At 34.2% G+C, this 72089-nt stretch overlaps 1 protein-coding gene across 9 annotated transcripts; it reads left to right on the top strand.

Moving 5' to 3' along the window:
- The first annotated feature begins 25285 nt into the window (after positions 1-25285).
- On the top strand, positions 25286-57987 carry LOC149807816 (uncharacterized). 9 transcript variants are annotated; one of them, XM_089970842.1, is made up of 17 exons: positions 25345-25414; positions 27322-27427; positions 31323-31417; positions 32999-33157; positions 34292-34348; positions 38647-38682; positions 39491-39526; positions 41028-41087; positions 42225-42314; positions 43592-43891; positions 44255-44599; positions 48323-48388; positions 49164-49532; positions 50958-51257; positions 52990-53301; positions 53755-53859; positions 54856-57987. In XM_089970842.1, the coding sequence occupies exons 3-17, from the start codon at positions 31333-31335 to the stop codon at positions 55191-55193; spliced, it is 2658 nt and encodes an 885-aa protein (XP_089826968.1). In that variant the 5' UTR covers positions 25345-25414; positions 27322-27427; positions 31323-31332; the 3' UTR covers positions 55194-57987. The 9 variants fall into 9 exon arrangements, with proteins under 9 accessions (XP_089826959.1, XP_089826995.1, XP_089827005.1 ...); XM_089970851.1 differs by having other exon boundaries at positions 27322-27414; XM_089970833.1 differs by lacking the exon at positions 27322-27427 and having other exon boundaries at positions 25286-25414.
- Positions 57988-72089: the final 14102 nt, after the last annotated feature.

Here is a 72089-nt window from a genome sequence, read left to right on the forward strand (position 1 = left end):
ACACTTTGTGTCCGTGGTAACATAAAAAATGAATGCTGACAATTTTAAGTAGCATACACCTTTACGCAACTTGCTTACGATGTGTGTGCTATGTTGGTGCGGCATGCTCCGGAAACAAGATGTGTATGGATATAAAGACCTACATGTAGATGATCATAACAAAAAAATATATCCCCAATATTATATATCGTAAGAATTAAACGAAAAGGAAAACAAGAAGACAAAGCCGTCTACATCTCAGATCTCAGACTCTACCGACATGTCAGACAGAATGGTATCCAAAAGAATCTATATGAATGAAGTACATATATGCAAGTATACGAATAAGTGATAAACATCATGTGGTCTGCTCCAGAAATGAAGGCTTGAATTGTGATTGGATATTAAACAGACAAACGGACAAAAACCTGAAATATTGTGAATAGTAATAGGTACATCTCATTATTAGTTTAATATGTGTACTAATTTCATTAAGATAACATAAACTGTTATGTTATTTTGCCTCGAAATAAATGCAAGTATAACCAATTCATGGAGGAAAAAACGGTCAAAAACATAAAATACTGAAACTAAAGAACTGTGAATAGGAAAAGACACATCTGAATTACTAATCTGTGCGCTAAAATTCATCGAGATTTCATGGAGGGTTTTGTAATTAATATCAGGAACGGAAAATGTGAATAATGGGTAGTTACATGAATGACAAAAAGATGAACACAAAATATTGAAACTAAAAGATTGTAAATAACTGTTATTTACATTTAATTTACGTGTGCTTGATCTTTGTCCATGATTGAGGTTAGAGGTCTGGTCTACCTGACTATTGTTATTTTTAAGATGTTTTTTATTTGAGTTCAGGACCTAGCCTTGATTAAGACCTTAGAATGTTCTAAACGTGAACTTGTTGACAATATTTTATGGAATTGTCCAGGACAAAAACCTACATCCAGGGCATTTCGTTCTGTCATGGACCAGTGACACTCTGTTAATTAAGGACTAAAGGAACATGGTCAACATGTATTCATTCCTTTGTTTAATATCAGTGTCGTCACTTTTAGTTTTGTTCATTTATAATTTGAATTAATTATTTATTTAATTTATTCATTGAAATTACAAAGTGCTCATTTACATTTTGGTCTAAAACACTACTTTGGGGTTATTGAGGACTCGTTGTGCAAAGAGATTGTGAATTATAGCATTGTGGTTCATCAAGCCTATAGGTACATTATCCCAATCAAGACTTTTGCTACATCAACACATTTAATACTACTGGAATTTTTCACAACATAAGTTTCACAGATACATAATAGTTTCAGTTTTGCGCTGGAAGCGAAATTGTCGAAAAGGATGGATGGACAGAATACCCAACAATTTTTTTTAAATTATTGAAATCAAAGAATTATAAATGACAAAAGGAAGACATAGGTCTTTGGATACTAACACGTTTCATATCGATACTTTTAATTGTTTGAAAGTTATGGCCGGAAAAACAAAAGCGGAGACACCAAATGGCTGGATGTACAGAGAAACGTACAAAAACATTCAAACATATTGAACCGAAGAATATTTGAAATGCAGCACACAAGTATAATAGAGATTTTATTGACATTACACTCTTGAAAATGTTTACTGGCAGCAGATAATCAAATCTATAAATATATGACCCGGCCCATCTCTCTCTCTCTCTCTCTCTCTCTCTCTCTCTTTGTCTCTCTCTCTCTCTCTCTCTCTCTCTCTCTCTCTCTCTCTCACACACACACACACACACATACACGCCAAAACACATCGAGAGGATAAATGTTCAATATGAAAGGAACCATGGTAATATATTTCTAGTCCCCAGTTTCAATATTAAGTCATCATCTAAGTCAAATAAAAAAACTCTCCATTAAACTTGACACCTCGATAACCACAGTCCATAAATTGAATATTACTAATGTGCAACTGTAATATAGGATTAGCTATTTGGCACACATACACATACAAACACTATATATATATATATATATATATATATATATATATATATATATATATATATATATATATATATATATATATATATATATATATATATATATATATATATATATATATGTGTGTGTGTGTGTGTGTGTGTGTGTGTGTGTTACGTATGCCGTCACAAATGTGAAGCAGCATTGGCATCCCTTCGACGACATTTTCGGGAACTAAAAAGAAGAGTCTGCATTCAGAGTATCTGCTATCACTTTATTCAAGATGGTGTTTGGGCGGAATTTGATTTGGAGAATATAATGCGAGGCTCATATCCAAGACACGCACGTGTTGACATACTTCTCCAAACAATGCTCCGAAAAAAGATAAGAAAACACTTTCAAGCTTTTAATCGTGCACTCCGTAAAACAGGTTGTGAAGATTTGGCAGATAAACTTGAGAGTACTGAAGGCGTAGTGCCAGGTAACATGCTCTCTTCATTCCTCTCCTCTCCATCTCTATATGCATACCTGTTGAAATTATTTACGCGCGCACATGTGTGTGTGTGCGTGTGTGTGTTTGAGAGATAGCAAACGAATAAATAAACCCGGCGATTGATTTATTAATTATACTTCTCCTCATTACGATGTGTACAAAACACACCAACAAATGTTTTGAATATCGCCATGAGACATCTTCATGAACATTAATGTCAGAATGAACACAAGTTCTAAACAGTTTCGTACAAAGACTGGAATACTTGCTATTTTAATAATTTGAATTTAAACCATTCGAATTTCTCATTGACTGCCTCATAATGGACTCTTGTACATTTACATTCCAGACAAGCCATATATGCGTCAATGGAGCTCAAAAGAAGTTTTGAACGCTTGGCCAGGAATAGAATAATTTTTTATGGACGAGCTCCAGCCTGAGTATATATTCTCTGTAGTCGAGTATGAAGCAGTATTTTCGTCTTTGGGAAGAAGAGTGGAGATGACGAGGACGCTGTTGGAAATAATGAAGAAACACCTACCAGAGGCATTGTTGGTTCTTCTCTATGCCCTCGAAGAAGTCAACAAAGATAATAAAAACATGGTCGAGGAACTGGAGAAACTTTTTGACGAAGGAAAAGAGGGACACGAGGCACCTGAAAACTGTCGTATGCTTTTTTATTGCAATAGAATCCATCTGCATTAGTTCACGCTTCATGGACTTTGGTTGCATATCTTGTTTAAACTGTACATGTTTGAACGATTAAACTAGATACATATGTATTAAAACCACATCGGTATAAAAGGTCGCTGTGCCACACATTTCATATTTATCTAGATTAGATTAGATTCCTGCGTTTAGCTCCTGACCACAAAACAGTTTTTACATGCTATGCACATACCATCCTGTCTAGAATCATGGAATTTGATAAGGTGATGCAGCCTGATGAGCCTTCACTAATGTAAGAAGTAGGTCAGTATAGCCCAGAATTTATGTTCACTGGGTTTAATATTCTGAAGTTTGTTGTAGTGTCTCCATTGCACATAAAGCACCAAGTGTAATGCATATGCGGATTTATACCAAATTTGAAACTGCTATAAGGAATCTTCCATTCGCAAACCGATGCAGTAAAGGCTCTGAGTTTCTTGAATTCCCTCTGACAAAGGAAAGGATTTACGATTAAGTGCCATCTTGTTATTGTTGTTACGTTATTGTTGTTGTTAATCGAGAGGGTATAGGGCTGGATACCAAAAGTGTATTTTCGCATACCATAAGAATTACCATAAGTGCATTTTTGTTGTTCTCAATCCCTATGTTTATCTGCTGTTCAATTAATTTGCCTTAAAAATGGTTCGTTTCATGGACCTTATTATAGGTTTAACAAAACAAATACAAGCATTGATGGATTATAGTATGTATGTCTCCATGATATTGCAACTTCGTACCATTAATATTATGAACATTAATGATAAATCCCAAAGAAAGTGTACACATGCCGTTACGACGAAAACGTTTTTGCAAGTTAATTGTGCATGCTCGGTTTCAAGTATTTAATCAAGCCCAAACTATTTGTCTCTGTAACTATGATAGAGAAGGCGGGGGAGGGGGAGCAGAACGAATTGCGATGAAACTGCGTACAATGTTAATTTCATTTACAAAACGGACATTATTATAATTGTTATTTGCTTACATCGCGAATGATTAATAAGTGGTAATACATCTTTGATCTAAAGAATCGATATCATATAGTTGAAACAATAATTATATATGCGCATTAATGTGCCACAAAAATGGATGGGGTGGTTTAATTTTCTTTCTTCATCTAATCCAAACTAATGTTTCTTATGTATGTGTGGATTCAAATTGCATACGTTTCGTTCAAGTTTTAATATGCCTGCGTAATGATGTGGTTACAGATGGCACATATGGGGCATAAAAATTAAGAAATATTGGACAGAAATCAGTTAAACTCCCTGTAAATTGTAGGTAAGTACCATCAGTCGAGATAATCGATTATCATTTCGGTTTATTTCTTTTGTTATCGTAACTAGATGTGATTACGCTGGAAGATGAATTATCAGGAATATCAATTGAGACTATTGTACATAGTTGGATTATGGTTTCTAGATGTGATTACACTGGAAGATGAATTATCAATGTGTATAAATTGAGACCAATGAACATAGTTGGATTATTCTCTCTAGATCTGAATGCACTGGAAGATGAATTATCAAGGTATATAAATTGAGACGATTGTACATAGACATGAAGAGTGACCTACCGAAACGTTTCTTTTTAAATACAGAGCTATGTATCACAAGAAGTGGTTTTTTGAATGGTTTAGGGTGAAGCAAAACCTTTTTCTTTAGTATACACTAACAATATTAGTTTTAGTACTGTTTTCGATTTTGCGTTCTTATGTCAATACTATCCGTTTCTGAAGTTGAATCCTTCAGTCTCAAATCGGTGTATTAATTTGTACAGATGTGCATGTAATCAGGTTAGCACAAGACGGGTAAAAAGCGCACACATCTTAACTCATTTCTGCAAATGTATTTATGTAAGTAGGTAGGTAGGTGTGAGTGTTTGTATGGATGGATGGATGGAAAATGAGACATATTTGTATAGTCCGAAAGGCATATATATAATGATGAAAGCCCAAGAACTTCAAAGCATGAAAATCGAAACGGGACCCATCCCAAGTCAAAAAGTCCATGAACTTTTCAGCATGAAGATCGAAACGGGGCTCATCCCAAATCAAACCAGTTGACTCCATTAGTAACCTCCTACTGGATCTATTATACATCACTGAGCCTGCATTGAGATCTCCCACAAGCATGTAATATCGAATTCCTTTCATAATAATTCAATCTCAGGTCCCACATTAGAAACATTCGTGACCATTGCTACTTTTATATTCTGATAATTAGTATCAGAAATAATAGCATTAGTATTTCCACACACGACATTAATCTTCTATTATGATTTTCTATTCTTTCCCAGAACAAATGTATCATTACAGATACTTGTAATTATATTTTATCTCGCCTGAAATATTTTATTCCTGAAGTGATTTTCAATAGTCCGAACGCCATCTAGCACATAGCATGGTGCCGTTGACTGGTAACTTAACGTATATATTTGCTGGTGTGATAGTAGAATATACGACAAATAACTTGTATGAACAACAAGAATGTTTTTCAGTTACAAGTTCTATATCACCATGGATGCGTATAGCCAGATCACACATGCACGTCTACGTTTTGCGTTGTGGTAAAACCTGTAGAGGAAACGAAAGCGCTAATTTTTGTTCATTTACCTATTTAGGTACTCATTGGTTCACTGGCTAGAGTCCCGAGTCGGGACCAATAAGGTACGTTTTCAAATCCTGCCATCAGATTGACTACAGTGTTTATCTCTGAGTAAAATATTTTATACCAACTGCACCACCATAACATAACTATCATTTGTTGATAAAACGTGAAACATCTAACAGACAAATAAGCAAACAAACGTCTATTTAATAGCAAAAGCGCAAATATGCAGAAGCTGGAATTTAAATTGACACACACACACACACACACACATATATATATATATATATATATATATATATATATATATATATATATATATATATATATATATATATATATATATAATGTCTCTTGCACTAAACACTGTATTATACAGTAGAAGCCCCACTTTACCTACATGTTACAAATATTTACCTTTACAAACTGGAAAAAGGAAGTAGAAATAATCACACAAACGATTCTTTTATAGGACAGTTATTTATAATAGCATTATTTGGTGGTAACTTAATATGTAGCTGGCCTGCAAAATTAAAATCAGTTATCATGTTACATCAAATGCGGAAGAAAAAATAAGTTAACCTCAATATAAAAATTAACTGCATCTCATTCTATCTGATCGCTTGTAGTTTATAGTATTTGTACACGTCGTATTATTTATTGTAACCTGTGTCTTCTTAGCTTACTTCTCACATAAAGAAATATAGTTTCCTTTCTGTCGTAGATTATGTCATGTATTTTTTATTCCTTTTCATTTATTTCACATATTTTCTTTATACAATCCTGTATGTGCCCTTGTATGTACTCACGACTGTTATATTTAGTTTCTTTTGTCTTTGAAGTGTCCTTTTTTCTCACTAGCAGTAGCTTATCTAGAAATGTTAGGGTGCCACTATGCTTTTAAAATAAGTAACAGAAAAGAGTGAAAGACAACAAGCTTTGTAAAATTTAATAAATAATTTATTTTTGTTGAACACAAAGTGAAAATGAGAAAAAAGAACTTACGATATTGCGAATTCAATCTCAAAATAATCCAAATAGTCCAGACAATAGTCCTAGTAATTTAAATCTTGAATAATATTCAGTAAAACTCTAGAAAAAATCAAACAACTGGCCTCTATGACGTGTCTGTTATAGCTCCTAGTGTTTTATGTGCTAACAGTCTTTTGTTGAATCACAAAAATATAATTCCAGATTTTAATACACTATAAATCCTAGTGAATGTCTTTGTACAAAAATTGTATTTCAAAAGAAATTAATCATTTGAATTCAAGAATTTGAAGAAATAAAATTCAGCCGAACTTGGCACAACGTAAGTTACAATTTCAAGTGCTAGATCTCCAAGCAACAGTTAAACATTATCTCATTTACACTATATATAATTCTCCACTTGACCTCAAATCAGAATTAGAATTTTGTAAATAAAAAGCACATTACCTAATGGAAAATAACCTTCTAGAATGACCCTATTGTTTACAAAGCAATAACCTGGATTATGTATAATTCACTATGAAGATTCCAAAACCTAGACCCAAATAAACATATTTACTTATTCTATTAATAATAATACTGATTTGAAACCCATACGTAAAGAGACTTATTTAGCTATGTATTTATTGTTTACAATGAATAAACTAAACAAAAGTCAATTTGGGTCAAGCAGAAATGAACTCAATTTTGGACAATATCAAGTCCAACATACAATATTACATTACAACACAGCATGTAATGAAACAAAATCAAATAAAACTAACCAACAAACGAAGCGAATTACACACACAGATATATATATATATATATATATATATATATATATATATATATATATATATATATATATATATATAACGAACCTTGAGTTATTTTTTCATGTCAATACAAATTCCTTGTGGAAATGTGGAAGATGAGGATAGGATAAATTACAGGGCATTAAATTCCATATGCAAGTCTGTCTTTAAGAAACGAACGAGAGAGACACTGAAAAGATACTCTCAGGACAAATTTGCAAGAGACCAAAATAACGTTGTAATTTGTTTATTGTGGTTGATGAAATTCCAAAGAATATGCCCGTCAATCATTATATTTTATTTGACCACAGTAGCCTTTTGCACATTGGATACTTTCAGCATATGTGGCATTATTGAATAGCTCTAACCAGTCACAGGGATCCAATACATAAAGAAGACGCGGTGATTGGTCGGGTTCACACGAATCTTCGCTGACAACGTATGAGCAAGAAAATGGTTTTGTTCACAATGCAAGGTCAATATAGATGCGTATGGTCACATCGCACACGCACATCCATTTCTAACGAATTAGTAAAAGGTGTATTTGTGAAGATAACACTATAGTTTGTCCATCTAAACGTCCATCTTTATCTGATTTTATATTTATTTAGATACTGTGGTGGTTTATTGTTAAGAGTTCCGTAGTCTCAACCAATAACGTGTTGCTTCAAATCGCGCCATTAGATCATTCTGGGTTTGCTGCAGTCGAGTACCTCTGGGTAAGGCACTTCATACGAACAGACTCAGTATAATGTAACCATCATATGTTAGTGTGACGTAAAACACCGAACAGACAAACAAACAAACAATCTATTAAATAGTAACTTAGCTAATGCTGGATTGTACACTGACCTACATTTATAGTGTCTTACCTATCTCGTAACGAAATGTAATTGATTTATTTGTAGATTATGTCATTTTATTTTTTTTATTCATTTCACAGGTTCTTTTCTTTGAGCAATGTTATGTTTAATGTCCGTCTTGACATTATATGTGCCCTTTGTCACATTAACAAGGAGGTATATAGCTGGCCTATCTCTAAATATTTGTCTACTAATGGTACAAAGATACGTAGACTAGCTAACCTAGTTCTAAATATTTGGCTACTAATGGTACAAAGATACGTAGACTAGCTAGCCTAGCTCTAAACATTTGGTTACTAATGGTACAAAGATACGTAGACTAGCTAACCTAGCTCTAAGCATTTGGCTACTAATGGTACAAAGATACGTATACTAGCTAACCTAGCTCTAAACGTTTGGCTACTAATGGTACAAAGATGCGTAGACTAGCTAACTTAGCTCTAAACATTTGGTTACTAATGGTACAAATATACGTAGACTAACTAACCTAGCTCTAAACATTTGTCTACTAATGGTACAAAGATACAAAGACTAGCTACGCTAGCTTTAAACAGTTGGTTGCTAATGGTACAAAGATACGTAGACTAGCTAACCTAGCTCTAAACATTTAGCTACTAATGGTAAAAAGATATGCGGACTAGCTAACCTAGCTCTAAACATTTGGTTACTAATGGTACAAAGACACGTAGACTAGCTAACTTAGCTCTAAACATTTGTCTACTAATGGTACAAAGATACGTAGACTAGCTAACCTAGCTCTAAACATTTGGCTACTAATGGTACAAAGATACGTAGACTAGCTAACCTAGCTCTAAACATTTGGCTACTAATGGTACAAAGATACGTAGACTAGATAACCTAGCTCTAAACATTGGCTAATAATGATACAAAGATACGTAGACTAGCTAACCTAGCTCTAAACCTTTGGTTACTAATGGTACAAAGATATGTAGAGTAGTAATACTGCCAGCGAGGTTTAAACGTCTTCTGTTGTGTCTTGTTGCGAATTTATATCTGGGTCAGCAAGTTGCAGTATCCATCGTATGTTTCACCCCATATCCTCTCTCTCTAACTTAACATGAGCATTATCACAATGCCACTTAATATTGAATATATGCAGTCACATGAATCGGACTCTCGCTTGTCGACCCGGTGCTTTGCCTATCTACAACCAGTTAACGAACGGATCAAATTAGTGAACATTTCGTATCGATCCGGCTATATCTATACCACGATTTCTTATAGTTTGGGGGTCTTCCGGGTGAAATAAATATTCTGCAGCACAAGCAGCTCAAACGGAAATAACATGAATATAGCAGTAGAGGAACAGTTTGACAGACCGCACTATCATTGTTCATCACATTACACTGAATCGAAGCTATGTGCTGCTGTCACTAAAGAAAATTATTTTATGACATAAAATATAGTCCTATCTATAAATTACTGAAAGTTTATTCTTAGCTTAATAAACCAAATCTCCACAACAAATAATAGACTTAATGAATAGTTATATCTCTTAAGCAGTGTTAGCGATAACAACATGTTGATTAAATATGCTTCATTTTCGGTCAAACTCACAATGTGGGCTGATTTTCCTAATAGAAACAAGTAACTCCATATTCAGCAAGTGCTTGAGACTTTATTCATATATACAGTCTTGATGAAGCATATACAGTTTCATACAGTCTCGTTGAAGCATATACAGTTTCATACAGTCTTGATAAAGCATATACAGTCTCATACACTCTTGATGAAGCATATCTAGTATTATTCAGTCTTGATGAAGCATATAGTCTCATACAGTCTGAGGAAGCATATATACGGTCCCATACAGTCTTGAGGAAGCATATACACTCTCATCCAGTCTTGATGAAGCATATATACAGTCTCATACAGTCTTGATGAAGCATATACAGTCTCATACAGTCTTGATGAAGCATATATAGTATTATACAGTATTGATGAAGCATCTAGTCTCATACAGTCTTGATGAAGCATATATAGTCTCATACAGTCTTAGTGAAGTATATATAGTATTATACAGTCTTGATGAAGCATATACAGTCTCATAGAGTCTTGATGAAGCATATATACAGGCTCGTACAGTCTTGAGGAAGCATATAAAGAGGCTAATACAGTCTTGATTATGCGTATTTAGTCTCATACGGTCTTGATGTATTGAAAACACAAGGGTTAGTTTCACAATACAGCTTCCAATTGCCTAGCATGTAACAATCAGTACTGTAATCCTAAAACTACTAGTTTATTTATGAGCATAATGTAATCCATTATATATATATATATATATATATATATATATATATATATATATATATATAAACGATTTATAATATTGATAATAACCCTGCATTATGATTGATATATAATTTACACTCAAATTTAAATGGAAACTTGTTATTTAGAAAATACAGGCTATATAATTATTGTTAATGTATACGAACCCGTATTAGTCTATTTCACTGCACAACATCCTCCTCCCTCCTTCCATCACCCAATCTCTGGCGGGAGATGTTACCGTGGATTTACGTTCACCTATTGCACGACGTAGTTGTTACCATCGTCCTGGTCATCCTCCATCCTACAAGATGAAAAAAATTATTAAAAGTAAGTATCACCAAATACAAAGCTAATCAAAGTTAATGAGAAGAGTACACAAGACTTAATGAAGACCAAAACCGTTAATTTTAATAGGGTAGAGTGGGCACTGTGCAAATATTTCTTCACAATATAATTAAATGGAAGCTAAATTTCCACTACGTGATTGCTTAAACGTTACGCAGTACTGCAAGTAACTTCGCGAAATAGGTCCTGTTGAAATAAGATAATTTGCAAATGCACTTTATTTTTGCTTCCTTCGTTTTATACCAATTTTATACCAATTCAAACATGACTAAGAATGCACACTGCATGCCGAATTTAAAGAATGAAAGGAACAAACAAACTTTGAATCCGACACGCGCCTTAAAAATGTCAAGTTTTGAAATGTCAAACTTTCCAAAAGTGCTAATCCGACCTCTAGTTCCAGTATTATTATTGTGTACAAAGCTACAATCCAGTACCTACAGCATGACCATGCAGGAAAAACGAAAGACATAATATTTCCAAGGCAATACAAACTTTGGAAATATTTGATGTAGTTTCATCTCTTTTTCTGACTAGAAGTGACTAACAATAACCTATTCCGTCTACACGTCCATGAAACAATCAAACCGAAAGAAATTAAGAAATTCAACTCAAACCTGAAAAAATAATAATGCTAACGCAACAATAGTTTATATAGTTTTAGACTTCAGAAAACTTATGTATCATATAAATTACATAATAAGAAACACCTTATTGAACTTGCAATGTCGAGTTGTTATGACGCAGAAGTCCCATTAATCTGGCTGAATAACAACTTATATTCCCAAGTAACTGGTAACTCCTAATCTATACTTAAATAATTTTGCTGCCTTGTCTATCTACAGTGGCGTTTTCAGCACCTGAAACAGATTGGCGTTAGCTGTAAAACTGCATGCAATATTTCTGACCAATGCTCAAAACTAGAACTTCTTTTATTCTGATATATTAGCGTACTTGTATCTGATTATATTCTTAAATGAAACTCGACTATTATGAGATTTACGTGTGTTAATTTTGCTATCACAAATATCGTTTTCACAACTGTTTCAACATGTGGCTGAGTCTTAGTTACGCTTTGCAATAACGATCTCATAATCTAGCCGTTTAATTTCAGCAATTGTATTTTCTTACAATAACAAAAAAGAAGTAGAATTCGATCACAACTTTCCCAACCTATTAAGGGTTCTCTTCTTTTAAGACCATCGACTCACGGAAGTTAGTGTCAAGTCTTCTCACATACTGCATATGATGTTAAAAATATCATACAAAAGACAAATAAAATATTAAAAATATTGAAACAGTTTGGAAACAAAATGAAAACATAGGAATGGAGAAGTCGATGCAAACAAATAAGTAACTTAAGGAACAGAAGAAAAATAAAGACAAACTTGAAGGAGAAAAACAAGACCATGTAATAAATAGCAAAAGTAAATAAAATCAATTAAATATATATGTTCTTTCTAACAAAATATCCTTTAATTTGCTTTAAAATAAATTCTTTATCAGTCTGAGACTAATTATTGCAACCATTTGAAGGTGAAATGGTAGTGACATGAAGAAATAATCTAAGAGTCCAAAAATAGATCAATTTCCTGTACTTGGGGGCCTAATTTGCACAGATCAATGCTGCCTTTGCGTATATTGGCTAAAACATATACTTCATGAAAAGCAAGTCCCAGCATTTCAATATCGTATCGGTCTTTGCAGTGATGCATGAATCAATCGAAGAAATATTATTTGGACATGGAGTCGATAAAATGTTTACCGATATTTAGCGAAATTTGCGCCCATAGATTGTAATGTTAACTCATGTATTGTCTCTTGGATAAACGTAATCGTAACATTTGTACATTAGATTAAATTACACTTTCTGAACAATCAAAAAGTTTTATATTATTACATTAGGTATGTGTATTTAATATCCATTGTGTGACTGACATTTGTCCATAAGAGGTTTGACCCTACCTGACTAATGTCCTTTTTTGTAAATAGCAAATTACATGGCTAATTTTTGTCTCTGATTGTAGATTATATTTAAGATAATTATCACTTGTAGGTAAACCTATTTACTTGGCTTTGAGTCCAGGACATTGGATTTCTCCTCGGGGATTCCTGGTCTTCTTGATGTTTGCCATGTTCTTTATTAAAGTTTAAGTGAAAGACATGCTCTTGTTGACAACTTAGAATGTCCTGGAAATGAACATTTCACCCTCACCCTGGTAATCGTATTGTGTCACATTAAGGTTGTTACATCAGAATTATTTATTCCTATCTGAATCTGAAGTGGAATCAGTTTTTTTATAACTATATTCAGTTTTAATTTGAGGGATTTATTTATTTAAATTATTCATTGGAATTACAAAATATTCATTAATACTTTCGGTTTAAATTACTATTTTTCGATTATTGTGAATTCATTTAGAGACATTTTGGATTATATCACATTGATACATCAAGACTGTTAGCACATCAACACTATTCCAGCCTAGTGACACAGCAGCAGATTCAAGATGTGAATTCATTCAAAATACTCAATACTTTTGGACATGTAATACAATTTTTAGGACTATTTTGTATTTAATTCACAATACTGTAAGTTCGTTTTTAAAATTTCACTTTGTACTCTAGAGAAATATATTATTTTTTTAAGTTTACAAAACTTGTTGGTTTTCTCCCTCTATTATGTTATTTAGTTTAAGACCATAGAGTCGTAATAATTATAACATTAAACTGCTAAACAGTAAGAAAAATGCATCAAGTCAAATATTCCTCTTCTTGAACACAAAAAGTAATTTTCAAAGTCTTGAAAACTTCAAACGTTAACACATTTGGGCCCAACGTATGGTATCCTTGAAATTTACTAAACACATCTCCCACTATAATATTCAGTTTATCTCAAACTGCTTCTTGTGAAGAGTTTTGTTTAAACAATTAAACATAAATTTCTCGAATTTAAACTATCACGGCTTCTTTGCATAAATGTCATTATTCCCCCTCCCTTAGAAACATATTGCTGCATTTTGCTTTTTGCATACTACATTTATGTGTCTCCGCATAACAACAAATGTCATCGTGTTTTGATTTCAATCAAAGTACCCAATGTCTTTATGTCTTTTCCAGTTTATTAAACCCTGGAGAATGAACTGAGTGGTAGGTACTAACCTTCAGGTGCTGGGACAACCAACGTGACTTAACCCTTTTAAGTTTCCATAATAATGTGCAGAAAGTCTGATAAGAGTTTGCGGCCTTTATTGGTGTTCAGTTTTGTACAATGCATCTTTTTGAATGCAACAATTCTACGAATCATTACACCTGCTGAGAAAGTCACCTTCCAAGCTGTTTTTTTTTTAATCACCAAATTTGTCAATATGACAATTTGCTATTTTTCCATGCATTACTTATTTTCAAAGCAATATTTTAGCAGCTCTCATTTTGTGCTTACCTCGATAACTAAACACAAGCAAATAATTTTGTTGTTATTGTTGGTCGTTGATAATTTTCTTCCGCTTTTATCGTCCTTGTGAAATCTGCATATGCAATGGAGCGAACGAAAAAAATATTGTAAGAAAAGATGTGTCTAACTGGTTCGCACCATAGGTCGAAATAAACATTGTCTAACGCATGCGTGAAGATGGCTAGAGGTTGTTGTTTCCCCGTTTTCCAATGATTTCAAAACAGCAGCCATTGTAGATTTGAAGAATTCACAAATGCCCATGTACCACAGGTAATTTTCTCTAATCTACCTAAAGGCCACACATTCACACTTTCGCATGAAATACAGTCGAGAGGATTGACGTATATTCACTCAATGCCATGTACATATATTCTTGCATCAAGTAAGCTTGGTATATTGTTCCTACCTTCTATCTTTTCGCATGAACTAATATTTAAAAATTACCCTCTCTAAAGATACAGCAGCTTTCATATTACTTCTTTCATTGGTAGCAAATCTGTACCACAATGGTTATGGTCTTTCTTTTTCGTGTTTCACATTCTTATGATTTATCAGTACGGTTTACCAAAATATCTAAACCACACACTTCTTCTTGTCTCAAAGTACTAAACACTTGCGCGCAAAAATATCCCGATCAATCCTTATATTAAGAAAAACTAACCATGCTACCGTAAAGTCTCATAATAGTATACTGTATGACGTCTGCTCCTGCTAATTGGCTAATTACTCGGTTTGAGATATAACTTCATAACATCGAGACCCCATAAACCAACAAATATTCATTCAATTCTAGCAAAGCTTTATAAACGGAGTCGTACATACAAATAGCTCATACCCAAAGTTAGCTACAATAAAAGCCGATCATGTAATAAATCGGTAAAATTTCAAGCAAAAAAAAAATGTAAGTGAAATAGAGACAGGTATATCTGCACTTTGTATAAGCGTAATGAATCAACCATCAGTCAGTCAATTCATCAATCAATGAGATAGCGACCCCTTAAGGTATATATAATAAAGTTACTTATCAACAGTATTATGACGATAATATTTTCACAATAAGGGAATTATAACGAAATAGAACAACATCATCGACACCGTTGAAATTGCAAGAGAAGGAAACTTTCAACATCATTATCATCATCATCATCATCATCATCACCACAATACCGTTTTACTACATTTGAAGTTCTAAGAAAAGGGCGAAGAGAATGACCAGCATCAGTAACAGATTTAATGTGATAACAAAAAGTTTATATGTCACATAAATTTCAGAGTAAAGATGTGTGTAAATCTTATACTTCCACACCATCCTACATACAATTTTATTAAGATCGTGCAAGTATTTTTACTGTTTCTGCACGACTAAATGAACACATTTTTCTAAAACCTGTTTTATTTTAATCTATTCAAATTGAGAAAATACATTACAAGTGGCCAATTACAAACGTTCCTCAATAAGTGTTTTTATTCTTTTAAACATTTGTGTTCTTCCCTTATCCGCTTGTATCCATTAATTTCTTAACTGTTTGAACAGGAGTAAAGAAACGGTAAAACATTATCCAAGCCTTCGACCCTTCCACACCTCCAAAGACAAGAAGAGACAAGAGGTGCAAATAATATTCACGACAATTAACAAGGTTTGTTTAAAATTCGTATTGCACATTCGATGCCAAAAGAGAAAGTAAAATAGGAAATTTCAATAATAGAGTTACAGTATGTGCAGACAATTCCTACAAAATGAAGAAACGTGTTTGGTTTCGCTGGTCAGATAATAATAATAATAATAATAATAATAACAATTATTAACATCATTTTCGTCATAATCATTATCATTATCATCAGTTAACACGAGATAGCTTGATTTAATCATTCAGCTTCACGATCTGACGATTTCGCGAAGTCAACAAGAACTCCACCTTTGCAGAAAGAAAAAAACAACGCGAAACTTAACCATTGCACTGTACACCTTCCATAATAATTTCTACGTTGTTTTCGAAGTTTACTTATTATTCTTGAGACACGTCAGGACTTAATAGAAGTGTCCTCAACGTTTCCTTAGCATTCGTAAGTTCAGTCAGTGCTGTACAGTAACCTAATTTCAGATGAACTGTCTCGCTAAAAAAAATTAAAAAATCCAAAACAAAACGCCAACAAAAACACACCAAGCAAAACACACAAAAAGGTTATATACTGGATCGTTCATGAAAGCATACATTCAGAATTGCATTAAGTCTGAAACGTTTGACTTCTATACAGAAATGATCTTAACGTGCATACAATCAAGAGGGTTTCTGAGAATTAAATAAATAAATGCAATCGAAACAATTTAGTGAAAAATCAGGTCTACAAAATTATTCATGATTTAATAATTAATGTCTGCGTATAATGGAAAGTAAGACATTTAGGTAGAATAAAAGTGACCAAATGCATTTAAATTGCCATCATTTTCACATTTGACACTTTAAGTAAAGCGCTAGAAGAGTCGTCTGTGATAGATCCTAATTCAAATCTTTCAAGAACCTACATCCTGAAGTTTGTATGAAAACAACTTTCTTCTGAAATGTTTCAATCGTCTTCTCAGAACAGGTGAATGACATCAACTCTGTCCTATAAAAGATAATGATGAAGGTTTAAAATTCTAAGAACGACAATTGCCGCATGCATGCTAGTTCTGTCTCGTTTGCTATAGTTAATTTTTCACTGCAAGATACACGATGTTCGACCGCATATTTTCAAGATATGGATCATTGAACTGTCTGTCTCTAATAAAGACCCAATCAATCAATCAATCAATCAGTCAATCAATCAGTCTGTCTCTAAAAAATAATGGAAGTTATTTTCTTGCGTATTTTTAGCACAAAAAAGCAACATGTACGTGCTGTTTCTTAGCCAGATTTCTCAAGAAGCGGCAGGCGTAATAAATCCTCCAAATACAGGTGAGGGTGAAATCACTCCTCCGAAGACGGAAGAGGACGATTGCAGTTTCACAGAAGGTGACGGATGCGTCATGATTAGGTACTTCCAGTCCCAAAGAAAACGTGTACGATAAAGAGATTATCAGTGAACAAATGAACAAATGAATGTGGAATGGTAGAAAGAGCCAAAGATACGGCTACTTTGAGCTGTAGTCCTTTGACACGAGCGAAATTTCTCATATATTTTCTTCTTCCAAGATGTTTTCAAGAATTAAATATAAAACAACTACATAAAAAACAATTAATGAATCTTTTGATACTAAAGAGGCAAAGTAAACTGAGACCCTGGGTCGTGTTCGTTATTGGCCGCAATATTTCACATGGAATAGTCAAGGAGTCCATACAAATTAAGTGGAAGGGTATTGGTTCTTTCTTAACACTGATATGGTCCTATTTTGTGATTGATCCCCCTAGCGTTTAGGCAGGCCGCAAACATTGGCATAGAGATTAACTACGAAGGAAAGAAACATATTTGAGTTTTACTCCAAACATGATTTTTTTCTATATGATATCTATGATGTAATGAAAAAGTATGATTTAGAAGACTGGTGGAGGAAGAAACCTAGGAAACTCACTGGAAGAACCACCGACCCACATGAAGCTACTGGCTGGGTTTCTCTCATACCCATATATCCAAGAAAGTAGAACACTATTCAGTACAATAACATGGTATAACCTCCTGAACACTGAGTTCAGCTAGTCACGTACTGGCAAATATATGGAAATAAGTATGAAATAAAAACTAAGCAAAGGGGGGGGGACAGATAATTCAAACATTTGAATGTATCTACAGTTGATCTGAGTCATTATTCTGCTTTAATTAACATTAATACAGACCATACAATGGTTTTTGTCCTATATCTCTTTTTCCCCTTTCACTTGGTCGGTTTGGCTGTAACTTGCACCATCATTCATTGGTCCGGAGACATTGTCGCACGATAGATGCTATAAAATAATAGTCTCCTACGATGGTCCAGAGAGAGAGAGAGAGAGAGAGAGAGAGAGAGAGAGCGGTGGGAGAAAATATATGGGAAGGTATATGAAGAAATTGAAAATCCACATGAATGCGGTGTAAGACACTTTTGGAAAATGATCAATGTTAAGAGAGAGAACGATATAAATTTTTGTCAGGAACTATCAACTGATGGAGTTTGTGTCCGTGATGACGATTCCATCGCAAATGGCTTTGCCAGATACTATGAGGACATTCACACGCCAAATTTTACCCATAGTTTTGACGGAAACTTTTATGAATTTATAGAGAGAGAATTAAATCGGGGTCTACAGGACGGAGTAAGCCATATCGAGGCCTTACATACCAGTATCAATTTAAACGAAGTAAGAGAAATCATTAAAAGTCTAAAGAAATCAAAAGCATCGGGCCATGATCAAATTTGCAATGAACGTTTGATCTATAGCAGCGACTACCTCATCGAGTGTATGACAATTTTATTTACTCAGATGATTGATCAACCTTACATACCTGTAGACTGCAAAAATGGTTCGTAATACCACTGTACGAAGGTAAAAGAAAATCAAACAACTCCCTCGAAAGGCACAGGCCTGTTACTTTACTGCCTGTTATCTACAAAACTTTTGAGAAAATTATTCATGAACGTTTGGTAACTTGGCTCAAAGATACTAATTCTAATATACCCAGTTCACAACAACATGGTTACCAAAAAGGTTTAAGCTGCACAACAGCGAGTTTTCTGCTGTTGCAATCAGTACAATATAATGTAAACATTGGTTTACGGGTTTTTGCTGCTTTTCTTGATACAAAAATGGCATCTGATACCGTGTGGCACAAAGGACTACATTTTAAATTATTCATGTTGAGAATTACGGATAAATCCCTTTTGATGTTGTTAACAAGTATACAAATTTACAGAGTAAAGTTCTTGCCAATGGGCAATTTTCGGATTGGTTCTCAATTGGCCAAGGAGTGAGACAAGGGGGTGTTTTGTCAATCTTGATGTACACAATATTTATAAATGACTTGCTGCTACAGTTAGAAAATAGTGGATTTGGAGCAAAGATTGGATCCTTAGCTGTGGGATATCCAACCCTAGCTGATGACATTTCACTTTTGGCTATATGTTCTAGCAATCTACAAAAGCTGTTAGATATAGCATACGACAACAGTAATAATTGGCGATTCGAGCTTAGTGTCACAAAGTCATACATTATCATTCTCGGTCCCCAATACAAGAATCATGTCAATATGAAATGGTATCTTGGCCCGTCATGTTTGCCGGTTACTGATTCGGCAACACACCTGGGTCACCGGATTAACTCAAAGCTGACGTCGCATGACGCAATACTCGTTGCATGCAAGAAAGGAAACAAATCTTGTCACGGTCTGTTTGGTATTGGCATTAAACCGAATGGTTTAAATCCTTTGGTTGCTGCAAATGCAAACAAAAAGGTATTTTTCCCTTCAATGTTTTATGGAAGTGAATTATGGTGTAACATTTCAAAAAGTGACCTCTCTTCATTGGAGGTATTTTGCCAAACATTTACAAGGCTTTCCAACACATACAAGATCAGCTATCGCCCTGGGAATGATAGGATGGACATCAGCGCAGTCTGAAATTGATAGAAGAAAATTTATGTTTTTACACAGATTGTGTTTGATGCCTAATAACGTACATATTAAACGTGTGTTTAACGTTGCGTTATTTCACTTCATTTTGAGCTGATGCATGTCAAGCTACGGGTTAATTTCAAATTTATATTATACGTCAAAGACGTTTGACTTGCTCGGGTATCTGACTGATTATCTGCATCATTCTGAAATTCCAGATAAACAACATTGGAAAGAAATTGTAAGGTCAAAAATTGTTGGTCTTGAAAATAGCCTCTGGAGAGTTCGTATGTCTAATCAAGCAGATTTTGATAGATTATCTTCGATACACGAATACTTACGACCTGCCTCAGTGTGGTAGTCGGCTAAAACCAGACAGCTATTCGTCCTGTATGCAGCATACTTTGTCATGCAGTGTGCAGCTATCTTCTGCAAATAAGGTACTGAAAATTGCAACTTATGCAGTTGACGAACACTCTGTTGAATAATATACTGTAATAATTTGTATTCTAATAATACTTTTTTGTTTGTATTTTTTTAAATACTTATTTATTGATTGTATTCAGATGATTTATTCTTATATCATATAAACGTCTATGAAAGGAAATAAAGATGATGATGAAGGATTTCATCAAGCCCAAATTATTGTTACTCTCTCACTCCAGATTTCTGCCTATTATGCCACTTATGCATGAGAGAGGAAATGGGGGTTAGACAAAGAAAAGCAAAAAAGATTGCGATCAAATTGTGTACCATGTTAACTTCATTTAGAAAACGGAGGTTACAAGTATTATTTTCTTATAGCGCTAATGAATAACAAGTGGAAATTCATCACTGATCTAAAAACTCGATAGCATATAACTGAAACATTGTTTATATATCCGTAATAATGTGCAATAAAATAATCGATGATGTTTGTTTAATTTTGTTTCTTTATTTAATCCAAACTGAAACACAATCCGCTTCGCACCTAATTTCTATTGAAGAGAAATAATAAATTGGAGAAGGATGTTTTAAAGTCAGTTAAAGCGTGTTTATTTCCATAGACGTATTTCGCAATGACCTATCTACCTATGTTCCAGGCAGCCATATTTTCCCTCCAATGAACATAAAATGAGTAAACGATCTGAGATGAATCTACTGCGAATGTCGTTAAGTCCAAATTTATCTCGCAACTTTTTTTTATACTTGTGTTCTATTGATTTTTGAGAGCAGTCTTACGCATTATGGAATAATTATGAACATTGTTATTTTAATTTTATAGTAATGCATAGAAATTCAGAGCTATTTCTGCTGGCTTGGGTAATTTCAAGCTGACGATATCGGTTTGGAATAAATAATAAAGAAGAACCTTAAAACAATCCATTCATTTATCTGCCTCCAAAAGTCTCATCCTACCATCCACCCCTGGCAAAATATGTTCTTGTTGTTGTTCTTGTTCGGGTTTAGCGGTATTTCTCAGCGTACGATAGGCTATATATGCCGGTTAGTTTAACTGCTGGAGGAAGAGCCAGGAAAACCCCCTGGAAGAACAACGGACCAACGGAAAGTTCTGGCAATCTTTCTCACATAACTACTTTGCCGTTATAAAGCACTTCATTAGGCACGCTTTATTTTGAACCCACTATTTCTTACCTTTCTATAAGTGGATCAGAAAGTATTGTATAATGAACCAGCTATGTCTCTTGATTGTTGATGCCTTTCGTTCAAGTTTTAATATTCGCATGAAACGAGGTGGTTACAGATGGCATACTTGGAACATAAAGATGAACAAATAATGGACAGAAATAAGTTGAACTCCCTGTAATTTGTTGGTAAATACCATCAGCCGATATAGCCGAGGCTTGTTTATTATGATTTCGGCTTATTTTGGTTATCGTAACTAGATGTGATTGCGCTGGGAGATGAATTATCAGGGATAATAATTGAGACCATTGTGTACAGTTGGGTTATTGTATCTAGGTACGATTACACGGGAAGATGAATTATCGTGGTGTATCACACAAAGTGGTTTTTTAAATGGTTTGGGGTGAAGCAGAAACGTTTCCTTTAATCTATCCATGCTTATTATACACTTAAAATATTAGTGCTACTTCTGTTTCGCATTCTTACGTAAACAATATCCGCTTCTTGAAGATGAATCCTTTCAGTCTCAAATAGGTGTATTAATTTGTACAGAAATGCATGTAATCAGCTTAGCACAGAACGGGTATAAAGCGCGCACACATCTTAACTCATTCCTAAAAATATATATAGGTAGGTAGGTATGTAGGTATATATGTATGTATCTAACATTAGAAATATAATTTTATAGACCGAAAGGCATGTAAATATTGATAACATCCAGGGCCCTCTCAGCATGAACATCGAAACAGGACCCATCCCAAGTCACAAAGTCCAAGACCTTCTCAGCATGAAAATCGAAACGGGACCCATCTCAAGTCAAAAAGTCCAATACCTTCTCAGCATGAACATCAAAACGGGACCCATCTCAAGTCAAAAAGTCCAAGACCTTCTCAGCATGAACATCAAAACGGGACCCATCCAAATTCAAAAAGTACATGACCTTCTCAGCATAAAGATCGAAACGGAACCCATCCAAAGTCAAACCAGATAACTAAGTTAGTCGCTTCCTGCTGGGTCTATTATACATCACTGATCCTGCATTGAAATCTTCCCAAAACACATGATCTCGAAATCATTTCATAATAATTCGATCTCTGGTCCTACATTAGAAACATTCGCGACCATTACTGGTGTTCTATTATTATAATTGGTAGTAGAAATAGTAACACTAGTATTTCCATACACCACTTTAATCTTTCAATATGATTTTCTATTCTTTCCCAGAACAATTGTATCATAACAGATACTTATAATTATGTTCTTTCACGCCTGAAATATTTTATTCGTGAAGTGATTTTCAATAGTCCGAAAGCCAGCTAGGACATAGCATGGTGCCGTTGGTTTGTAACTTATTGTATATATTTGCAGGTGTGATAGCAGAATATATGACAAATAACTTGCAAAACAACAAGAATTTTTTCGGTTACAAACTCTATATCACAATGGATGTGTATAGTCACATCACAAAGGCACATCTATGTTTTACAAGGTTGGTCAAATCTGCAAAGGAAAATAAAGCGCGATATTTTGTTCATTTATCTATTTAGGTACTCATTGGTCTAAAGGTTAGAGTCCCGAGTCGGGACCAATAAGGTGCTTGTTCAAATCATGTCATCAGACTGACTGCTGTATCTCTGAGTAAGGGATTTTGTACCATCTGACCCACAATAACATAACCATCATTTGTTTATGTGACGTAAAATACCTAACAGACAAATAAACAAACAAATAATCTATTTAGTAACAAAAGGGCAAATATACAGAGGCTGGATTTTAACACTGACCTATACTTATAATATCTCTTGCACTAAACACGGTATTATACAGTAGAATCTCTACATTACTTACCTGTTACAAATACTTACGGGGATCCCGAATGGCCGAGTGGTCTAAAGCGCTCTCCGTTATGGATCACTGCCATATCACCTCTGTCTGCGTGGGTTCGAGTCTCGGATGCGGCCAATGTGGGTATGTGAGAAAGCTTGCCAGTAGCTTCTCGAGGTTCGGTGGATCTTTCCGGGGATTTCCCGGGTTCTTCCTCTACCATTAATACTGGCCGCCATGTGTAGCATATCGTGTGCTGAAAAAAATGGCGTTAAACCCTACAACAAAAACGACAACAACAACAACAAATACTTACAGGGGGTCCGAGTGGCAGAGTGGTCTAAAGCGCTCTCATTTATGGATCACAGCCATCTCACCACTGTCTGCGTGGGTTCGAGTCTCGGACTCAGCCAATGTGGGTACATGAGAAATCTTGCCAGTAGCGTCTCGTGAGTCGGTGGTGCTTTCCTGGGATTTCCCGGGTTCTTCCTTCACCATTTATACATGCCGCCATGTATAGCCTATCCTGTGCTGAAAAATGACGTAAAACCCTATAACAACAAAAAGGAAGTAGATATAATCACACCAAAAGATTATTATACATGCCGCCATGTATAGCCTATCCTGTGCTGAAAAATGACGTAAAACCCTATAACAACAACAGCAAATAATTACATTTACAAATTGGAAAAGGAAAAAGGAAGTAGATATAATCACACCAAAAGATTATTATACATGCCGCCATGTATAGCCTATCCTGTGCTGAAAAATGACGTAAAACCCTATAACAACAAAAAGGAAGTAGATATAATCACACCAAAAGATTATTATACATGCCGCCATGTATAGCCTATCCTGTGCTGAAAAATGACGTAAAACCCTATAACAACAACAGCAAATAATTACATTTACAAATTGGAAAAGGAAAAAGGAAGTAGATATAATCACACCAAAAGATTATTATACATGCCGCCATGTATAGCCTATCCTGTGCTGAAAAATGACGTAAAACCCTATAACAACAAAAAGGAAGTAGATATAATCACACAAAAAGATTATTATACATGCCGCCATGTATAGCCTATCCTGTGCTGAAAAATGACGTAAAACCCTATAACAACAACAGCAAATAATTACATTCATAAATTGGAAAAGGAAAAAGGAAGTAGATATAATCACACCAAAAGATTATTTCATAGGACAATTACTAATAATAATATTATCTGGCGGTAATTTAATATTTAGCCTGCCTACAAAACCAGTTAGTCATATATGACATCAAATAAATGCGGATGACAAAATAAGTTAAACTCAATGTAAAAATAAATCGCATCTCATTCTAGCTAATGGCACATATTTTATATTGTTTGTATACGTCGTATCATGCAACATGTTATTCTTTGCTTACATATCAAGTAAAGAATTTAGTTGTTTTCATTTCGTACATTATGTCATAGAAAATTTGCTTAGGAATTATAAATTTCCGTTACAATTGAAAAACTATGGTTTGCTTTCAGAACCTAATTTGTATGCCTAAGTTTTCATGTAGTGAGGTATGAAATAAATAGTAAAAAATAAAGTTTCAACATAAAGATATAAAGGAAAAGAAAAATTAAAAAATTTGGATTAGCGAGTTTAAAAGAAAGTTTGAACTTAAAAATTCAAAAGAGTATTTTTATTAAAAATTCGATACTGATTGAATAAGCGCCATTCACTGGCGCAATTCTTAATGTTGTTTCTCAATAACGTCTGTACACCATAAAGGTTGAGTCACACACCCGTGCAAACCTAACCTAACATAAATAAGGAAGTAACAATTCATAGAAGCCCATAATAACTGAATAGTAGATACAAAACTGAACGTAAATAGCGAGCTCCTGTTTACAGAGAAAGGTGAGGTTTTATTTTGTTTTCATGGACTTCAATTACTTAACACTGTTTTAGATATTTGTTAGCTTCAGGTTAAATGTAGGTACAATTTACGTAGTATATTTTTTACACCGTCAATAACCAGTGACTCTGTCTCAGATATAATAGAAAGAGACAGGATCAAGTTCGATGAATTGTCTCGTTAATTTTAGAAAAAGCGAATTGGTATAATTAAGGATAGACTCTGAAAATGTTCGGAAGAAAACAACCTGAGACTAATTCGAGAAAAGTATCGTGTCAATATTCTGTTTTATCAAACAAGAACCAGTCTAATTTGTATTGAAATTCGCTTCATGTGATCAATCAATAGGGTTATATAGATAAAGTAGGCAGTAAGAAAAGTAAAACTCCACGATGCACGTCATCGTTTTAAGCCACTTACAGATAAACAACACCCATTGATCAACTGTCACACCACAGCGACTCGTTAAGCATTCGTTTCAGAATTTAATTCAGTCTGTCTGTTGTTGTTGTTGTTGTTGTGGGGTTTAACGCCATTTTTCAGCACACGATAGGCTATACATGGCGGCCAGTATTAATGGTGGAGGAAGAACCCGGGGAAAACCCCGGAAAGAACCACCGACCCACGAAAAGCTACTAGAAAGCTTTCTCACATACCCACATTGGCCGAATCCTAGACTCGAACCCACGCAGACAGAGGTGAGATGGCAGTGATCCGTAACGGAAAGCGCTTTAGACCACTCGGCCACTCGGTGCCCCCAGTCTGCCTATCGTAGCCATAAAATTACATATATTTTGTCAACTGGTAGTCATTGCCCGTTTCGTCATAGAGGTAATATCGTTATTGGACAGAAACAGGTTAAACTCCCTGCAACTCTAAGTACCACTAGGTGAGATAATCGCGGCTTCTATTTTCATAATTTCTGCTTGTTTCGGTTATTGTAACTAGATGTAATTACATCGGTTTATGAAATGCTATAATATATTAAGTGAGAACAGTGTCCGTAGACATGGAAAGTGATACAATGTAACGCCTTATTTTAAATTCAGCAGCAATGTATCACACGAAATAGTTTACTAGGGGGTTGGGGTGAGGCAGAATATTTGTCTTTATTATATACACAGTTATCATATATTATTTTATATCACTTTTTAGATTTTGTTTCTTACATAAATTGTATCCGCTTTTTGAAGTTGCTCAAATCGTTGTATTAGTTTTATAAACAGCTGTTCATGTAATCAGGTTAACACCGTACGGGGTATGCAGGGAACACATACATCTTAACCCATTAATTTTATGTATCTTGGTATGTATGTATGTATGTATGTATGTATGTATGTAATTCGTAGAAATATAAGCTTACAAACAGAAAGGCATGTATATTAAAATAAACTCCAAAGACCTCAGCATGAACATCAAAATGGGAACATACCAAGTCAAACAAGTTGCCTCCATTAATCGCCTATTGCTGGAGGACCTATTTTGTATTACTTGGCCGGAATATAGATCGCACAAAAAGACAGCGTCAAACTTCCTTCATACTAATTAGCTCTATGATCCTACATTAACAATATTCGCGACATTCTGCTTCCATTCTCTTATAATTCGTGGCAGAAATACTATACTTATATAATCAAGCCAGTTGAGACGCCGTGTACTGCTCCCTACTGCTATCTTTCTCTTCAGTGCTAACTTTACGTACATATTGCCTTTGGGGTGGGGGAGATATTATAAAGTATGACACATAACACTTTTTATTACATGAGCAAGAACACGCTTTTGGTCAAAATACTTGGCCACAACGCTCACTCAGACGCCTTTTTGACGAGGTAGTAAAACGTGTTGGATAGAAGAGAACACTATTTTTATCCATCGAACAGCCCAGCTCTCTGATTTTATATTTATTTAGATACTGCACTGGCTGAGTGGTTAGAGTCCCGCTGTCGCAAATAGTAAAGTGCGGCTTCAAACCGTGCCATTAAATTCTCCCAGGCTGACTGCCGTGAGTATCTCTGGTAAGACACGTTATACCAGTTGGCTCACCATAACCTAACCATTATGTGTTGATGTGACGTAAAACATAAACACACAGTCTATTTAATAACTAGGTTAATTGCCCGTCATAGGAAGGAATTAAAAAAACAATAATATGGCTGAGCGAGTTTAAAAGAAAGTTTGAACAAAAAAGTATTTAAAAAATGGAATCTCGCCGCGAGTTTGGAACTGACGATCTGTTTGGCAAGCGTTAGTGTAACGTAAACACAGAAAGAAAGACAAATGTTAGTGTTTATATGCAATAAAAAATAAGTTAACATCGTTATATTTGTTAAATTACCTTTTATCTAAGGTGTCCTTTCCTTGTTTTCATGTCTAAAAATAAATTCACGTATTTGTTTTTCTTGCTGATAGCACAAACTTTATCTTATGTACACAGTTTGTATCACTCTGGTCATAACCCTGATGTTCTTAACTTCCTTCCTCTTCATGAAATTTACTTGCCTTTTTGGGTGATTATGTCATCTTATTTATTTTCTTTCCCATTCACTTCTCATGTTTATTTTCTTGATACCATCCTGTAAATAATTTTTTCTCACAAATGTGTGTGTGTGTGTGTGTGTGTGTGTGTGCGTGTGTGTTTGTGTGTGTGCTTCTATGTGTACTTTGTCCCATTAAGTGTTTAGCATTGTTCGAAACGTTGGGCTACTAATATTACAAATGTACACAGAGAAGAATTACTCTAATAGGGATTAGAAGGTCTTTGTGTCTCACTGCGAATTTAAATCTGGGTCAGCGAGTTACTATATCAGTCGCCCTATACCCTATACCCTATCGACTAAGCGTAACAACAATAACACGATGGCACTTAATCGTAAATATAGGCATTCATGCGTAACATACTCTCTCTCTCTCTCTCTCTCAACACCCGGTGCTTAGTCTAATGGAACCAGTTCACGAACAAATCAAGTTAGCGTACGTTTCGTGTCGAGTCGATTATATTTAAACCAAGACAGCTTATGTTCTGGGGTCGTCCGGGAAAAAGCAAATATTCTGCAGTACGAGACACTCAGAGGTAAATAATATTAATATAGCAGTCAAGGAACCGTTTACCAGACAAAAATGTGCTAGTTCCTCAAATTACACTGAATCTAGTCTTCATTATGCTGTCAGTATTAAAGATAAATAATTTATTGCACGAAATTTAGTTCTTTCTCTTAAGTATTTAAATCTGGTGTTTCTTCTTTGATAACTGTATGAGAACCCAACATATAGATTTATATTCGCTGCCGCAACGTACGGATTAGTTGGTAATTTTTGGGTTGCTTGATGACAAGAAGCTACTTTGTATGTAGCACAAATATAATGGCAGATGTTTCATACATTATCCATAAAACTTTCAGAAAATGGAGGGTATACAGTTCAATCACACACACACACACACACACACACACACACCATATATATATATATATATATATATATATATATATATATATATATATATATATATATATATATATATATATATATATATATATGTGTGTGTGTGTGTGTGTGTGTGTGTGTGTGTGTGTGTGAAGACAGTAAAGCCTTAATCAGCGGCAAATTACATTGTAAAAGACAAAGATTTTGTCAGATTATGTCAGATAAGATAAAACGTTACCGATGCTAACCACCAACATTATCCCATTACACATATTAGGTAAGCTGAATTTCGTCTAACGTCATATGACCTTTATAAATTTAATCCTTGGCACGTAATGCCTAATGTCTTCTTTTTAAATGCATGGCTATACCTGTTGAGCAGTATTAGCGATAAAAACCTGTTCAATAAACATTCTTCTTACTCAATCCGTCTCACGATAACAACATTTTGCGGGTCAATTTTCCCAGTATAAATAGGTAACACGTTCAGCGTGTATTTGGGACTTTATTGATTCACACGGTCTCGTTGACATATATATATATATATATATATATATATATATATATATATATATATATATATATATATCTTTTTAATGTTAATATGCAATACACAATTTCTTGTTGAGTTACCGACATCACGAGTCTAATTAATCTCTAAATATACAGGTATGCTGTAGTCGTCAGTTTTGAAATTAAGATGTATTTTTCTACTATTAAGGCTGGTTACAAATTCTACCAGAACAGAAGGTGTTATCTTTGGTGACTCCAGTCATTGAATGAAAGCAAATTATATAATTATGACAATAATTTTACCACTATTCCAAGGAACTTCGAAAATTAATTTGACCTACCTCGTGTATGAGAGAGACAGAGGTGGGGACTTTTTGTATCATCTTTATGGTACAAGCTTGTACCAATCGCAGGGACCAAAGACAGATCCCTTAACCAAGTTGGATAATAGCAAAATTTGACAAACATTAGTGGATCATGATTTCTTTTCACATTACCATCTTCAACATCCCTTTCAGATATATGGTCTTCACAATGCTCCATTTCTTTCTCCAACGAAAAACAAAACTTTAATATAAAAGTGAACCTAAAAATCATTGAAGTCTAACATATTCATCATAATGACCTGGCTCTGATATCATATAAATTGTCCTTTGAATTTAGTGAAATATGCGAATTTTACATTTTATTATGGACAAATCGCTGTTTCCATATCAGTGTGAACAAATTCATTGTATGTAGGACGGATGTGACCATAACATCTTGTTCATTAGATTAAATTTCACTTTCTGATCAAGTAAATTATCTTAATTGTATTAAATGACTAGGACATTAAAACCCTTAACTGTAAGTGGACTACATTCTATAGGTTAAATGAAAATCATACATCTCTTGAACGCATTAAAGTAATCAATTTTCAAAGTCTTCTTAATTCCAAACGTTAGCACATTTTGTCTGGTATCTTCGTCAGTTACCACAACCGCCTCCACAACTGCTGTATCCAGTCTGTCTCAAAATGTTAAATTGTACAGAATTTTTTTCTTACAATCAAACCTAAACTTCTCATTCAAATTATAACAGTTCTTTGGGGGCAAACATGGCTATTATTTCGTTTCCCTTTTGTGTACCAACATATTGTTGACTTAGTACATGTATTGATTTTAGATAGACAATTTGTGTTTCAGCATAACAACAAAGGTCAAAACGTGCTGATTGTAATCAAATTACCCACTGTCTTTCCTTTATCCAGTTTATTTAAAGTCTGAAGAATCAAATGAGTGAGAGGTATCAACCTACAGTGATTGGATAACGAGTTAACCATTTTTAATTTGCGTAATCACATACAGAAAATCCGTATAAAGGTTGCAGCCTTTATCCGCTTTCAGATTTATGTAATACCTGATTTTATGTGACTCATTAACAGAAAGCTTAATTCTATATTTTAATTGTAAACACACATTTTCCTATTATCTTCGTTTTGCAAGCATTGTTTTTGTTTAAAGTAATAATTTAGCTCTCTTTCTGAATTCTCAACAAGAAAAATTCATGGCAAATTTGGTTTGTCTGTGCAACATCTAAAAGTCTGACCTTTCAAAGCATGTACCATCAACTTTCACACCTTGTTAAGAGCTTCTAGTTTTCGCCGTGTTGACCTTTTCCCAGACTCAGTATGATCTTTGACCCTTTAATGTTATCGATATATCCGATGTATCCCATGTTGGAAGCTTGACACTTTATATAATTTTTCCTTCTTTCACGATGAAAAAGAACTTGTAAAATACTCTTTTTTACATGACCTACATGTAAAATGTTGTTCTAAAAGTTTGATTTATATTAATTTATTCAAACTGAGGAAAGACATTAAATGTGGCTAATTACAAGAGTTCCCTAATAATTGTTTTAATTCTTTTCATCATTGATATTCTTCCCCTGTCGACATGTTTGCATCAACTCTTTTACTGTTTTACTGAACAGGAATAAAGACATGGGTAAAGGACCTTCCAAGCACTCGACTCTTCATCACCTCCAGCGACGACAATTAACAGGAGATGCGAAAAGTGTTGACCAAAGTAAACAAAGTTTGTTTAAATTTCAAATTACACAATTTTAATTACTTACATTTGGTTTATAAATGGTCTTGACCGTTGTACGTGCATACATCGGAAGCCAAAATGCGAATGTAAAATAAGGAAATGCAACAGTAGAGTTACAACATATGCAGATATTTTCCACAACATGAGGAATCTCCTTTGGTTACATATATTGTTCGCGGAAATAGGCCTAGGGAATAAGGATTAGTACAGAACCAGAAATGTTGCCCCAAACTTGTCTTACTTGCTGTTGTAGGCAAAGCTATCATATTTTGTTCCACACAGTTAAGACATCGTACATTTTCAATTCACAGCAAATACAAACTGTCGTGTGAAAGGGATATGAACATGATTTAGATAAACACAGATTTTTTCATCCTTGGTGTCTAAGCAATTCATGTATTGTGGTCTTTTGAATGCTTACAGGTCGCTTATACTTACTGACATTTTTCTCACGTGGTTAGCATGGGTAAGAAAAACAATAGCTGTGATAAAATGGGATCGGCAGCAAAGTTCAAAAACCTCTGACAAACTTAAGGCATGCTCCGAGCTTCGCAAAGAGAGTGTTGTTGACAACATTAGATGTCAGTATCAAAGTTCACTTACTACAGCAACCGTGATTAGTAGTTTAGCAACATACCCCGCCCCCATTAGGATGTTTTCACACTAATTCGTTAATCGGTTAAAATAAAATTGCCGAATATGCTGTTGTTCATGACCTTTGAAACAAATGTTCGCAAGTGGGATAAATAGTCTCAAAATAAGAAACGGGTCATGTGCATCTGACAACTGAATTCAACGCCTTTTCTGAGTACATAAACAGTTTTTATAATTTACAAAACTAAATATATTTATCTTTAATTCGAAGCAATGAAACAAAAACTAAAACAAAAACACTTTGGGCTTTGATCGTGGACTTATTATGTAGGGCAAATAATAATAATAATAATAATAATAATAATAATAATAATAAGATGATGATGATGGTGATTATCATCATTATTATTATCATAATTATTATTAGATATCAACATCTTCATCATTGTAGAATCACTGACTGAACTGCTATCCTTTGTACATTTAATCCGTAAGTATATCCGCTGGAGAGTCATCAGTGATAAGTCCTGTAAAAGCGTTTCGGAAACTTACTTCATTCCACTTTTCTCAGAATTGATGAATGACATTAACTCTGTCTTTAAAAATATTAGGTGAAAGCTAAACATTTTAAGAAAGAACATTACTGCATCAATGCTACTCTCTTTTATGTTTGCTATGTTTCATTTTTTTAACAAGATATGAATGATCAGTCTGCAGATCGTCTGGATATGGATCAGTCAAAATATGTATCTAAATATCTGACACTGTTAATCATTACACACACACACACACACAGACACACATGCATATATATATATATATATATATATATATATATATATATATATATATATATATATATATATATATATATATATATATATATACCAATCTGTTTGTGGTTTGGTCAGCCCATCTTTCTCTCTCTAATTAATAATGTTGATTATTCACATGTATTTGTAGCACATGAATCTTGGACAATCAATAGACGCAACACATATGTGCCTTATCATGGCCAGGATTCTCTGAATGCACCAGATAAAAAAGATCCTGTGAAGACAGATGATGAAGAAAGCAGAGATCAGAAGACTGTACAGGACGAAAGCTTATTAACAGAAAGAGGTAAATGACGCGTTATGGTTCAGCACTTCCAGTGCCAAAGAATGCATCTGCGGTCTAGAAATGATCTGTGTATAAATTGTACAAATGAATGTGAAATAGCAGAAAGAACTGAAACTACGGACAACTAGGTTGAGCTGGAGTCCATCATTATGAGTAAAATTTCTCATACATTTTTTTCTTCCAAGATCTTCTCAAAAATTAAATTAAAGAAAACAAAAAAACAAACAAAGGCATTAATGAATCTTTTAATTCAAGGAGCCGATGTTAGTGAAATCATCTGGACTTACGTAACCTGGAATATCCAAAAAATCTCCATGTAGGTTAACTGGAAGTTATACGGTATAGTTTGATCCCTTCCTAAGTCTAATATCATACTGTATTTTGGTGACTGTGCCGTACATCATCTAGGCAGGACATAACCCTTGTCGTACAGACTTGCTATCAATTAAAGAAGCAAGGTGAAAATTGATGTATCTTTAGAGAGAGACATTTTAATTATTGCCATATACGAAAACATAGAGGGTAGGAACATTATTCCAAGCTTGCCTGATGCAATAATATAGCATGTACATTGCATTGAGTAAACAAACGTCAATCCCCTCGATTGTATATCATGTGAAAGTCTTTATGTTACTTTTTATGACACGTTACTTTTATATTCGGTAGAAACTATTAAATTAATTAGAGTCCGCCTCGGATGCAGGAGGTCGCTGGTTCGAACTCCGGCCAAGTCACATCAACGACTTATTTAAAAAATGGTATTAGCAGTTGTTTTGCTTAGCGCTTAGCATTAAGAGGTTAGTGTTAGGACTGGTAAGCCTCGTGTCAGTATAATGTCACTGGATGGAACATGATGCTACATGTCTGCAGCATGATGACTCAGTGCAAGACATCCCTTTAAACCGCCACGCTTTAGACATCGTAGCAATATGACTGAAATTGTTAAAGCTACGTTATAAAATCTAAATCACACACCCATACATTTAATTAGAAATCAGACTTATTAATTGGACAAAAGAATGCAAAGTTAAGTTATGTTTCTTATTCAATTTCTACAGCATATTTTTCCATAAAATTTAAATCACTGTGTAAAAGCATGAATGCCACAACATTTATTCATTTCTTCTATTTCAGATGTGGGAGACGATCCTCCGTATGAAACAGTTGATCCTGAGGAGATTTCAACAAGCGGTACACTTTTCACGATTTAACTAAAACCTACTTAAAAAGATTGCATGAAACTGAACTTAATAAACCTAATATTGCAAAAGTAAGTAAAACCTGCCAGTTGAACACAGAGCCAGAAGGTCGTCAGAAAAGTTGCATTTCCTAAAAGACAGAAATATAATTCAACTATTCTTTTGATTTCGGTCCCATACTCAGTTGGTTTTTTTCACACAGTTACCAGAACTGAAGAGCTAAAAAGATGACAGCGAACGTCAATCATTATATTGTCCACTAGCTGTTCAATGTACATTATATGCATGGTATGACAAATAAATCGCGATTATCATGCAATCTAACAATTCATAATGTATTTATAGGTAAAAATTCTATATTTCCATTAGGTTTGCTTTAAAATATTACCTTCATTTTGAATTTAATTGGAAAATAACATAAGGTCATCCAGTAACTTTTCGTACAAAGTTTTCGTAAATCACGTCAACAAAAAACTCCACGATGAATAGAAGGATGAAAATAAACGTCATCGCAAGGAGCAAAACAAGAAAGAAGAAATAAAAAAGAAATAATCGCGAGTACATAAATGAATAAAGTAAAAAAACATACCATAGTGATGAAGGATGAAATGAGTTCAATTAAAACTGAAAAAAATAGAATTTGCAAGTGCTTTAATGAGATGCGATGCTATAGATGCTATGTGTTCCGTCTAATGATCTGCACCTTAGATAACTAAAGTTTAGCAACATGAATGTGTAATTTTTTCATTCCATAATGAATATTTAATTTTTCCAGTGAATAAAGAAATAAAATTGTAATTACTGATCAAACACTACGTGGCCAGTGGAAACTTTCAAAGACTCGTAAAATGCCATCCAAAAACTAGATACAAGAACCTATTAGCGACTTTGGGTCATTATAGTTTGTTAAGTTGATTACTGATAAAATCTTGCACATTATTGTCTAATCTTTTTCTTTTCATTACCAGTATTTTCTTTTTCCTCCATTCTTTCTTTTTCCGTTTAGATATTAACATTTTTTAAACTTGTCTAGTCAGCATTTAGTGCGGATTCAATTATTCCCTGATTAATTGTTATAAAACATACGGAGTTTCGGATAACATTTGAGGTCGTATGAACATGTTTCATTTCATTCAATAGATTATTTTAAATATTGACAATGATTTCAAAAATGATAGCATCTCCAGCATTGACAATTATTTCATAAGTCTTTTCCAAGCCATTTTATAAAATTCATTTTAATTGTATTTTTAAGAATTATTCCTTCGTAAGTTCCTTCTGCTATAGATAAGTTTAATTCATGTTTGTTTTGTTGAAATTAGTTTAGTAAATCAATGCATTTTGTCCTTGTTTCACGATTGTACTCTGCACGTGTGCCAAAGAAGTCGTTGTTTACTTTTCAAGCAGTATTCCTAATTTGCTTTCCAGCTAAGCCTTTGCCATTGTTCTACCGATACAAAATTGCATTGCCTGTTTACAGACGACACATTCATCGTTTTTCAATGAAAAATACGCTTTTGTAAACTTGTTAAACTTGTTAAATCGAAAATAGAATGTATTAAATATGATGATTTAAAAATGCTTGAAAAGATATTGGTCGTCTCTTACTGGAATTCCGCTATGAGTATCAGCAGGGCTACGAAAAATAAATAATGCAGCTGGTAATTCTAGACAAACACACTCGTGATGATTCTTGCGTTAAACTTCTGGAAATGGTACAGAGAATCGGTGTTAATGAACACATATTGTTGCACAAAAACATTACAATTTTAATTATTTAAACTTTTATCTAAATGTAACCTTTAATATGAGTCTAATTGTTTATATCTATATTGGTAAACTCTTTTATTTGTTATTTCATTTTGCAATATCTCGTTTTATATTCTTTTTTCAATTGTATTGAATTTTCCAAATGTCGCAAACAAATCCAAATTTGAGGCAACCAGTCCGGAAGCAGCTCGCAGGAATCAAGTTCACTAGTACTATAACAAATTAGCATACGTTACATCACCCCACAACCATCTAGATTTTTAGATATTTACCTCTGTAGCAGACACATGTAAATACGTAAGCCAAGTCGGATGCTGATTTGCAGCCCAAGTCACGCATTTGATCTCCAATGCTCATCTAACTGTGACAGGCAGTCACCAACAAGCCAACCCATTTCCAAGCCTAACTCAAAGTAAATCTCAACCAATTACAGATTTACCTTCTGTGTGAATTTGTAAATGCTAGGCTTGTGATGATTAGATTCATGCCTTCTACATTAAAAATTAGGGAGGTGTCAAAATACGAAACTATCCAGTGAGACCTAAATATAAATACTCAACTATGCATCACTGTACCGGTTGCAACCACTGCTGGAACAGTTCCTCCGCCCAGCTGAGAGGTTCTGGCTGGCTTCTGTAATGCATATATAAAATGACGTCTTGTTTCAATTTTTTTTAAATATGTTAATATTCAAAGCGATTGATTTCGGGTATAAAACGGTCGGTGTTGTCGCCGGCATAACGGCATTTGCTCCACTTTGGTCCTACCACCAAAAGATTAACATGCATGTCAAAGCTAACCTAGTATTAATCATAAGTGACCCAGGTAATCTGTTCCCTATGGATAGGTCACATGCTTCGCGTTGTACACATAGTATACAACTTTTCAATAGATGTGGTGTTATTTGGATTTTTAACGTAGCTTCAACAATTGTTCAGTCATATCACTAAGATATCTGCCATGTGGCAGTTTATAGTGATGTCTAGCACTGGGGCATCATGCCGTAGACATTTAGTATGATGTCCCACCCAGTCACATTATCCTGACACCAGGCCGACCAGTCCATTCACTAACCTGTTAATGCTGAACGCCCAACGAGGCAGCTGTTAGTACCATTTTTGTAAGTCTTTGGCATGACTCGGCCGGTGATTGAACCCACGACCTCCCGCATCTGAGGCGGACGCTATAACCACTAGGCCACAGGAGCGGTGGTCTTCAATAGAAGTATGGTAAGTAGATGACCTTCAAAAGGGACAGGGGTATAAATGCGGATATATATTAAAAATGTACCAGTCTTTCAACAACTTGTAAATAAAATGATGCATTTTATCAGCGGGATGGAATTTTTATCAGGAAAATTAGATTGTCTTTCCGCCTAGCCCAATTGACACTTCACTTGGAATACTCGAAGGTCCCGCTCTGAAATTCAAGAGGTCCTGGGCATCGTGCTATCGGATCTTTATAGCACTGACAGCCATTGTTTACTTGGTTTCGGAACATCAAGTGATAAAAACTTTACAATTGAGCTAATTCTCAGGCGGACCACCACTTAAACTTTGTAACAAAGGAAATTTAAAACAAAGTCTTTGGAATGCGTAGTTATGTATTTGGCCGAGGAATATTACAATTAAGAATTTATAACAAGGAAACGTTGTATCGAAGAACGTAATAAATGATAGTTACTATTTATATTATTGACTTTGACCTACAGATATAGATAGGATTTTTGCTAGTTTTTTAAATACATAATGTCAGTTAGGGCTCAATCCTGTTTCTTCAAATTAGCTATCAATTAATTGGTATTTACAATTATATATGCTCAACCCAGGAAATAGTGGATATCTGCGTATGGTTCTTAGGAAAAGCATATGGTAGGATTTTGCTTTAAGTTTGGTAATTAAACTTGCTAAAGATGTCACCTGTTTTCATGGTTCAAAGAATATAAAAAAATGAAACCAAAGATAAACGCTGGCAAGAAGGTTTGTTTGTAAGTATAGCCGTTGAACGATCGCTGATTATGGATAAATACTTATACAGCTGCCCAAACGTTAATAAAAAGGAAAGAAAACTCAGGACGTTGATAATTGTGTACATAAAGGAGAAATAGACGTGTTATAGTTGTACATTACAGTTTGCATTCAACTTTTATTGGTACAATGGAGAAATGCTCGCAAACATGGTGTTCTGTGCAATAAGTTCCCTCTTTGCTACTGCGAATATATTTTATAACAAACATTTTATACAACACGTGTTGTTTATTCTTATGAATCATGCTCAAACTGTTTATCTGGACCGGAAGTTCTAGTAGGAATATGAACGTAACGGTCCCCTGGATCAAAGGGTAAAATATTGAAAGGAAATGACTTCATGTCCCAGTCCTACGGTATGACGCACAATCTGAATTAGGTTTCCGACATTTAGTGTTAAAATTGGCCTGTACCTATTTGTATGTGATACATTTAATGTTCCTGATATTAAGTTCCGTTTTTGAAAAGAAAACATGCTGATTTCTCGTTCCAGCTGAAGGGACAACACCAGAATATGTGAATTATACTGGTATGCTATTGTTAATTTTCTTAAAATAAAATTGGTTTAATGCCATTTACGATACACTGATATTATTCATGACACGTGGAAAAATTGATGGCAAGTTTGATTTGCCAACAGCTGACAAGTAAGGCATCAATCGATGATCTCCCGATGTCATTATATATATATATATATATATATATATATATATATATATATATATATATATATATATATATATATATATATATATATATATATATATATATATCTGTGTGTGTGTGATTGAGTTGGTAATGAGCAAAAGTGAATGAATCATTTAATTATAAAATATTGGCTTTAAAAAAAAAGATGTTTATTTAGGAGTGGTAGCCATGTGTTTTGCATGTTCCAAGGTGGTATATCCAGTTCGATTCATTGTCTTTCCTGAATATGGAGGAAATTCAATTACAGTTGTGAGCAGTTGCGGCTAGTATTATATTACTGAATGTGTGGCCAGGGGAAATATAAACTGCGAATATATTTTATAACAAACATTTAATACAACACTTCTGTTGTTTATTCTTATGAATCAAGCCCAAAATATGTATCACAATATCTGGATATGAAGTTCTAGTAGGAATATGAACGTAACGGTCCCCTGGATCAAAGGGTAAAATATTGAAAGGAAACGACTTCATGTCCCAGTCTGACGTTATGACGCCCAATCTGAAATTGTTTTCCGTCATTTAGTGTTTAAAATTGGCAAATTCCTATTTGTATGTGATAGATTTAATGTTCCTTATATTAGGTTTCGTTTTTTTATAAAAGAAAACACGCTGATTTCTCATTTCAGCTGAAGGGACAACACCTGATTATGTGAATTATACTGGTATGCTATTGTTAACTCTCTTACAAATAATTTTTTTTAAATGCCATTTACGATACATTGATAGTATTCATGACACATGAAAAAAGTGATGGCAAGTTTGATTTGCCAACAGCTGACAAGTAAGGCATCAATCGATGATCTCTCGATGTCATTATACGTAGATATGTGTGTGTGTGTGTGTGTGTGTGTGTGTGTGTGTGTGTGTGTGTGTGAATGAGTGAGCAATGAGCAAAAGTGAATGAATTTTTTAATTTTAAAATATCGGCTTTAAAAAACTGAGGATTTTATTTAGGTGTGGTAGCCGTGTGTTTTGCTTGTCCCAAGGTGGCATATCCAGTTCGATTCATTTTCTTTCCTGAATATGGAGGAAATTCAATTACAGTTGTGAGCCGTTGCAGCTAGTATTATATTACTGAATGTGTGGCCAGGGGAAGAAAAGTGATTTGCAACTGGCCTTCTGTCAAGCTTCTTTGTCATTTAATCAGATCTGCTAAGACTTTGGTCAATATTTTCAGTTTTGCTGAGATACTGAGAGCAAATTATCAATGCCTTTTCATGCTTCTCGTTGCTGTGCTAGAGAATATGTTTGGTTTCTATCAAGTGTTGACACGTTTTGCACCTTTCATCACCACGGGGCCCAAATGTTCTGTATATTCTAAGAATTTAATTGACGTTAGCTTCACACAGAATTTGATGTCTTTGAGATAGATGGTTCTGCTGTAGACTACTGCTGTTTTATTTGGGAGAATTAGCTTTAGTCTGCACAAGATTCCACGGTGAAGTAGTGTTTTAGGATGATCAAACCTTCTTCGGGGTGGTTGAATAGTTGGTCAGGAGGATATATGATATCAGAGCAGTCTTTTCCTTTTGTTTATAATTTACTTGGTTATTGTGCTTTGCTTATTTAGCTATTTGTGCTGCCTCCGCTATCCTGTCATTCTCGTAGCTTTGATTCATCCATTTAGATAACTCATCAGACCTTCTTTTGGGATATTTCATTATCAGAGCAAACTAAGCGTCTTCTCAATGCACGTATTTACGAGATTGTCTAATGCAATCCTCGGAAGACAGCTGCTTGGGAGACTATATTGGTGTTTATCAGTTAGATTTCGATGTTTGTGTCGTATTTGTTTTCTAATTATGAATTTTACTGAAGAATGTAGTGTGTTAATATTTTATATGAATTTATTCATATTTTCTATTCTACGTTGCTACTTGAAAAATTAGAGAAAGGACGCTCAAATGTCTCAACATGCAACCAATTAACTGCATTTTATATTTATTGCATGTCTTGCCTGTTTTATCTTTGCCTTCTACAACGACTCTGTGACTAACGTTTTCAGACAGATGCTACAAAAACGGAAGCAACATTGATTTGATAAAAGTGCACACGACAAGTTCGAGCTTCTTGTGGAACGTTTCATCGTCGGAAAATGAAAACATGAATGAGAAAGTGACTAATAATTTTTAATAAAATAAAACATTTAATATTTTATTTCAGCCCGATCTCATAATGAAGGAAGATTTCAGGATCCCAAAAGCCAAACAAAAACAAGTACGGGTAAGTGGATGACATATACATACATCAAATTATATCAAACTGTTCCAAGATGCAGTAAGTAACCTATCCCTTTCCATTTCTTGCATGATGTTATTTTAAGCCTCAAATTTATTTTATTTTTGTTTTAAAAGCTTCTAGTATGTTACAAGATGATGGTGGTTATGGTACAATACGCAATTATGAAATCCTTCATTGGCAATAAAAGGCAGTTGAGAACATCTTTTTATTCTTTATAAAGAGATCTCAATGATAAATATTCAAATGATGCAGTTCAGGAGACTTGGGAATTATAAAGTAATCTTATAATTGGTTGGTTCATTTTACCTCTGTAAATTAAAGTATCCAAACCCTAACAAACCAGCCGACACACTGATCGGTCAATCAGTCAGTTCAGTAAAATCAGAAGAAGCTTTAACAATGAGCACGAAGTACAAACAAATTGTACTATTTTTCTATTTGTTTCTGTTGGACCTACATTAATACTTACTCTCTTTACGATATTAAAGGAAATTATGATGATTATGCTACGTTAACCTCCACAAACGCCGTATACTTCGCTCTTAGTCGTTGTCTTGGCATCCTTTATAGACAAATTCAGTGGTTCTAGTTTTATAGTTGCTTATGTACCCCAGTTTTCTCCCTTTTCTTCCTTGTCTACCGGATTTTAGAAAAGTGTCTCTTATAATGCTATGCTTACCTTTTTCTCGAAACATGGTCATGATAGCTATTGCCTTTCTCCGCCATCGTTTACTTAACATGAATAAATAGGTATACATTTGTGATGATATTTTAGATTCATGCCGGCCTAATAGTTGAAATGTTAAGTATAAGCCTTTTCGTTTTAGAGCTGTATGCTATTTTAAATTGTTTTCTAAAGTATTTGTTGAGGGAGATGACTATCAGTGCTATGTATTCCATGCTATGTGGTCGAATTTCCAGTACTCAGAAAGTTAATATCCAGTGGATTTTGATCAGAACGGATGAACAGATATAATAACATGTGTCCTTTTTCAGAAGTTCAGGTATTCTTGGGATTCTATATGGCTGTTTGTTTGGGATTTTTTTTCTTCTGGAGTGTTCATCTTCAAAAGTTACAAATAATAAATTTCATCTTGACGCAACTCAATTTTGTTCCAGAAGATGGTGCAGAATATCAATCGTCTACGACATACGTGAACCTGAAATTTACGAGCGAACAGAGACGCAAAACAAAAATAAAGAAATCAGGTAAAGATCCTTCACATGTGTGCTACAACTTTATGGTAGAGAACTAGTTGGAATTCAATATTTTATCTTCATCTGAAAATAGATTAGATATATCTGTGTTGACTTCTTAAATTGAGCAGAATCAAACTGAAATCCTGTATAAAATATAGCTCTACATATGACATGTTTCTTTGGTTCAGTGCTTACTAAAGATTTGTATTATGCGTACCCATAGTCCATTACGCTAGATTTATGCACATTAGTGGTGCGCTTTGGTGCAGCTGTCTCAATGTATATATTATTTATGCTACACTTTGTGTCCGTGGTAACATAAAAAGTGAATGCTGATAATTTTAAGTAGCATACACCTTTACGCAACTTGCATAAGATGTGTGTACTAAGTCGGTGCTGCATGCTCTGGAAACAAGATGTGTATGGACATAAAGACCCACATGTAGATGATCATAACAAAAAAATATATCCCCAGTACTATATATCGTAAGAATTAAAAGAAAAGAAAAACAAGAAGACAAATCCGTCTACATATCAGATCTAAGACTCGACCGACATGTCAGCTTGGAGACAGAATGGTATCCAGAAGAATCTACATGAATGAAGTACATCTATGCAGAGTATACAAATAAGTGATAAGCATCATGTGGTTTCCTCCAGAAATGAAAGCTTGAATTGTGATTGGATAAAAAAACAGACAAACTGACAAAAACTTTTTGGAATATTGAAACTGAAATATTGTGAATAGTAAAAGGTAGATCTCATTATTAATTTAATATGTGTACTAATTTCATTAAGATAACATAAACTGTTATGTTGTTTCGCCTCGAAAATAAATACATGCATAACAATTCATGGAGGAAAAAACGGTCCAGAACATAAAATACTGAAACTAAAGGAAAAGACATCTGAGTCACTAATCTATGCGTTAAAATTAATCGAAATTTCATGGAGGGTTTTGTAATTAACCTCTGGAACGGAAAATGTGAATAATGGGTAGTTACATGAATGCTCAACATGAAAGGGAACCATGTTAATATCTTTTTAGTCCCCAGTTTCAATATTAAATCCTCAATTAAGTAGAAAAAACGCTCCATAAAACTTGAATTTCACATACGACATCTCGACAGCCACAGTCCATAAATTGAATATTACTACTATGCAACTGTAATATAGACTTAGCTATTTAGCAGACATACACATACAAACATATATATATATATATATATATATATATATATATATATATATATATATATATATATATATATATATACGTTACGTAGGCCACCACAAATGTGAAGCAGCATTGGCATCCCTTCGACGACATTATCGGGAACTAAAAAGAAGAGTCTGCATTCAGAGTATCTGCGATCACTTTATTCAAGATGGTGTTTTGGAGGAATTCGATTTGGAGAATATAATGCGAGGCTCATATCCAAGACATGCACGTGTTGACATACTTCTCCAAATAATGCTCCGAAAAAAGATAAGGAAACACTTTCAAGCTTTTAATCGTGCACTCCGTAAAACAGGTTGTGAAGATTTGGCAGATAAACTTGAGAACACTGATGGGGTAGTGCCAGGTAAACATGCTCTCTATATTCCTCTCCTCTCCATCTCTATATGCATACCTGTTGAAATTATTTGCACGCGCACATGTGTGTGTTCGTGTGTGTGTGTTTGAGAGATAGCAAACGAATAAATAAACCCGGCGATTGATGTATTAATTATACTTCTCCTCAATACGATTTGCACGAAACACACCAACAAATGCTATGAATATCGCCATGAGAGGTCTTCGTGAATATTCAATGTCAGAATGGACACAGGTTCTAGACAGTTTCGTACAAGGACTGAAATACTTAATATTTTAACAATTTGTAATTACACCATTCGAATTTCACATTGTCTGCTTCATAACGGACACGTGTACATTTACATTCCAGACAAGCCATATATGCGTCAATGGAGTTCAAAAGAAGTTTTGAACGCCTGGCCAGGAATAGAAGAATTTTTGATGGACGAGCTCCAACCTGAGTATATATTAGATTTCTTTATGCAAGAAAATATATTCTCTGTAGACGAGTATGAAGCAGTATTTTGGTCTTTGGGAAGAAGAGTGGAGATGACGAGGACGCTGTTGGAAATAATGAAGAAACACCTACCGGAGGCTTTGTTTGTTCTTCTCTATGCCCTCGAAGAAGTCAACAGGGACAATAATAACATGGTTGAGGAACTGGAGAAACTTTTTGACGAAGGAAAAGGGAGACACGAGGCACCTGAAAACTGTCGTATGCTTCTTTCTTACAATAGAATCCATCTGCAGTTTTATGTGTATATATATATATATATATATATATATATATATATATATATATATATATATATATATATATATATATATATATCCTTTGAAATGCTTTTTATTCTCTTCAAGAATGTTTTGCCAATTATAAAATGAAGCAGGATAGAATTAATATTATTAAGTTTCAGACAAATAATGTTGCTCTGCTATCTAGTGAAATGTGTCATCACTCTAAAGATATAACAGGAAGTGCTTGTACAATTTCTTCTCGCGTAAAGAATGGACACACACACACACACACACACACACACACACACACACACACATATATATATATATATATATATATATATATATATATATATATATATATATATATATATATATATATATGATTTAAAGAAACAACACCACAATAATGTTTACATGGTGCTGATTAAACATTAAGTTAAAAACTGAAAATATAAAGCGCTGAAACTTTAGTAAGATAAAAATTCCCAAGGAAGCATAAATAGAAGTACTGTGATATATTGAAAGAAAGGAAACGGTTAAAAGTCGGTAAATATATATAGCATAAGATATATGAGCACAACAACAAAATCCTTGCATGATACCTTTAATCCACATAGTGTGTTGTCTTAGACGTCACATATATAAAAGTACATAGTTGTCTACGGCTTCACAGCCTCAAGCATACTTTATTCCAAAGTCACAGGCAACAGGTTTTTAGTGTGTTTCATAGGACCTTCCTCCTGGGGCTAACTTTGTTCATGCATGTAAATTGTTTGTACATTCCTCGTTCGATATTTGCGTTTACCTGGTAACAAAACCAGTTTACTGTGACCATTAATTAGTTCGCTCTTCACGGACTTTGGTTGCATATTTTGTTTAAACTGTACATGTTTGCACCATTAAACTAGATACATATGTATTAGTACCATATCGGTACAAAAGGTCGCTGTGCCCCACATTTCACATTTAACTAGATTAGATTAGATTCCTGCGTTTAGCTCATGACCACAAAACAAAGTTTTACATGCTATGCACATACCATCCTATCTATAATCATGAAATTTCATAAGGTGATGCAGCCTGATGAGCATTCACTAATGTAGGAAGTAGGTCAGTATAGCCCAGACTTTACGTTTGACTGGGTTTAATGTTCTGAAGTTTGTTGTAGGGTTTCCATTGAACCTAACGCTCCAAGTGTAATGCATATGCGGATTTATACCAAATTTGAAACTACTATAAGAAATCTTCCATTCGCAAACCGATGACTGCAGGGCAGCTATGGCTACTTTATCTGACCTTTAATTGCCTTTTATGCTAATGTGGCTAGGCGCTCGACAATACAGAATATTTTCCCAGATTCCACGAGAATATGTTTCTGTTATATATGGATTCTCAGATTTAAAATTTTGCAATGCTCTCAATGTGGAAAGGAGATCCAAAAAGACGATGTAATTTGTTTCTTAAGAGGTTTCACCAAGTTCCAAACTTTGGGCATGGATCTACTTTCTGCAGTAAAACCTGAGCCTTTATTCGGTAACAGTTTCGAGATGGTTCCACGGGGTGTTGCAATGGAAGCTACAAAATTGCCTCCAACTTTAGGGACCCTCTGTATAGAGGGACGCAAGTCTGCAGTAGGAGGCTCTGAGTTTCTTGAATTCACTCTGAAAAAGAAGAGGATTTCTTGAGGACATTTTGAATTCACGAAACATTTTTGGGAGATTTTGATAAACACGTTTGTAATTTGGGAATATAGTTTTGCAATAGTTGTAACACTGACTTGTGCTGTTCTTAAGTAAGGACGATTACCAAAAAGAGAAATGAAGTTTGGTTTCTGAATGTGTATGGATTATTGTTTTTGCCTAAACACAGTATCATATGTTGGGTTAGATGATTAAAAAATGGTTTGGTAGCATTTTGAAGAGCTAGTGTAGTTCATCTTAGATGCAGTGATTGTTCATTTGCATCCACATGGATGCTTTCCGACAGTGAAGTTCTAAATGCATCCATATAAGTTTTTAAGTCCTTGACCATAAGCAATATCTTCGTCTCTGCTTCGCATTCTGCACTGTCCACGACTTGCATTAAATACCTGGCTTTTTGCATTTATCCATGATGTACCTAATATCTTGAAGAAAAGTTAGTTAACGGTAAAACAAATTAAGCACTAAACCATTGCTCTCCTCTACAGCAGAAATAGACAACTGACAAGATACAGTGTAAATATAGCTTTTTTCTTTACAAATCTGAACTCGTTTTATTCTGCCCATTCTGAACTTTGCTTCTGTTGCTGACGTTCAGTAGTATAAAAGATCAAAACAATGTCAACATATAATTAGTAGTAAGTTTCTGGATTAAGTCATTTCACTATGCAATTGATTTCTATATTCAACAGAATGACTGACAATTTGCTACGGTGAGGTGTATCCTCATCTTGGTACAGTTTTCAGAAAGGTTATTGCCTACGTTAATTCTGAGATTTCTATGTTTCAAGTACTTGTTGAATACAGTTTGTTAGTTGACCTCTTATACCTAGGTTAAACAATTCATTATGCCGTACGCCCATGTGATGTTATAAGCTTTCTTCAAGTCAAATAAAACGATAACTATATGTTCTTTCTTTACGAAAGTTTCTGAAATAAATCCTTCAAGTCTTAAAAGATGGTATATTGTACTTCCCTTGCGTATGAACGTACATTGAACGTCTGATAGTATTTCGTTAGTTTCGAGGTATCAAAATAGTCTGTCATTTATCTTCTGTTCATTACTTTTACAAATACAGTTTGTTAATGATGTGGGAAGATAGTAGGAAGAGTCGGTTTAGCCCTTTCATGGTTTGGTCAACGGTTTCCCATGTTTTATTGTAAATGTTTAGTGGTGTCATTTAAAGCTGTATCAATCAAATGTTTTAGAAGTTGATAGTGGATATGAACAGGCCCAGCTTAATTATCATGGAATCGATTATGAATATTGTATTCCTCTAGTGAGAGAAAGGTTCAGTGCAGTCTTAAGCATTAGCAGAATTTAGATGAACCTTTTCTTTAAGGTTATTGATATCTTGGAAGGTTTCTGAATAATTTGCTTATAAGGAGATCTACGAGAATGTTTGGGCCAAAGTATTTGAGTATGGATGTGGCCATTGTATCAGATTTGTTTAAATGTTTGATACTGTTGTTGTGATGTTTGCCCATGCTTAGTATTACCGTATGCCATACCGATTTAATAGTGAAACGAGAGTTCAACCTAGAGGAAAGGGATCTCAACGTTTACCTCAAGCTCTCTCAAATAGTAAGACGAAAGAATGATTTCAAATTGCATACTAGAACAAGCAATAACAAACGCATTCATGTTTGGGTTAATGCATCGAATCAGTGGTTTAAAATGAAATGTGCATGAACAAAGTCCAAAGGAATGTTCTGCAATTTGTGCTTTCTTTCGACTTGAGATAGTGTTTTTCTATTCTCGATAGAAAAACACTATCTTAAGTCGAAAGAACGCACAAATTGCCACCCCCTTGAACTATGTACGTAGACTATACTGCACGAATTGCCACTCCCTTGAACTATGTACGTAGACTGTACTGCCAGTTAAAATCGCATAACATAACTTTGTATTACTATTATCGAATTCAAAGTGTCGTTTAACTGAGAAGAGTACCCTACAGATGCAAATAGTTTACGGTATATATACTCCATTATAGGTAAGAATCCGTCAAACACTGATGTCCATCTGGTTGATGTTCATGAAGCTTCTTTTTCTGTCACAGGTATGTATGTATGTATGTATGTATGTATGTACTGGAGAGAGGGTGAGAAAGCAGATTACGTTACGAGCAGACAATTTGCTCAGAATCGGTTAGATGTCGGTGCCTTAGCGCTAAAGGCTGATCTTTCATTGCTTTATAATGATTTACTAAAGAGTGTTAGTGTATAGTACAGAGTAAAACATTAATGTGACCGTGCAAATTATTTTGAGGCACTATATGAAAGTTTATCAACAATATGTGTTGTTGAATTTAACATTTTAATAAGAAATGTTCTATACATTTCTCAAGATATAAATAGTGCAAATTGTAATTAAATAAGCGGTGTCTTTGCATAGATTTATGTTTTTCGTATTCTATTGTTGGATTGTTTCTAACCTCGTGCATACAGACGTCTTTTTCAGTTAATCATGATTTGTGCATACAGACCTCTTTTTCAGTTAATCATGATTTGTGTATACAGACCTCTTTTTCAGTTAATCATGATTTGGCCTTCCGACAAACACAAGTAAGTGTTATTCAAAAAAGATCATTTCGTTAGTCTACTGACTATATATAATAGAAAAGTGGTCTTGTAACTGTAAGATTAATTGTTGAAACAAATGTATAAATATCATTATTTTTTTAAATGTGACACCAAACGCAGAATGAAACATTCATATATTTTACTTTTCATGATCACAGAATAAAAACAATACAAAAACAATACAAATACCAAACAAAATGTTTTTCGTACAATCACTAAGAAAGTACAAGCACTTATCTTTTCTGATTGCAGTAGCATTGTCTCCAACACCTGTCAGTACTGTAAGGTTGACTGTAGAGAAAGAAGGCATTGTAATGGAAAATGTTGAAATTGAAATCAACAAATATGTTAACAATACTGATAGTGCATGCTTGCTCCAAATTTTCTTACCACCAACTGGCTGTGAAATAATGAAGTCCGAACGTGGATGTGTCACTATTTATCTTCGGCCACATAGCAAATATGCATTTGACAAATTATCAATGTTCTGCCAGAGTCGGGGATTGCAAGATTTTGTGTTAAACTTAATGCGTGAGACAGCCATTTTCTCATCTCTTCCTGACGGTGAATTGTGCGTTAATATCCAAGTACAATACCAAGTGGGAGAATTGGAAGCCGAAGGTACAGTTATTAACGAAGACGTAGAGTGTTTAGACTCTTACAAAACGTAACAAGAAAACAATGTTTGTAAAATTTAACAAATAATGTATTTCCCTTGAAAAAACAAGGTAAAATTGAAAAAAAGAACTAACGGTTCTACGAATCAAATCTAAAAATAATCAAAGAATAATCCAAGAATTAAAACAAAGAAGTTCTACTAATAAAAAGTCATAATGAAATTGAGATCGAATCCCGATTAAATCCAAAATGGAAGTTGATGATGTATGCTGTGGTCGGCATCGTGCTGATGTGTCAGCTGTTCTATAATGAATCCAGAAAATTATATTCCAGTGTTTGAATTCTGTGTAAATTTCGATAACTGTCCTTATACAAGACTTTTTTTAGAGCACAAGTATTTCCAGGGGAAAATAATCTCTTGGAATCCAAATATGTTAAAGAAAACAAAATACTTAGCAAGTATTTCCACTGGAAAATAATCTCTAGGAATCCAAATAATTTGAAGAAAAGAAAATAATTATCCCAAATAATGGTCTCGGAATATCAATAATCAATCTAGCTACAACGCAAAACAGATGCCCGGATATGGGTCAATCCTCTGGAGAAAAAAAAGCCTAATTAATACATGTTATTTTTCACGTGCTCCAAGTATGGCCTCGATACCACTTATGAATCTTACTCTGAAAAAGAATTTTAAAAGACTTTTTTTGTAAAAGTTGTTTACCACAACTCGTACTGGCTCTGAATCAAAGTCAGGATCTAGGTCACCATTAGTTACAAACTTTTTATTATTAGTTGTTTATTATTGAATTAAATTTCTGGACAATGTAAAATCCAGTAAATAAAATTACATTATAATAACATATAATGGAATATTTAAAAAAATAAAACTAAAAAACAAACAATTAAACTAGATCAAATATAAATTAAATCAAATAAACATAACAGTAGACAATTATCAAAACATAATTTTTTAAAGGTTAACCGTTTTATACTGCAAGAAATTACAAGAATTACATGTACAATGATTCTTTAGTTTATTGTCCATTAACCTGCATTTAAAAGTATATTTTATTTGTTCCTGCCATCAACGTCTTGATTTCTGAGATGTTTGTTACGCCGTGAGTGCTAATCAATTTTCGATCATAATTCAGAAAAACTATTGGCAGAAATATATTCTGTGTTTGCATATAAAAAATAATCTAAAAAATGTTTAATGGATGTAAAATTGTTATTGTTTGGATAGGATCTGTGAAATATGTCTGCTTCTTTTTGTAACTGGATGATGACTATCGGTCACTTTCCTAAATATTGCACAGGCCAGTTATTTCTCCATTAAAATTTTAGTTTCCTAAATAGCTTTCAATTGATTCAAACGTTTTGCAAAGTGTATGCCTGAACGACACGTTGATGTGTTTTTCAATGCAGATGCCGAAGAGATCAAAACAGACTTGATAAAATCGATCAAAGACAACTGGTCTTTTCTTTGTGAGGAACTGGATGTAAAAGCCTTGATCAGTAGTTCAGTAAATAAAGCAGTACTGACATATGAAGAAACCGCTGCACTCGAGGGACATGCAACGACGAATAGGCACGAGGATGCTGACTACTTCTTGAAATGTTTACTGAAAAAAGGAGCAGCTGGAATAAAATTCCTGATGGATGCCCTAAAAGAGAAAAAAAATTTGAAAATAATAAATCGGCTTCAAAAATCTGATCCATTATATAGTGAGTACATAGTACAATATTCAACAAAGTATTCTTTGCATTTCAAGCTAAACATGTTTAGATAATTAGGTTTTATTATATAATTCATAGTGTGATATTAAATTATATATGTTTGTGTGTCAACTAATTTTGGATTAAGATACAATATTTACATAGGGTACCTCTCAAATCCTGAAGTCGTATCTGACTTAAACTACCGAGTAAGGATTTGATTATATTACTGTAAAAAAAAATATCACATGTACCGTTCTTATTTTGAGCAGTAAGTATTACGTGTTTAGGCTCTTATAAAACGTAACAGGAAAATAGTGAAGACAACAAGCTTTATAGAATTTAGCAAATAGTTTATTTCCCTAGAAAAACAAGCTAAAAATGAGAAATTCAACATAGGTTTTACGAATCCAGTTTTAAAAAAAAAACAAGAAATAAAAAATAGAAGTACTGCAACAAAAAGTCCTAATGAAACTGAGTTCGAATCCCGATGAAATAAAAAATGGAAGGCGATGACATATGTTGTGGTCAGCGTCTTCAATAGTTCTTTGTTTAATCACAGAAAATAATATTCCAACTTGAATTGTATGTAAACTTCGATAACTGTCCTTGTCCAAGAATTAATTTAGAGCACAAGTATTTCCAGGGGAAAATAATCTCTTGGAATCCAAATAATTTGAAGAAAATAAAATACTTAACAAGTATTTCCAAGGGAAAATGATCTCTAGGAATCCAAATAATTTGAAGAAAACGAAATAATTAGCCCAAAAACTGGTCACAGCATAAATCACTTTAACTTTTCAAGTGTTAAGGCACTAATGGCAATTCTTTCTCAAAACATCAGTAATAAATCTAGCTACAACGCAAAACAGACACCCGGATGTGGGTCAATCCTCTGGAAAAAACATAACTGATACATGTTATTTGTCACGTACTCCAAGTATGGCCTCGATTTCATTTATGAATGTTACTCTGAGAAAGAATTTAAAAAATAAGAATATTTTATACTTCAACTCTTACTGGTTCTGAATCAAGGTCAGTAACTAGGTCAGAATTAGTTACAAAGTTTATATTATTAGTTGTTCACGAACAACAGTCAGGTCAAACAGAACTGAACTAAATTTGTACACAATGTCAAGTCCAGTAAATAAATAAACATTACAATAGAATTTAAAAAAATTAAAACTAACAAACAAACAATTAAATTAAATCAAATATAAATTAAATCAAATATACATAACATAGTACAAATTCTTTTATCAGATAACTACCATCGCAAAATAGACGTTTCATGCAAAATTAACTCGCAATGTTAATATGATAAACGAGACGAGCTGAGGCATTTCGTCGCAATTTAGCAAAGGTCAAATCATTTCAGCGTATTCGTTTATACGCGGATTTAGTTGACTCAGGTTGACATTTCCGTCTCTTATTTAATTTCCAAACGGGACCAAAACAAATGAAATTATTAATACAACAAAGCAATCTGATCCTTCTAAAAGACATTTTCCGCACATGGCCTTCATAAAAGCATTGTAAATCAAGAAATATTCTTATCACATATTCCTCCCTAATGTTACTGCATCTATAGATCTCTATAATAGAAAGAGAAAATACCTGTGGGATACAGGAGGCTATACAATTGAATTTATCTTCCATAGCCAATAGTTGTAATTATTTCTCAAAATCCCAGCTAATAAGTTTCTTATTGTTTTTTTTTTCTTTCTAATATGCATTTCAGAAAATCCAAAGGTAGTCAAAGAAAATCTGATTGTTCACTTTGAATCGATAGTTCAAGAAATTGATCCATCTCAGTTCATGGACACATTTGTAGAGAGGAATATACTGGACAGAACGTTCTTTACGGATCTCAGAGAAAAACATCTGAGACGAAGATGTAGGGCAGCCTTGTTCCTGAAGGAAGTGTTAAACAAGGGCAACAGAGCAATATATGCTCTCGTGGATGTTATGAAAGAGATGGGTTATGAGGAACTAGTGGCCAAACTTGTTTCTCTTGAAGACAATCTGCTCGAATCAAAGCAACAAGAGAAAAGTAGCATGAACTTTAATTATAATCCTTGTTGTTATTCCAATAAAAAATATTCATATACAAAACGAACGAATGATTACGATATCAAAGTTAAATCGCAGCATTTAATTTTAAATATGATTCAGTCACTAGCAAATACTAAATATTTTTTTCAAAATCAGTAAAAAGTTAAAGTGGAAATTAGTATCAAAATATGTCGGGTATCTATCAATATAAAATGATTTCTGAAAGATTTGCAGCTTATAATTGTCTCTCAGTAACAATACAAGTTAGAGAAAGATCGAAAGAGGGATGCTTACGTATGCTGATTAAGCAAACTAACTCAAAACCTTTTTCCTTGATAAAGCCCTATTTAAGGAATAAATTTGGTTTACATCACATCATAAAATGTGAATTCAGTACTATTTCAGCATACTAAAATTATTTCATATCTACTTACATTGTGCTTCAAAACAGATGACAGAAAGGAAGGTACAGCGAGGATGGTTTCTGATGTGTCCAATCCAGAAGGTTTCGCATGGTCGTGCTGCATGAAAGTAAATGTTGAAAAGAAAGGAAAAGGTAAAGTGGATCCTTAATCCAGTATGTAACAATTATTATAGACAGTCAACATTTGTAATGAACAAAGTTTAAAAATTACCATGAACACTAATGCGTACTGGCCGTGTAAAAGCATAAAAATCTCCCGCGATTACTACTAATTTTCTCTTTCTGACTTTCTAGCCGTACAGTTAATATTTTGTCATATATTTTTTATCGTTATGTGTATATAATAAATGGTATTATATAATCATCAACATTAGAAAGTTTGGAATTCTTGCCAAAAATATAGTTGATAACTCTTTTTGTTTTATTGTGTCATTTTTCGTTTCAAATATCTTTCTCTGATGACAGTTTTGTGGTACCAATTTTGGCAGCAAATTAGTCCATATTACAAAAGGTATGTCCTTCCATCTGAATGTACATTACATTCTCGTAGCGAAGTGCTGAGTTGCTACGGCTATTAAAATATTATAATATTAGCTATCACTCAACTAACATGTGCGTTTTAATTGATCAGTTATGAACAGCTTGTTTTGTCCAGCTCATACCAGACAGTTCCATTCAGTGTAGCAATGATGGCCTGGTTAGAAGGGGAATCTGGACAAGTGGATACATTTTTTTTTAATACAAAGAAATATCCGTAAAATATGCTCTTTTTATTCCAGAGAAAGGAACTTTTTTGCGTAAGATAGACATTTGTTTTGCACAGAAACATTTAATTTTTATAAATGTCTCACTGAGACATAACATAGTCCGTTACTGCTGAAAAGCAGGCAAAAACCCATAAAATTTATCAGTATGGTAAGAATTCAACATATGTAAGTTTAACACATTTAAAAAGCAAATAAGGACCAAAACACTCGAATGCAGTTTCAGCTTTCATTCGAATGTATCTCCAAAATCAGCTGAATGAAATGCTACGACTAGCCCTTAATGTTTCTTAACTATTTTGTTCACTACGGCGAGCATGTTTACATTAGAGTGTAGAACAAAGACAATACAGTTTCATTTCAGAAGAGACGAAACAGAAAACGTCTTGTAGTAGCAGTCAAAAAGAAGAACCTATATATATGAATGTTCAGTGGAATGACGTGGATGAGGGTATTGGCGGGGCAGAAGAAGAATCACCTGTAACCTTGCGTTCAAAGGAAGACGTGGGTCAAACGAATCGACCTGTGACACATCCAGAAAGCAGTTTGTCACATTACCATAGCTCAGATTCAGATAAATGTATGACTTATCCAAGAATACGAGAATCAGAAGAAGCAAAGAATGGCATACGTTCTCGGATTATATCAACAGCTACGCGGGTAATAGACGACAGCGGCATTGATATCAGTATTTCCACGTAAAGGTTTTCTGTTTTAAGAATAAATGACTCCACATTTTACAATTACCAATCCATAAAAGTATTTCAGGTTTATTATTCCATATGCAAAAGTGATCAGAATGATTCCGATTGAAGGAGGATTAAATGAATGTCCTATTTGCATTTTCTTTGACAACAATTGAAAAACATAGAGCATTATCATTATTCGTTCTTTGAGTGCATGCATTCTATAAACATAATATATTGGTCAATTGATTGACAGAAAATTGCCTGCAATATACAAAATTTGTTTGCATGCGAACGTTGAAACATATTTAACAGGCTGTAATGATATACTTACCAGTGACTCTGTATATACCATATGTTCGCACGTATCAGTATTCAATAGTTTCTTCTAAAGACATACAAATTTGGTTTGATCGTTTTTATCCAAAGAATTCTGTCTTTTTGTCTTCGTTTTTCTGCTGTTGTTACATCTCACTAATATGTATGTGTTTTGTTCTTCAAGAGAATCAGTAGGTGATTTATTAGCAGCATACCTTATCTCTCATTATAGCAATCTGTCCCAAAACAATTTCGTCAATTTTTTTTTTATTAATTTTTTTTTTTTGAGGTAGTACTATTTTCTGCATATTTACCCAACTTCTTATTAGCTTCCTGGTAATCGATTAGTTGAAGTCATATTAATATTTAAATATATGGATGAAATATGTCGGTTTATCGATTATTATTAACTTGGAACCAAATAAGCATTGATTGATTTCAGTTGCAAAGGGAAGATCAAAGACAGCCTCGGTACAACAATTAATACACATAGGAAAAAGGCAAATGATGGCAAAGTTTCTGCTATATAATTTTAACTGAATATGTAGTTTATGTTATCCTTATACGAACTATTTTTCAGTATTCTAACTGAGTTACTTTTTAGATTGGGCTTTTTGGAAATAACATATTGTCATGTAACAGTTATTTTTCAAATTATTTAATTTTGGTAATACTCTAAAATCATCAATAAAACTTTAATTTAAACCAAGGTAGATTGTCAAAGCAAACCAACGCATAAATGTCAAGGTATACACAGATGATCCAGTTACTAGAACCAACGCAAGCCACTAGATCTGAGATACCTAAATGTTATTTAGATACTATATATGTTTAGATGGTCTTTGCTTAATATTAAACCGTTTTACATTATTTCCCAGAAAACAAGCTGCAATCAAATATTTTGTTATGTTTCTTAGATTATGAATTCATAAAATCTACCCAAAATTGTTACAAAGAAACGCGTTACTAATTTATATTTTTCGCATTTATAGTACTGTCGATTTAGAACCTATCCAGCCTTGGAAGCATGTTGTCTTCACCGTACACGAGTTACAAGAAATTGCGATACATTAATGCACTTCTATTGTTTTTTAGCAGGAAATCAATAATTTAGTATACATAACGTCCTTCAGCTTTTTGTGCTTTTATTGGAGTTCCTTTCTTTGTATCTACCTGATATGATAAATTTGTAAACAAATCAACGGCCAATGTGGTTATGTGGGAAAACTTGCCAGTAGCTTCTCGAGGGGCGGTGGTTCTTCCCGGTGTTTTCCCTGCTTCCTCCACTATTGCGGGTTGTTTTAATTCATATTATGATTTCCGGTAGAGCAAACTTCAGTAGTCTTTACCACTTGCAACTGCGCAGTAACTTCTATAGATTTCTGGAATTTAATAGGCAATCGAATGCTGTGAGATACCGAACAAGTCTGACACTAGAGGTAGAAGCTTATAGTTTAACTTTAAGAAAGCATTTAGACTGGATGCAAAATTCTTTGAAACTGTTTATTATGTCTTGTTTTAGGGGAGTTATAACGCAAATGTGTTAATCTTCTAAAGATTCTTTTATGGCATTGCCTTTCAAAGCAGAGCCACTTCAGAATTAGTTAAGGTTACAAAATTTAATCAAAAGTGACTACTTTTATTTGCTGTATGAAACAATGTTTTGGTCTTTACCGAATGAAATGCAAATTCAGAATGAAAATTCCATGAAATGTAGTGTGAAAATTCTGAACGTCAAGTTCTTCAAAGTAATAAAATAAATTATTATGAAGTGTTAATAGAGAGACATAAAAACATTTCCATGTGGTAATCGATATTGATGTTCTTTCTAAATTATCTGTACAGTATCTTGTATATCTATATTGTATGTTTCATTTCTGTTCATAACTGTAGAGTGTACTTTGAGATCATGCTCATTTGTAAATAACATGTTGACATAACTTACTTTTGTCCATCGTTGTATGATGTAAATAAGACCTTGACAGCGCTTTCTTTAGTTCAGAATATTCTAAAAACTGTGTGATTGAATTTTCCAATCAGAAATTACTCGCATCAAGGTAATACCAGAACATTATATTGTGTCTTAGGTCAAGTAGAGCATGCATGAATAGAAGCTTTCTAAAGGAGTATTAGTTCCTGTTTCATTCCATTTTCATATCAGTCATTGGGAATCTATCATCAGAATTTGCAGTTGTGCTCAGATGTAATATGAGAGAAATCATTTATTTAAGTTATTCATTGAATTACAAAGTCCTCATTGACTTTTTGACTAACACATTATTTTGGAAGTATGATGAATTCTTTCAAACACATTTTGGATTGCAGCTTTGTTACATCAAGACACTCATGACTATTGGAATTAATTTGGAAAGTTCCAAACTTATGGAGCTGTCCTCGGACATTCTGGAATTTTTAGGATTTAAATCATATACTGTTTGTTTCTTCAATTTTACACTTTGCAACTTAGTAAAATAAATACCTTGTTAATTTTACTTGAAGTATTGCGTGCACTTTATTTCTGTTAAATATTTTATTTCCTAAAGTTTAAAAGATCTGACATTGTTCCTTATTACGCTGAAGATCAAGTAATATTTGTATATAAAGGAGATTTGGAAAATAAGTATTCATTCCTGTTTTAAGATCAGTCTGTATAATCATTTCAGTTGCGTTCCAATATTATTTTAGAGACATTATTTAATTAAATTATTCATTTAGTTACAGAGTCCTCATAGGTAAAGTGGACTAAAATACTTCTTTGAAGTTTAAGATCACTTATTCAAAGATCTTTGGATTATGTGTCAGGGAATGATAAAGATACATGCAATAAACTGACAAAGAACAGTGCAAAACTAGTGTCTAACTAGCCTGAGCGCTTTCGACTCTTAATGAATCTTTTTCAAAAGCTAATACAAGACATAGACAATACAAACAAATAGAACACAAAAACCTTTATTTTATTTTATTTGTTTTGGTTTCAACTAGTTTATTTCAACTCGTAGAAAACACAACGGTTTTTATAAATGATATATGAACGTATTTTGCTTCCCAGCGCTAATATCATGAAGGATGAGTACATGACCCATTACAATTTGTTTTTAAACGAGCTGTAGAAAGTACAAATGAAATTTTATGGGACTAATTTCAGTCTACATTGAAGTTTCTTTCTATACATGTATGTGGGCAGCACCTATAAGTATTGTAAATATTCTACAATCTGAGGCATTGTTTCCAGGAGTGGATGCTATGAATAAAACTGTAATATCATTTATTCCTGCATCTATTTACGAGCACAATGTGGGTATTATCTAAACGTGATTAACATTTGAAACTAGAAATGGTAGCTTTTGATTCCACCTTAATTTTCTGCGAGCAATGATACTCAGTAAGATGAGTAAATGGACTAGAATCAGCTACTTTTCTATATGGTCTCTACATTTGTTTATCAGTATTGAACTTTCCACTTTGTGCAAATCCTAATAAATCATATGTTAATCTACAATATCTTCAAATATGAACTCACAGTGAAGTTCTTGTTATACATTATCCGGCTTTTTTGTTTTGAGAGGGTGGACTGTAAACAAAGCACCGTGCAATGGGTCACATATTTCACTTCCGGATCAGCATTAATACCTCATTACTCACTGTATAATGTCGCCGTAATACACATAGAAAACCATACCATAATGCTCAAATTGAAAAGAGTAAATAATTACGTTTAAATCATTTCCAGAAATGCCTAAATCTAAATCTTGTATCACCACCAAAATGAGAGAGGAAACCAAAATGCTCTAAAAACAGACTGGGGCTAAATTCGTACTGACGTAATAATTTCGACCCTAGTCCAAATGTATGCTATGATTTAGGTTCCAGTCGCGGATGTAAGCAACCAATCGGTAATTCAACAATACAGTAGCAGCAAACTCTGGTTTCTATGAAGAAGCATGAATTGAAACAGCTGCGTGCGAGTCTTGCATTGAGCCTGCTTAATGAAGTCAAAATATATGTTAGTAAAAGGATTAAGCCATGGCAAGAACACCCAGAATAATATAAATAAATATCATTGTAATGGTTCACAAAATGGACGTAGTTTTTTCAATCATACAAATCTAACTAGCATACCTATGTAGCCCACTTGATGACTGGAGAAAAACATAGTTACACATGACTGCTTTACTAGCTAACGTCTTGTCTTGTTATCATTTTTTGAAGGAATCTGCGATTATAACTTTTATAATATGCATGGTTTAGTTCCAGGTAAAGATGTTACTTTATTCAGTTTAAAACAAAAGATTCAGGCAAAATAACTGATACAAATTACACTTCAAAACAGATTAATTCTTGGAATAACAATAAAAGAGGGGGAAATTAAATGAGAAAATAATGTGCAAACGTCTGATGTCTCACAGCGTGCATGTCATGAGCGATAATTAAACTGTATCCTTGCCACTTGCAATCGGTACCAAATTTAGACAGGAGACGCGAATTGCTATGGGTCCATTAGTTTCTTTCTAATTAGTAACTTGTTCTTACACATGTATGTGAGAGAATTAAAAAAGTTTGTAAATATTCTCAAATTTTCTGCACAACGAATTTACTTTATAAGAGGAAGACAGTTATGTTACTATATGGTTCATGGTATGTATATTTTATTTAATTATTATTTGATTTTATTTCATTGTTTATTTGTCAGTTTTGATTTATTTTATTCTATTACATGTTATAGTAATGTAAATTTAAGTAGTGGAATTTAATATTTTCCGGAAATTTGTTTGACCTGACTGTTTTTTCGTAAACACCTAAATTTAGAACTTTGTTCCTGGCCTTGATTCAGAATTATTAAACAGCTTCATATTAATTTTTTTATTCATTCTTAAAGAGGATTTACAGGGTGGTATGGAGGTAATACTAGGAGTATGTGACAATTAACATGTATCAATTATTCTTTACCATTGAACTGACCCACATCCGGGCATGTTTCTTGCAATTGTCAGGTCTAGTAATGATGTTTTGAGAAATAATCTCAGCTGAGCTGTTAAACACTTTGATATAAAGGTGGTTTTTTTGGTGTGATCAATTGGAATTACATAAGAGTTTCTTCAAATTATTTGGATTTTATTAGATTAAAACTTTTCTCTGAAAATATTTAAGTGCTCATACAGAATTCTTGGACAAAGACATTTTTTGAAATATGGTTCAACAAAGAAATGTTGACACGTCAATACTATACTGGCTATAGTATACGTCACCGACTTCCATTTTGGATATTCGTCGCGATTCGAACGCAAATTCATTAAAACATATTATTACGAGGCCAACTAATTTTTAATTCTTGGATTATTTTTGGGTTTCAATCTTTAAACCGTAAGTTCTATTTTTCATTTTTACCTTGTTGTCCTAGGGAAATAAATTATTTGTTAAATTTTACAACGTTTGTTGTCTTCACTCTTTTTTGTTACTGTTTATGAGAACCTAATTATGTAACATAGAAAGTGGGTACTCGTCCTTGGATATATGAAGTTTGTTATTGAATTTTTTAACTCCCAAGTATTATTTTACAATTTTAAAAGTTTTAGTGTAATCAGCAAGCTTTTTCTACAATATCATCAAAGGTGGAGAATTTTTTTAATTTTACCCAGGAGTGGTTGGAAATTATAAAAGTTGAAGTATAACTACAATATTGGAATTAGAGATAAGATTGGTTCAATTACAGATAGAAAAGATACAAATGGAAACAGCGAGGGAAGTAAGACAAATGCAATTTGAAAGAGAAAGAACAAATTCAAATACAATTTGGGAAAGAAAAATAAAGATGTGAAAAGAGAGTGAAAAGAATAAAAGTGAATTTCAAATTCGGTTAACAAAATTAGAGCTGGCAAAGGGAAAACACTCCCCTACTTTTGATGTTTTACGAAATATCAAGTTAGTACCTTCTTTCATGGAAAAAGTAGACAAATATTTCCCTCGTTTTGAGAAAAAAATTAGTGGAAAATTTGAAATGGCCAAAGGAACATAGGACTCTGTTGCTACAATGTATATGTACTGGTAGGGTTAGTAATTTGTATAATTCACTGTCACTAGAAGAGTGTTAACTATTATGTAGTTAATAACTATATCTTGATGGGTAATGAGTTAGTTCCTAAGGTTTATCTGCAACAACAAAAAACAGATACTATAAAAAAAAAGCTGACCAGACCTATGTCGAATTTTCATGGGAAAAAATCATGACAATTTGATAGGTGTTGCTCTTTTAGAAAGTTAATAAAGATTATGAAAGTCTCAGACAACTGATATTGGTTGAGGGGGCACTCACCACTTATAACTTACTTTTGAGAGAGTGACCTATGGTAGGTGAAGTTGTTTGCATTTAAAACATGCACAATGGAGAGAATGATGGCAAACTTCTATGCTACTTTAATGTAATGTGGCTGACATTTCTTTGGATATTGTACTTCTGGAAATGTATATGATCTAAGCACACTACTAACTAAAATTAATATTCCTTGTGCTAAAAATTCAGCCTGAATTAGTCTAAGGTACACTATCCGTAGCAGCTATTAAAATAGAGAAAATGAATTTTGCCAGACTACATAATACCCGTTTCTGAAAGTGCAATCAATGTGTTACGAAATATATACAATTTTTAAAAGTTATCGGCTTTTTTATAAAATTTACCTCTGAAGTTAAGGAAGTCAAAATGATCAATTGGACCTAGCACTATTTTGAAAGGTGCACATCTGGAATAAGGCCAAGCTGTATACTCTATAGCCCATAGTACACCCATCAATCATACATCAAAATAAAGGGAATAAAAGGTTCTTTGAACAATACCTAAGGTATACAAGGTCTTTTTTATATAGCCAATATAACCAGTGAGGACAGACGGGGAAATTCTTTTTCTTTAAATTTCTAACCCTATGCAAAGTACGAAACTGTAAAGCGCCACCTGAAGAGTTTAAGAACTGTGTCCATAGTGATATTATGATTTATCTTGACCAACATAAGGTCGAATCCTTGGAAAATGATACTCGTGTTGCTTACGAATATTCTGTAGCTCATAAATTTATTTTGTAAATAAGACATCTACTCAACAGTCTTCTGGCTAAAAAATATTTCAGCCTAATACAATCCCTTCTCAATCTCAAACTGACACAACTTTAAAAAATCAAGCTTCAGATAATTTTGGTCAAAGATCCTTGTCTCTTTCTACGTGTAACTATTGCAAAAAGAAAGGACACGTCATTTTGGATTGCTACAAATTGAAATATAGGCATCAGAATCAAAGACAGGCCTATTCCAAATGCTCTTATCTCTAAGAGGTCAAGGTCACGGTCATGTATTGAAAGCAATACATTTGTTGGGTCTAATAAACCCCAGTCTAATTGATTTTATTATAGAGAATTATGAACCGTTCATATTGGATGGTTTCCTGTCACTCTTGGGTGATTTGGCCAATCCTATCCATATTAGAATGTTAAGGGACACGAGAGCTTTACAAAATCTTTCATTGTCAGATAGTCTGCCTTTTTCTGAAAAGTCTTATTCTATGAAAGTGTTCTTGTTCAGGGAGTAGAGTGTGGCTTTGTTACTGTTCCTCTACATTGTGTAAATTTTTCATCAGACTTAGTATCAGGACCCGTGACAGTCAGAACAGTATCTGCTTTACCCCTTGAGGGCATTCGTTTATTACTAGGCAAAGACAAGTTTTTGGTTAATCCACTTGTAACTGACAAGCCGCGTTTGGATCTGAAAGTCGATCCCATTGAAAAAGAATTCCCTGATCTATACCTAGTCTGTGCAGTTACCAGAGCTATGACAAAGAAAGCTCTTGAGAATGATGTTGATAACGAAAGTATTCATTTAGCTGGCACGTGTATTGGTCAGGCTTTGGATGAGATCACCTTTACTCCTTGTTTGGATCAATCAAAAGGTATTGATCACAGTGATCCTCATTTAACTACTCTTTCTCTTTATTCTAATCAGGGTGATGAAACGACAGTCATTTGTCTTCGAACAGGAAAAAGATCTTGAGATCTCCTGTTTGTTTCAAAGGGTCATTAATGAAACTGAAGACTCTGAAGTTCATGTCTGTTAATTCATTAAAAATGGAATTCTTATGAGAAAATGGAAATCTCCATTGGTACCTGCTGAAAACGAGTGGTCGGTGAACTATCAAATTGTAGTTTCGAAACCTTACCGACAGGAAATACTTAGTCTGGCCCATGAAACTCCTTTGGCTGGTTATTTAGGGATTGATAAGATCTTGACTTACTTTTATTGGCCAAAAATCAAAAGTGATATTTGTAAATGCTGTAGATCTTGTCATACTTTTCAAATGGTAGGAAAGCCCAATTAGAAGATCTCATCTGCAACCTATTCCTGCATTTGACGAGCCATATAGTAGCATTATGGTAGAATGTGTTGATCCTTCACCTAAGACCAAATCAAGTAACCAATGCTTGTTGACCATAATGTATGCGTCAACATGCGTCAACATGGGTTCCAGAGACAATTCCTTTGTGGAAATAATAAATCTAAAACATTCGTAAAAGGTTTGATAAAAATGTTTTCACTGAATTTGACCTTCCCAAATCTGTCCAGTTTGATCAAGGTTCAAAATTCATGTATGGAATTTTCCACCAAGTTATGTACGAATTAGGCATCCGACAATTGAAGTATTCTGCCTATCACCCTGAGAGCAAAGGGGCATTAGAAAGATTTCGTCAGACTTTAAAAGGAACATGATTCGATCATATTGTTTTGATACGGGTAAAGTTAGGGATGAAGGCATTCATTTGCTATTGTTTGCTGTTAGGGAATCAGATCAAGAATTTTTAGGCTTCAGTCCCTTTGAACCGGTTTCGGACACACAGTGCGTTGACCATTGAATTTTTAAAAGAGAAACTTCTTTATAATGAAGATACTGAAATTAATCTTCTCGATTATGTTTCCAGTTTTAAGTATAGGTTGTCAAAGGCTTGTGATGTTGCAAGAGCGAATATGCACTCCACTCAGTCAAAAATGAAATTAAGATTCATAAAAACTCAAAGAAAAGGAGTTTTCAGCCTGGTCATAGAGTTCTGGCTCTCTTGTCCTTACCACAAGATCCTCTTCAGGCCAAGTAGTATGGTCCCCACGCAGTTGACAGGAAAGTAAATGATTTAAATTACATCATATATACTCCTGGGAGGCGAAAACAAAAACATCTTTGCTACATAAACATGTTTAAGGAGTATAATGAAAGAGATAGCCAGGTTAAACAGGCAATTAATTTAGTTGTACCTGTCCCTCTTACTGAAGATTTAAGTGAAGGAATATCATCGGATTCTACTGATTTTGGAGAGACAAATCTTCGGAATTCAGAAATTATGAACGATATGGGCCAGAAACGTTTGCGTTTGCAACAGCAAGAAAGAAATTAACTAAAACAGTTATTATTTGAATATGATCACTTATTTCCAGATATTCCTACAAAAGCAAACAACATTTTCATTTTTCATTTTTACTTTGTTTTTCTAGGGAAATAAATTATTTGTTAAATTTTACAACGCTTGTTATCTTTACTCTTTTCTTGTTACTGTTAATGAGAGACTAGACGCTTTACATTCAAAACGCTGACATATGTTAATCGGGGGGGGGGGCTGTTGCTAGGACTATCGAAAACGTAATGATCAGACTGAGTTACCAACGTGGATGTTCAATCGGAACATTCTTTGCATTTTCCATCGCATGCTTAAACGTCGGATTTAAATAATGGCTATTTTGAACTGGTTTTAAGCCTTGGTTGCCGTGGCTGCGTGATGTGGTTGGGAGTGGTCAATGGTACCCGGGTGCAAGGCGAATGAATGCCTTCAGGAGAGGTTTTTTGTTTTGGTTTTTTTTGGGTGGGGTGTTGTTGTTGTTTCTTGCATTATATTTGTGCTGACAATTTAATGGTATTTCACCATCACCTTAGTGTAACCGATGCAGTTCTTCAATAAACTTAGGTTGGGTATGAGGGAAGTTCGCAGATGACATAAACATTGTTCTCTGTAGCAAAGATTAGGCGCCACTGAAGACCATTTTCTATGGGCGCCTTGAACCCTCACGCTTCATGTTTATTATGGTCATAATACATCCCTAAGATCACAATAAATAGGTGTGCCATCACTAACAGAACGAAAGTAATAGTTACAGACAATTGAAGCCAGATAATCAATTTGTTTATTTACAAGTTGTAAGAATAACACTGATAGGTTATTCATTTATTATCATTATGTAGACTAAATAGCGAAAATAATAAATTATCGAGTCGAACATGTATTAATACTAACGAACATGGCTCAAGGTAGAAGGTTTGCCAAAAGCGACTAATGCCCTTGCACAGGCTCTGAATGAAAAGGAATTTCATTGATTGTTGAGTGTTATTTTCAAGACCAATCCTGATATAAGACTGTTATTCGCCCAAACGTACCAGTTTGGTAAGTATCATCTCATTCATCTATTCATTGTGATGTTAGCAGTTATTGCGACGTACTATCATCCACGGGCTTTAGGGCAGTTGAAAATGGTCATTACTTAATCCGAGCGGGTTGTGATTGGGTAATAGTTTTACTTTTAGAAAATGATAATTGTTACCCGATATCATGTAGAGGACTATATACTCTTGTTTTTTCGGTTTTGTTTTTTTTTTTTTTTTTTTTTTTTTTCTTTTCTTGAAATTAATTATTCGTGCTTTACGATCTGAACATAATCGGTTATATTATTGTTATGTTCAGTAATTTATTTGGCTGTAATTTATTTATTCAATTTATTTAATTCAAGTGATTCTTTTCTGGAAATACAAAGTGCTCTTCAAAAATAACATTCTTGGAAATAGTTACTTTAATTTAAAGTGAAATTTCAAATAAGGATTTGGATCTTGGATTGTATTATTGTGATCCAGCTAAAGACTGTTGACACGTCAGCATTACACGGGACCACCACAGGCACATCAACAATTTCAGCGTTGGATTTAATTTGGATTTCCAATAAAGTTTTTTCAGAGCTTTAATCATTAGGACTTGTGTCTGTAATTTTAGGATTATTTGGGATTTAATCCTCATTACCGTAAGTTCCTTTCTTCACATGTTTACTTTGCAATCTAAGGAAATACATTAATTGGTGAATTTTGCGAGATTGATTCTTCTCACTCTTTTCGAGTTGCTGTTACAGTCGGAACATTATCGGGCTTTTCCATTTCACATGTAAAATAATAACGAGTCTGGACTGATCTCAAGCCCGTGGATGTTATTAAGCCATACTAATTTCAAAACGTCACAGTGAATAAATGATGTGTCTTCGTCAACAGCAAAGCATTCATAGTTACTGATAGTTGAAATCGTGTGATTTCTTCGTATTTTTTACTATTTTTTATTTATTTATTTTTTTGTTCAAAATTGAATGAATAACATTAAAGCTTAAGCAGCAGAGAGGGTGAACAGACCATAGAATTCCGACAAAACAAATAAAACAAACAAATAAATCATCTCGTAGAAAGGTCAAGATTTTACAAATGAACTTTTCCTTGAGATGTTTTATTTCTGTAATGGACGATTGTACTAATAAAACCTCAGTTTGAAATAGTAGCTGAAAAAATAAAGTACTCTACGTGTTTATTTATTTCTTGTTTATTTGTTTGACGAATAACGTTGGTAGGTACCCTCTCTGCTGCTCCTCTTTTGCTGATATTAATTAAATTATTATGTTATAATAAAATGATACATCCAGAATCGCATACTGCAAGAACAGCACGAGAACGATTAGAAACAATTAAAAAATTTCTTCCTGTCAGAGACTCATTTAGAAAAAATCTGCAAGCGCAGCAAGAATCAAAAGTTGAGTTTGAAGAAGACACTAAAAAACTGTTTAAACCCGTCACTGCGGCTACTGAACAAGTTACAACTGTCATCAAAGAAGATCTTCTTCCGGTATCAAAACAAACTGCGGCGCAGGCTGAAAAAATAGCAAGAAGAACTAAACAGGCAAAGAAGATTTTACGAGACCTTCCAACTGGCATAGCCGGGGAAATAGCTGCGACTCAACCTCCACCTGTTGGTGAGGAAATACTTGAAGGTATTGGAGAACTTCGTACTGAAGTCGCCGATGTGAGAAAAAAACTTGCATCCAAACCCAAACCAGCAGGAGAAAACGTAGAATTAATTGCAAAATTTAACGAAGGAGTTGTTGAGGAAATTAGAAATATTGAAAGAGAGAAATTACCTGAGATGATATTAGATAATATATCTAATAAATCTAGTATTTTAAAACCCGGTCATGAAAAAACAAATGATGATAATTTCATTAAATGGATATATCGCGTATATTACAATAAAAAACAAGCTAGAGGTCCAGAATACAAAAGTCTTGATAGAGAAGTAAAAAGACTTTATAGAGAGAGACTGAAACAACTAGAACAAGAAGAATTCTCCCAGTATCAGCTTCCTCCACCTCTGCAACAAATAGAACAACAGCAATCTTCTTCGCCACAGCAAAGGTTGAAGTCGGAAATTAAAAGGACTAAAGAGCTAATTAAATTACTATCCCCGAAGAAAATTTCTGCACCGGATGTAACATTTACACCGACAGGTTCACCACATGGATTTCGAGAAGGTGACTCACCCCCGGCCACCACTGAAGTACTTACTCCGGTAATGCAGCCACCAGTATTTAAAACACCTCAAGATGAACCTAAAACAGGACATGGTTTATGTCCTGATAATATCATCAATGACGTATCACGGTTAGAAGTTCTCATAGGAGGAAAACGAGCTGGAAATAATTCACCAGAAATAACCAATGAAGCAGCTGATATTTGTCGGCGACTATTTCAAGGTGGCATCATGGATATTGGCGTTTACCGAGAACTTATTGATGAGCTCGTTGATGACTAGTTGTTAGATAAATGGTAAATAAAATAAGATGATTGTGCATGATAATCATCGTAAACCCACACAGGTTAGAGCGGTAAACTCACGATTACCAATCTATAGTGTTATTTACGGAGATGGACTTGGTGATGTCATTCGGGGATTATTCACGAGGATAGCTCCAAAAGTAGCACCTGTTGCAAAACAATTATCGATGAAGGCTATTGATATTGTTCGTGATAAAGCTCCTGGTGCAATTGTCAATGTTGCTGGTAAGGCGTTCTCGGCGATCAAGGAAAGACTAGCACGATTATTGCGACGAAAACAACAACCACCGGTGAAACTGGCAAGTACTGAGGTGATGCCCGCAGACGTAAGTAAAATAATAAATCAGGCTGCAAATCAAAAACTAGCGGCGTTAGCAGATCAAGGACTCGGTGAATCTGGAAATAATATCTCAAGTTTGATATCAGGAAGTGGAACTTCCCGAGGTGGAACTTTCCGGCGGCGGTGATCAACGTTTTAGACGAAAAATAATTATAATAAAATGTTCAAGCGCGTGTCCGACACAGCATTTGACATGGAAGCACCCGTCCTTAAGGATGAATCTGTACGTGATTATCAATTTTATTCCTATGACGCAAAACAACCACATCAACGTGGAAGAATTGAACTACAAGTTCATGACACAAGTAGATACTTTTTACCCGCTGATGCCTTTCTTGAGGTAGAAGGTACAATTATAAAAACGGATGATACTAATTACTTAGATCCAGTAAAAATTGGTTTTGTCAACAACGGGATCATGGCATTATTTAGTGGCGCCACATATATGATTGATGGAAAAAATATTGAATCAATTCAGAATGATGTCGACGTTGCTACAACAATAATTGGTCTGGCGAGATATTCTGATGATTATACAAGATCAGCAGGTCCCACAATGATGTTTGTGAAAGATAACTCCGATAACCCTGAAAATGATCCGTATAATATAAGACGACCAAGAAATTTTGCCGATAACGCTGATGCTGATGTGTGGCCAGTAGTTCATGGGTCCTGGCGAAAATTTCAACTTGGGATTTGCAGCACGTAGAAATATGTTGCTAGGAGGCAATAGAGGTTTTTCATGTACAATTCCACTATCGCATATTTTTGGATTTTGCAGGAATGTTAAAAAGGTTATTTTTGGAGCTAGACACACTGTTGTTCTTGTAAGAAAGAACGATGATAATGATGCTCTGTGGAGACCCGTTGGTGACGCTGGTAAAGTAATATTATCGAAACTTTCACTGTGGATGCCGGTAATGACTCCAACGATCGCAGAAGAACAAAAACTGATTTCTTTCATGGATGCAGGTGGTAAATCCTTGTTGTCATGGTTAACAACAAGCACAGACAGTATGCAAACTAACGTTAACGGTCAGTTTACATGGCATATAGCATCACAACAGGGTGTTTCTGCACCACGACATATTTTTATTGCTTTTCAAGGAACTAATCGTTTAAACTCACAAATTCACTCTCATATGATATTTGACCAACTAGGTCTCACAGATATTTCCTTACGGATAAACGGACAACAGGAACCAACAGAAAATGTACAACTAAATTATGCATTAAATCACATAGGACGTGCATATCATCGTTTGATGTCATTTATGGGACGTGATCAAAATGTTGATACCGGGTTGCAAATATCACAACTAGATTTTAAAAAATTGTATCCGATTTATTATTTTTCATTAGAACATCTTGATCTATCAAAACAATCTGTCGTTGATATACATCTCAAAGCAACATTAAATACCGGTGGTGTTGATTACAGAGCGATCGCGGTCATACTTAGCGACAAGGCCATGTTACTTGAAGGTGGTAGTGGTCGAATGAGGGTCGTTGATGCACCGGTGGAAAATATTTAATCGTGTTATTTAGAAAAATATATTTTATATAAAAATGTCGTATAGTCATGTTAATGTTACTCTGACCCACGGTCAGGTAAAAAAGCTTCAATCAAAAACCGCCAACAAATGCGGAACTAAAATATCACTAAAACGAGATCATATTAGTGGTGGTCCAAACAAATTATCGCTGACAAATAATCAGATTAAACATTTCAATAAAGCTCTAGAATCAAAAACTGGAGTTCAATTCCATCTCTCCCCGAGCGCCATCAAAGACATGGTTAAAACGGGTGGTATATTTCCACTACTTGCGGCCATTCCGGCATTAATAGCTGCGGCTGCTCCAGCCGTAGCAAAAGCAGCCGCGTTAGGTGCTGTTGGAACAGCCGCTGGAATGGCACTAAAGAAAGCAACAGGAAAGGGATACAAAAAAAAGGGACGCGGTCTAAGATTGCCAGGATCTCGTTGGGGGAGAGGCCTAAGGCTTCCAGGGTCATTTCGTTAGACGTTCCAGCATCAAATTTTGATTTACTTGATGCTGCTAAAAAATTAAAAATATCTGCCTTTAGAGGTGTTTTTATGCGAGATCAATTACCGAAACAACCAAACAAACTAGAAACAGGTATTATTAATCTTGACAAACGTTCCGGACCCGGTACTCATTGGGTATCATACGCGGTTGATCCGCGTGGAATTGTTTATTTTGATTCGTACGGGTTAGCTCCACCTGTTGAATTTATCAAGTATGTCGCACCACTCCACGCAACAACCAGAGGTTCCAAAGTTTGGTATTCAACGCTACCCACACAAACAATGACAGATCCGCCAATATGCGGCCGTGAAGTAATTAATGTGCTCGACGCTATATCAAAATCATCCAGGCCGCCACATAAAGTCGTGCACGATTATACAAGCAACCGATTTGTTGCGCGTAAGGCGTTTTAAACAACGGATCTTATTATAATGGTTGACATTTACGGAAGATCTTCTACTAGTAAGAAAATAAAATCCGACGTTGATCTGTCGAAGTATGCGACTAAAGATGACCTCGCTGATATTATGAACCTGGCTGGAGTTGACCCAGATGAAGTTGTTATTTTTCAGGATCGATATGGTAAACTAAAAACCAGCAATATCAAATGGAATGATATAGTTCGACGAGTACTTGGTGCAGTTGCAGATAATATTCCCGTGTTTACTGACGGTGGTAGAATCAGAGATTCAAGTATGTCACTTAAAACCATCAGAGATGAAATTGCAAAAAGTGTTGCTAATCGCGTGAAAAACACCGGTGACACAATGATGGGTGAACTCAGCATAAACGGGAACAAAATAGTAGCTGTAACAGCTCCAAAATCTGACAACGACGTCGCAAACAAACTATACGTCGACGACGTGGATGGAAAACTATCCACGCTACGGGCCGAATATGATGTTCACGTAACCGGTTTTATAAGGCTTCGAAGAAATTTTCAAAAAATCGATGATGCCATAAATAAGTTCTTTGGAACTCCTTCCGTCATTGACATGAAACTCGTTGATATCAAAACTGACCTAGACACGATCAAACAAACACAGCAAGACATCGTAGTGGGAATTCCTGAGATTGTCAACAAAACAAATTTGATTAAAATTCCAGCTGGAATAACTCCCGGGCATATCACAAACATCGTATGCACGGTATCATCGGGATTTGCAACATGGTCGCAGCAAAATAATACCATCAAATATACCGCAACAGTCACTGGCGTGTACAGGCTATCTGTGTTTAGTGCTGCAAAATTTGAAATATTTACAACGTTTCCA

Source organism: Sinohyriopsis cumingii, chromosome 1 (genome assembly GCF_028554795.1).
Source record: "Sinohyriopsis cumingii isolate HCF-2022 chromosome 1, ASM2855479v2, whole genome shotgun sequence".
Lineage (NCBI taxonomy): Eukaryota > Metazoa > Mollusca > Bivalvia > Unionida > Unionidae > Sinohyriopsis > Sinohyriopsis cumingii.

Bases quoted from the DNA above. Each gene is read 5' to 3' on its own strand.
- LOC149807816 (XM_089970833.1), top strand. From the start codon at position 31,333: ATGGGTAAAGGACCTTCCAAGCACTCGACTCTTCATCACCTCCAGCGA. The intron at 33,158-34,291 runs GTAAATGACGCG...CTTCTATTTCAG, and splicing joins AAGCTTATTAACAGAAAGAG to ATGTGGGAGACGATCCTCCG. The intron at 44,600-48,322 runs GTATGCTTCTTT...ACTCCATTATAG, and splicing joins CGAGGCACCTGAAAACTGTC to GTAAGAATCCGTCAAACACT.